The sequence below is a fragment of the Octopus bimaculoides genome, chromosome 5 (assembly GCF_046866305.1).
Source record: "Octopus bimaculoides isolate indiv1 chromosome 5, ASM4686630v1, whole genome shotgun sequence".
In the NCBI taxonomy this organism is placed as follows: Eukaryota; Metazoa; Mollusca; class Cephalopoda; order Octopoda; family Octopodidae; genus Octopus; species Octopus bimaculoides.
Genome location: NC_142932.1, coordinates 94,323,893 through 94,395,981, shown reverse-complemented (window position 1 = coordinate 94,395,981; position 72,089 = coordinate 94,323,893). Strand labels below are relative to the sequence as shown.

The 72,089-nt window shown below is 35.6% G+C and overlaps 2 protein-coding genes across 19 annotated transcripts in view; one reads left to right on the top strand and one right to left on the bottom strand.

The window, feature by feature from the left end:
• The window catches only part of LOC106876227 (single-stranded DNA-binding protein, mitochondrial), a 17,450-nt gene extending 10,366 nt beyond the window's left edge, over nucleotides 1-7,084 (bottom strand). The window contains exons 1-3 of the mRNA XM_014924700.3: nucleotides 6,950-7,084; nucleotides 2,190-2,271; nucleotides 1,327-1,446 (exon numbers count right to left, since the gene is read on the bottom strand). Of these exons, the coding sequence (XP_014780186.1) occupies nucleotides 1,327-1,446; nucleotides 2,190-2,271; nucleotides 6,950-6,973 (226 nt within the window). The 5' untranslated portion in view covers nucleotides 6,974-7,084. The remainder of the gene's footprint in view (nucleotides 1-1,326; nucleotides 1,447-2,189; nucleotides 2,272-6,949) is intronic.
• Nucleotides 7,085-33,463: 26,379 nt separating this feature from the next.
• Nucleotides 33,464-57,162, top strand: LOC106876225 (nucleosome assembly protein 1-like 1). 18 transcript variants are annotated; one of them, XR_016241956.1, is made up of 17 exons: nucleotides 33,464-33,517; nucleotides 40,438-40,475; nucleotides 41,588-41,649; nucleotides 44,206-44,326; nucleotides 46,138-46,279; nucleotides 46,393-46,467; nucleotides 47,452-47,524; nucleotides 48,361-48,434; nucleotides 49,195-49,263; nucleotides 49,461-49,600; nucleotides 49,701-49,846; nucleotides 49,940-49,962; nucleotides 50,051-50,170; nucleotides 50,648-50,674; nucleotides 53,790-53,886; nucleotides 54,765-54,815; nucleotides 56,497-57,162. XR_016241956.1 is itself a non-coding variant. In XM_014924699.2 (16 exons), the coding sequence occupies exons 2-16, from the start codon at nucleotides 40,459-40,461 to the stop codon at nucleotides 56,530-56,532; spliced, it is 1,176 nt and encodes a 391-aa protein (XP_014780185.1). In that variant the 5' UTR covers nucleotides 33,464-33,517; nucleotides 40,438-40,458; the 3' UTR covers nucleotides 56,533-57,162. The 18 variants fall into 18 exon arrangements, 8 of the variants coding, with proteins under 8 accessions (XP_014780185.1, XP_052824267.1, XP_089208794.1 ...); XR_016241954.1 differs by lacking the exon at nucleotides 53,790-53,886 and adding an exon at nucleotides 51,053-52,616; XR_016241953.1 differs by having other exon boundaries at nucleotides 51,053-53,886.
• The last annotated feature ends 14,927 nt before the right edge of the window (nucleotides 57,163-72,089 follow it).

The window sequence follows — 72,089 nt, the reverse complement described above, 5'->3', positions numbered from 1 at the left end:
AGAAATATCCCCCTAAGATGAAAGATCCTGAAAATTTATTATGATTTCATTGACAAATTAAAAAGGTGATATCTCAGCATTGTAACAACCCTTTCCTGGAAACTTCAAACAATTACAACCTTTAAGCAATCCAAAACATATTCTTGTAAGTAAAACAGCATATATATATATATATATATATATATATATATATATATATATATATGTGTGTGTGTGTGTGTGTGTGTGTGTGTGTGTGTGTGTGTGTATATACACACATATATATATATATATATATATATATATATATATATATATATATGTAGAAACTCTGCCAGATCAGACTGGAGCCTGGTGCAGCCATCTGGTTTGCCAGTCCTCAGTCAAATCGTCCAACCCATGTTAGCATAGAAAGCGAACGTTAAACAATGATGATGATGATACATATATATATTACTTGATTCAATCATTAGGCTGTGGCCATGCTGGGGTATTGCCTTGAAGAATTATTAGTTGAATGAATCAACACCAGTACCTTTTTGTTTCAAGCCTGGTACTTATTCTATCAGTTTTTTTTTTTGCCGAACTACTAGATTACGGAGACATAAACACACCAACACCAGTTGTCAAGTAGTGTGTTGGGGACAAACACAAACACAAAGTCACACACAAATATATATATATATATATATAGAAATATATATATATATATATGATAGGTTTCTTTCAGTTTTTGCCTACCAAATCCACACACAAGGTTTTGGTCACCCCAAGGCTATAGTAGAAGACACCTACCCAAGGTGCCATGAAGTGGGACAGAACTCATGACCATGTGATTGGGAAGCAATCTTCTTACCACACAGCTACACCTTCTTTTCTGATAAAAAATATATATATATCACTATAATCATCATTATCATCATTTAACATCTGTTTTCCATGTTGGCATGGGTTGGACAGTTTGACTGAAAACTGGTAAGCTGCCCACATGAGCTCTACTCACGTGTCAAGTTTCATCAAAATTGATAAAACGACATAGGAGGAGTTAGCTAACAACTCCGCAAACAAACACACCCACAGACAGAATTTCCCACATATGTAGCAGATATATATATATATAATTTTTTTTTTCAGAATGATAAAAAAACAAGGCTATGAAGATTTTAGTGACAAAGGGTGACTTGGAAACCAGGCCATGCATTCCATAATATAGGCCAGTCGCCAAGGTGGAGAGTGGGGCAGTGAAGATTTACTTTCCTCACCCTGGAAAAGTATCCCCCCACCCATCAGTCAATATGATATAAACTAATTTTAATGTGAAAAAAAGTACACAACTAATTAACTTACCAGAAGATTTAGCATAAACAAAGCTTGTTGCCAATGATAATATAATAACAGGATGGCTTTCTGAGCCACGAGCTTCTGCATCTCGTCCAATTCGACCAATCAAATTTACTTGGTTCAAACCTGAAAACAATAAAAAACATTACATTTATCAACATATATAATTCTGTAACTCTAAAGATTTATTTCAGTATTGTTTTTAGCAGTTTATTTTTTCTAATTCCTTTTACAAATGTAATAAACTGAATATGTCGTAAGTCTAAGCTGCAAACTTAATTCCCAGAATTTGGAAGACATTTTTATAGCACATTTATCTAACACAAAATAAATGCATAAAGTATGATTTCTGCTTCAAACTAAGACTGAAATTAGTTTCTCCACTTTAGCTCACAATCTTTGACTTCCTAGTTTTTGTCATCATACTTGTGAGATGAAATATCTTTGATATGATAAATCACTTCCTTCCATATTTTCCATGGTCCTCTTCCATTGTTGTTATATATCCATATCAATACAGCTGTCTTTTCAATACATATCATCAGTTGTACCAATGATGTCAAGCTCATCTGCAGCTCTTGGCATTCTGCTTTGCATGCAAGCAAATAAACTAACACAACTAATTTCTGTCTATTCTGTATCTGCACCTCACTATCATGCACAAACTTTTATATAATCAGCATGTAAAAATGAACAACAATGATCATAATAATCAAATGGTCACAGAAATTAGGCTAAAAATAAATGCATAATTTAAAGATCCATACTCTTTTATTGATATCAATCATTCAGCTGTGATCTTTAGAACAGTTTTGAAATTTTATCAGGAGCATACAATACCAATTTACAAATTTCAGAATGTAACTTACATTTTTCAAACTTTGGAAGAGATGTAGCATCTTCAGTACACCGAGCTACAGGGACACCTATGTACTTTGTATGGCGTAGCAACTACAAAATATCAAAATAACATCATGTAATGTCTGTATTCTATGCTGCATGGGTTGCACACATTTACAATAAAAGAAAATTACAGAATACAGTACAGAAATGCAGCAGATACCAATTAATCTGTTCAGTTCCTTAATAGAATCACTGAGTTTAGAATGGACAAAAATAACTGAAGTTCTTCATACTTTATTCATTTATTAGAATTAAATTTCCAGTTTTAAAAAAATCAATATCAAAATGTAAAATTTTAGGTGTGTCATAGAAAAGAAGTTGTGAGTTCAAATTCTTTATGTTGCAATGTAGATGTTTTAAATTGTATTCAGAGACTACTGATACAGAAAACAGAAATAATTTCCTGGAAAGATAAACAGACTGAGCTGAAAATTTTCCCTACAATGACAATGAAAAATTAATATGATAGCAAAATAATATGACCAAAACTTGTAATATTTTCAATATTCCTAAGGTTATGAACAGATTTCTGACTTTAAAGATAACACTTCTAATATTATCAATCCTACTACAATTCTAATTTATTGATGATTTGCTTTGAATATCCTTTCTACTATAGGCACAACACCTGACATTTTTGGGGAAGGGACCAGTCGATTACATTGATTCCGAAAGGATGAAAGGCAAAGTTAACCCCAGCAGCATTTGAACTCAGAACATGATAACAAACGAAATGCTGCTAAGCATTTCAACCCACAATGGTAACAATTCTGCCAGCTCACTGCCTTTTTACTTCCAATATGTTACAAAAATTTTCATTTCTTCTACCTGACAGGAACATATGACAAAAATGCCAGCAATTAGTTATTTATGATATACTAAGGTTCATAACAGACTGACACAATTTATGTGGCTAGATTCTTCTAACAAACTTCTTGATCACAATTAAAGTAGCATCAGTCACATTCTCAAAACCTGTCCAGTTTTTTAAGAATCTGTGATTGTAAATGGATTTCATAAGATGACTAGTTATCAAATAAACCATTTTCTTTTATAGCTTCATACTTTATGGATAAGATAACCCGGTTAACAAAAATCAATGACACTGTAACTAGACTGAGCAGGCCACTAGATGTTTGATATCCAGAATATCATATAATGGATATATAATTGCAAAAGCACTCTATCTACATTTTAATAAGTGTCAGAACAGAATTAGCCTCTTGTAACCTCTTAGATGACCAGATGTTTGATCACTATTGCTTGTTGATTTCTTTATCTCTAAATTTAATCTCATTTAAGTATCAAAAGTTTAGAGATTATATAAAAAAAATAATCCTCAAGCATGGCTGTGTGGTTAAGAAGCTCACTTTGCAACCATGTGATTTTGGGTTCAGTCCCACTGTGCAGCACCTGGGGCAAGTAACTACTATAGCTCCAGGCTGACCAAAGTGTTGTGAGTGAATTTGATAGACAGAAGCTGTATAGAAGCCTGTCATGTGTGTGTGTGTGTGCATATCTATATACAGAAATAGCAATTTCTGTTTGTGGCTGTGTGCGTTTGTGAATTTGTTACTTTAACTTCTCTGAGACTATCCAACCGATCTTAATGAAACTTGACTTGTGTGTGGAGCTTATGCCCATGCGGTCACTTATGCACTTGGAACTTCAAAAAAATCGATAATTTTTAATCAGCATCGTTTTTTTCAAAAATCAATAGGATATTTCAATGCAAATTCTTGTATGAATGTTATTTTCTGTCATAACTTTTAAAGTTTTCAACCGATTTTCTTGAAATTTTATACACAGATGGAATGTGCTAAGGGGTTGAGACAAATAGATTTTTACCTAGGCCACTCAAGCAAAGTGTAAGATGATTTTTGATGTTTTGATTAATGATATTTGGCCTAAATTGTTGTGGGATTAAAATGTTCATCAATTATTTTAACATTCTCAGGTTGCTGTAGCATGAATTTTCTTAACACCTCACTTAAAATTATCGATTCTAAATGTTGCAATGTTGTGTGCTAAAACATGTAACATGTATTTTCTTAATACCTGCACTTAAATTTGTTAGTTCTAACCATTGCAATCAATATTTGATTCTCACGATCAGTGGAACTTTACCCATGAAACACAGTCATCAAATTAAGTGCATGTGCATTTAAAATTTTCTCTCGGGCTGCAAGAGAATTTGCCCAAAAATGATACAAATTGTCACTTTTGTATGCTTTTTGTTTCTCATAGCATCTTACAACTCTTATGACCGCCTTGTTGTCGCCTCTGCACTCCAGCTATTTTTGTAAGTATAAAATCTCTTTTCTCTAAATAATTTTTTGCTTACTTTTCAAACTTTTATGTTCTTTCTTACACAGCACTCCTTTACAATTCCCTTCTTCATGTTTCCATTGAATATATATTTGCAGCTTTCCAGTCATCTGACCAAACGATTGCCATTTTCTAATTCCATACGTATTGATTTGTATTATTGTTTCATGGATGAATTTGCTTATGCTTTCCATTATCTGTCCTATGTGTTGATTTCATTTTTCATCTGAGAGAAATTAGACATTGTAATGGGTAGTGGGAATATCCCTGTTCCTGGGTATTACTGGGTACCTCAGCTAGTATATATATATATATATATATATATATATATATGTGTGTGTGTGTGTGTGTGTGTGTGTGTGTGTGTGTCTTGCAAGTTACTTGGTAACATCACTAGTGTTGATGGCACAAGAAAAATCACCCTGTACACATTGTAAAGTGGTTGGCATTAGGATGGGCATCCAGCCATAGCAATACAACTGGAACTTTGCAGTTCAGCAAAAACGACTGAGAGAATAAGTACTAGACTTTAAAATGATAACTGGGATTAAGTTACTCGATTAAACCCTTCAATGTGGTGTCCAACAACTAAAACAAGTAAAAGAATAAAACTCCATGTCATGATACATATAAAAGAAAAAATCCTAACATTAAGATTGCCTTTAGCCTAAAGATACCTAATGTATGGAAACTTAACTGACATACTTGTAGTGAGGTAAAAAAATTTCATCCATTAAAATTACACCCATACTGATAAAAACAATTATTATTAACATGTCTAATTCTGGTTGAGACCCCTCCACACACCCCAAATAACACCGGACTTCATCAGCGAAGCATGGTTTACCTGTGATTGCTAGCTTTTAAAATAATAAAACCTTAGTTAAAACAAACCAACAGGAGATGAACCGAAAGTCTCGTGAGATATCCCTACTTGTGCTTGTAAACTTATATATTTCGCTATTTAAATCTAAATGATAAGGCAATCCATTGTTAAATTTGTCGAAAGCTGTTTTTGGTTTAATTTGTAATTTACTTTCCATTATTGTTGTTTTATACATTCTGCTTACACCAACTGTTACCCAAGCAAGACGAACAGTCAAAACTTAAATTGGAGACTTGCTTGAATCTTTACAAAACTAGTGGACCAAGATAATCCGAATTGTATAAAATATCTAATTTTTGATTGTCAATAACAGAAGTCTGCGAAGTATTCTAGTTGATTTACAAATCTTAATGTACTGTCAGCGATTATTTCACGAAAACCGAAAATATATAACAATTTTCAGAAGCGTTCTCATCCAGAGTGTCGGAATTTTCTTCGAACCAGAATTATTTCCAGTCTTCCAAATTTTTGCCTCACCTCCCAAAGACCAATCTCAGATCCCCAAACCCTCAAGCATGGCTGTGTGGTTAAGAAGCTCACTTTGCAGCCAAGTGATTTTGGGCAAGAAGTAATGAAACGATTTGATAGTAACACAAAGCAATAATTACAAAATAGCAACTGCAATCTCAACGTATCAAAAATGCACACAACATATGGTCGTGAAGATATTCAGGTACTTTGGGCGGAGTTTCAGCTGATCCACCCAACTCTTATACGTTGTCATTATAGAGTTATGTCCCTTATCTCATTAACGCTTACATATAACTTGTAATAAATATATATAAACAATTCTGTATATGTGTGTATTTTTATATTTATTAATGAGATTGTAGTAATTGACGCAGATAAATAGAAATATGCTTCCGTGAAAGTTCATATTTTTTTAAACTTTAAGACAGGTGTATATCAGTCTCTATACATTCTTCTTTAACTCGTCTCTTAACATTTATTCATAATGTTTGTTTTTGATACAGAAAAATAGTTCATCTACGACTCCGCAGCAGTACTCAATAAGATAAAATAAATATATACACAAGAAGCACTGTAAAGGTAAACTACCAGAAAAAAAAGAAAGAATTCGTGACTCAGCTTTTAAACTTTTAGTAATATTAATTCATTTACGCAATGTCACTAAAAAAAAAAGGAACGAATATCGCTCAGATTCATTTGTTTTTATCTACAAATCCCAGGTTTGTGCTTATTAAACATCAATAAATACATAAAAGTTTATAGGAGTAATTGAAAACAACGGTTGCAAAGATAAAATCACAAATAAACTATCTCTTGTACGTGTGAAATATTGTATCAACAAACACACAAACCTATCCTATTACAAAACCGAGTCACATAGGAGGCTTAACGCGATCACTCGACTTGCTACAAGTAGCAACCGAATATTCTTCACGTCTTGTCTTACAAAAAAAAAAAAAAAAGAATACACACTGTCTGAAACAAAACGAGATGGTCATGGCTGGAACGCCTTTGCTCAGTAGGCTCTAACAATACACTAACCTGAATTAAGTTGCGAGTGAACATATTTGCCGCGTAATATGAGATAGAATTAGAAGGTTGGAGGGATATGAGAATGAAAGAAGGTTTTAATGAGGGCACGTGTTGACATGCAGGAAGTGTTATCAGAATAGCAACAGCTTCGAAACAAACAATAAAATAAAATATTTCAAGAAAAGTATTAGTAAAAAAAATTGGGGGAATTTCCAAATTTGACAAAAAATAAATAAGGTAGTTAATGAAGTTAATAGCCTTCTATCTTAAAGCTATTAATATTTCTATATAGTTTTGCTTCTTGTAACAACTACGATGAGTACAATGGTTTGGGAAATATCGGCATTAATTGCGCGGTTTTCGTTTCTAATTTCAGTATTTCCTTTCAGTTCGTCATAACAAAGAGAAAAAAATACTTGTTTGGAATGAATGGAAAAAAACTAATCAGTTTTGAAGTCGAATTGTTCTGTATTTTTAAAAATTATGCGTTACTATAAGCTTTTTTTAAACATATTTCGATTCCCGATTGTTGCAACTTCTTTTCATATTCACCAGACTATCTTTTTGTCTTACAATCTTACGTTTTCTTTCCCCTAACCCTAACCCTTACCTTATAAGGCTACCCACGATGAAATTTTGATTTTCCCAAATTATGTTAGAAGAATCCAAATAAATTATTCGTTTTAGTTGATACATATCACGATTATCCAGTTAACTGTGAATCTATAATTCTGGGAAGATTTTGTGCTAGTAGATCGACATGAAGTTAAGTTCCAAATTAACTGGTATGCACTTGCACATATATAGATGCATATGCTGTAAGAGTCCCAAGTTCTTATATAGCTAGTTGGAAAAACTTTAAACAACAGGTTATCCAAGCGAGTGTATACATATAACTTTTTTTATGTATAACTTTTATTTTTCAGAAGCATGTATATATGTATACGCGTGTATAAGTGAAGGGCCTGCGAATGTCATGGGCACATTTTCTTCCTCCCGGCCGAAATTATTATTAAAATGAAAATTGAACACTATTATAAAATAACTGGTTAATGCTGAAGCATTATTGATCACGTCTGCTTAATTGAGTTGACTTGTGTCTTGACAAAAATACTATTTCGTATAATTTGAAATCGTAAGACGAAAATAATTTCCTCACTATCCTGACTATTCTGATGTATTTTTTTTTCTTTTGCTGAATACAATACTTTAATGGATGATAGTTAAAAGTTGTAATATTAAGCCCTCCCTCAAGTGACAGGGTACCAAGAGGTACCCTATGCATTCAGGCCAGTCAAGACTTGTGAATGAAATGAATAGGTGAGAATTATGCAGTAGCCCAATTGTACGGACTATACGCTGTTTTTAACTGAAATCGTGGTTCGGTTTAACTGAAATCGTGTTTTTTTGGTACCTTTAGTACAGTCCACTCTGTTGCAAGCACTTGGAGAAGGGCTTCGATTTGTGAATAACTCTCCCCATTTCCCAACAGTCTCGGAAATCTTCAAAGGTTATGGTAGCTACTCTTACTCTGACTAAGCCTTATAATATATACATACAAACATGCGAGAAAATTTGGGTGTGTGCGCCGGCATTCTTGAATGTAAGGAATGGGCACTAACAGTAGAAAAAAAACATGCAAGTTATATCGAACGAAAATTTAGCGCTCATCCAGTTTCTCGGAAAGAATTCTCGCAGTTTTGATGCCTTAGAATCTTTAACTTTGTAACTGATAAAGGCTAAATTTTCATTTGTCCTATCGTTTATGTGTTTTTATTATTTAAGTCTATTAATAATGATGAAAAAGTAATTCAGAAAGGGAGGTACCTGTTTGTTTTTCTTATATACAGATATGAAAAGTTAGAATTTTTCTAAGAAAATGGTAGAACATTGCCTATCTTGATTTTTATGTAATGTCTAGCACTGGAGAGTTTCAAAATTCTTGTTAGTAAAATGAATTTTTTCATCTTAAGGATTACAAAACAATTTTCTTTTACTCCATTCACACTCAGAAATTAAAAAATTTCATTTTGGACAAGATTGGATTTTGTTCTTTCCAAAGATATTTACAGCCTAGTTGCTTTCATCATTTAATTTTTCCATTTGGTTCTTACCATCTCTTTCAAAGTTAGCTTAACTGTCATGAACCAGTGTGAAGTTTTTGGCATATTTTCAAATCATTACTAAACAGTAACACATCAGTATTTCACAATCATAACGCACCAAAACATGTTTCCATAAACAGATTTCATTTGAATAGTTGTTTCCTGACTAGTTGTGATGCATTTATGCATAAATAATTCATATATTACATCAAGTTCTACATGTGCATGCATACCTAGCTCATATTCTTGCTATTCTGATAAGCTTGGCCCTTCATAGATCTCAACATTCTCAGAAAAATTTTGAGTGAGATTGTTTAAGAGTTACTTTTCTCATGCAAACTGACTTAGAATGAAACTCATCATGCCATTTAAATTAAGAATCGTTTTCTATACAACAAAGTTTATTTGTAAGTGGTGCATAACTTTTTTTAATATCAGTTGGTGATACTATAAATTTTTAATGCATACAAAGTCTTTTTATTTTTGCACCTCATTTTAATTTTGTCTTCAATTCTTTTCACTTGCTTTCCTATTGTTTCAGCTGTTTTATGCATTTATAGAGAAGTTGGTATTATGAATGCCACCACCTAAATTTCACATAATTTTTTTAATATTAATTTATCTTTGGTCTCTGATGACCATGAAGCAATTTGAATTCAGAAAAAGAAAACAATAAATATTACAAATTCAAAAAAATAAAAGGTAAAATAAGGAAAATTAGTTCAACATAAAGACTTGCTTTCTAAAAACATTTGGTTGACCAGCCTGTAGTATTTAAAAGAATAAACCATATAGAAAAAAAGTAGAGAAATAAGATAAATAAATCAATAAATAAACTAATAAATAGAATGCAAAGTATGGAGAAAAAACAAGAAAAATGAGGTTTAAAAATCGAAATGAGAGAGCTGGTTTGTAATAATATGAAGTCTGCACATATACTGTATGTACTTCCTACATAATACTAAAAATTAATGAATTAGCTTTAACCAGAATGCACAATTAATACTATTGTTATTAGGAAAACCCTTCTAGGTCTTCTCCCTCTAATTAGTATAACTTCTATTTTTCTGTTTCTGTATTTTTGCATTACTTGGTTTATCTAATCCCAGTTCAACTGGGTTGATTTTTGAGTAGCTGTTAAGTCTTACCATATACAGATAGTAATGGTAAATATGATTAGCATACTTCTTTAATCTGTGAACTAATTAACTCTAAATCTTTCTGATAAATTAGTTATATGATGTCCACAAATGTACCATTGATCCTCCCTATAATTATACGAGTAATTAAACTATTAGCATGTACTGTAGTATGTTAATAATACTACCATTTAACTTTAAAATGTAGCCCTCTTCATTTCCTTCTAATTTTATGTTTCTCATACTTTATTGTATTTTATTTCATTTTATTTATTTTCTTCTATTTGATTTGATTACATCTGTTTCCTTACCTTTAGCTTATCGTCTTAAATTACATATTAAATCATGACTATAGTATAATATAGCCTAACTCTTACAATTGGTTGTGCGATTGCTTAGTAAAGTACAAATGAATCATTATATATATTTGTAGGTGTGTCAATATCTTGTGTATGTGTGAATATGCATGAATAATAATACAGACTGATTTGGACACTAAAAACAAAATGATGAACTTCTACTTTTCATGAAAGTAGAAGTTTCATATAGATATTTTGTGCAAGAAATTGTGTGTATGAGAGAGAGAGAGAGAGAGAGAGAGAGAGAGCATGTGTATGCAAAGGTGTATGTACGAATGTGCTTGAGAATATTCATATGTATGTGTAACATGATACTGATATTAGTGGTCTTGGAATGACATGGCTGTCCTTCCAAATCAACTGTGTGAAATTCAAACAGTTTAGACCATTTTCTTTACTCTGCACTTAATTACCTCTACTGAAACAAATGATGATGATGATGGTGGTGGGGGTTGTTGTTGTCTCCTCTCATAGTCTGAGAAAGGCAAGTCTGCAATTTGTTGCTGAACAACTGCACAAATATGTTTATAGTGATCAAATGTATGTGCTGTACATCAAAGCAATGTTGCTTGAACAGGTGGATGGCGTACTACACATCAGATGTCAAAGTGATCACAGAGCAATGTGTGATAAAGTGTTTCGTTCAGAAAAAAATGAACCACCCAGTCCAGGAATTGAGATAGTGAGTGCAACACTGTAACCACTTGACAATGCACTCCTAATACTGAAACAAATACATTACAGTTAACAAACCAGTCCTCTGATCTTGATTTTAAAACTTTTTTCTTTTATCCTCTCTACTTTACATTCTATTTATTTGTTTATTTATTCATTTTATTATCTTAATCTCCATCTTTTTTTTATTTATTCAATTACATACTACAGAATGGTCAACCAAATTTTTTTAGAAAGCAAATCTTTATGTTGAATTATATTTTAAAAATTTTATTGTTTTTATTTTTGTATTCTTTTTCTGAATTTGTATTGATCTAGTCATTGCTACATTAAAGCAATCCACATATGGTAATCTGCCAAATATATTTATTGTCTGTGGATATATAATGAGACTGTTTGTTATTTGTAGCAGGGTTGATGTTTTAACTTGCCATGAAATGTTTTAAAGAGTAGTCCTGTTACGACACATATATGGGTGTGTAGGCATATTTTTTTTTCATGTTTCTGCCTGAGGGCTGCGGCTATGCAGGGGCACTGCTGTTAGCTTTGCTACACTTTCTCTAAACCTCCTTTGATGTGTGGTATTTTCGTGAATGAGGGGGTTTGATGCTGCTGCTCTTATCTGTGTGTCTTGCTTTGAGGTAGGTTCATCCAGAACTCTTGACTGAAGGAAATCCAGTTTTGTTTTGAAAACACCTACATCCATGCCATGCAGGTCTCTCAGGCTTTGTGGGAGGATATGAAAAGCTGTGGGCCCTTGAAGCCCAGGCTGTTGCAGTATCTGGTCCTCTATCCTGATGGCAATGTTGGGATTTTTGGTTCTATGCAGTGGTATCCCATCCTGCTGTTTGTGTACCAAAGTTTGGTACAAGTTCTGTGATTTTCCAGATGTATGTCACTGAGTACCTTTCCCACCTTCATTCTAAGGACTAGAGTTTTAACTTTTTCAGTCTCCCAGTAGCTGAGCTGTCACATTGGTGTAGCTTCACTGGATTGCCTTGAGTTCAGTTGTTAATTCAACACTGTTTGGTAACCACTTTAAAAGTTTGAAGGATCTATTCAGCCAGCCATCTGCATTTTATTGCCAACTTACTAATATGCACCTGGAAAGATACATTATATTCATGTCCATGCCCAGGTCATGCACTAATTTTAATTCAGGGATTGCAATCCCTCCTGGGCTAGTGTATCCTGTCTGCTTTTCCTTGAGCTTTGTGTGTTGGTAGCGCAGGGCTTGGAATTTTCAACATTAAACTGCATTTTATTTTCCTCAGCCCACCTGTATACTGTGTCCAGCACTTGTTGCAGATGTGCAACATCTCCAGGGTTTTGTATCCTCTGAAAAACTTTTGTGTCATCTACATAGCTAGCAAGGGTGATTATCTGAGCAGCTGAGGGTATGTATGAGAGAGCCTCTATGAATAGCAGCGACCCCAAGACAGTGCCCTATGGAACACCATTCGTTATTTGTGTTTGCTTGGCCACCACTACCTAACTTCTATCTTTAGAAAGTCATGTAGCCATTCTCCAAGTTTTCCAACTATGCCAGGATTATGCAGCTTGTGACATATCCTAACATAGTCAACTTTGTCAAAGGCTTTTGCAAAGTTGAGATATATGACATCCATATTTGAGTTGTTGAGCAGCTGCTTTAACACCCAGTTGTGCTACAAGAGCTGTGTCAGACAGCTATACCTGGTTAAAAACTGTGTTGGGTATCAGTCAGCAAGTCATTCTCTTCAAGAAATGCAATTAATTTCCTTCGGATTATTCGTTCCATGGTTTTGCTGATGTGTGAGGTCAGAGAGATAGGTTTATTGCTCTTAGCATCTGCTCTGCTTCCTCCTTTATGAATATGGCATATTATTCCCTTCTTCAGTTTGCTCTGGAGCTTACCTTTGGCAAGGAAGCTCTGAAAAAGAAGCTGCAGTGGTTTTCCAAGGGCTCATTTGCATGACTTGAGAAGGATTTCTGGGAATCCATCAGGGCCAGCAGCTGAGTTTGCACCTACATCATCTATTGGCTTATTACATCCGCTTTGATGTTGATGTAATCAATTATTACTACCTGCCTTTTTATATCTGTAGTGGTAAATAATTCTACAGGACTGCTGACTTTCATGTGCTGTAAGGGTGGAGTGAAGAAACTTTTGAATTGTTCATTCAGTGTTTCACTTATCTTCATTGGGTTTTCTGTGAGGGAACCACCTTTTTGAAGGAGTGGCCCTACCTTGCAATGCACTGAGGCAGTCTCCTTGGCATATTTAAAGAAAATAAGCAGTATGTGTATTTCAATGTGCTAACCTTGTCACACACTGTGTCATGCTGAATCACCCTGAGATCTACATTAAGGATACACTTGTCTGTGGAATGCTTAGCCACTTGCACGTTAATTTCACAAGCAAGCTGTTCCATTTATCTTATCACCTGGGACCCTCGTCGCCGTCACTGATGGAGTGCTTCTTATATATATATATATATGAATATATGTATATCCTTTTATTTTTTTTTGTTTCAGTCATTCAACTGCAGCCATGCTGGAGCACCGCCTTTAGTCAAACAGATCAACCCCAGAACTTATTCTTTGTTAGCCTAGTACTTATTCTATTGGCCTCTTTTTTCCAAACTGCTAAGTGATTGGGATGTAAACGCACCAACATTGGTTGTCAAGTGATGGTGGGGGAACAAACATATACATATACATACATATATATATATATATATATATATATATATATATATATATATATACACACACATATATATATATAAATATATAGTTTTAGGGAAAAAAACCAAGGTTCATGAACTCATCGATGAAAATCCACTGTCACATATAGAAAAACATACATACCTTTAAAAATGTAATGGCTCATCTTTTTTGATAAATAACAATCGTTTTAACTGCATTAGTGACATCAATTCATTCAATTAAATAGCACATTCTACCCAGTCCCAAAGCAGCTACAGTTGGGAATCAATTGTAGCTGTTTTTTGGAACATTGACAGACAAAAGGAAAGCAACAAAACACTCCAAAAATGTATGTATTTGTGAGTGTGTTTGTGTATGTGTGTGTGTGTGTGTGTCTGTCTGTGTGTGAGAGAGAGAGGAGAGTATGAATGTATATAAAGATAGATAAATAACTTGATAGAAGGAAGTTATTTATTGTCTCTAGTTCTAATTCCTTCTTTCAACGCATGACTGAACAGTGACCTTAGATTGACCAATGGCAATTAAAGACACACACACACACACATACATGCAAATATGCACACTCACACATACACATGCAAATATGCACACATATATTGCCATTGTAAATTTCATTATTTCAATGAGACATTGAAAACTATGTGTGTGTGTGTGTATGCATGTATGTGTGCGTGTGATTTAAGGGCTATTCAGCTGTTATTTTTAGCATGTCTCACAACCACCTAATACCCTCCTTGTTTCTTTGATCACTCTAAGATATTGATGCTTTTCAATATCTTTCTCCCCATAAACACATTTAATAATCTATTGCTGGGATTTAAGTAAAAAATTCCGACTGATTAAAAAAAAAATTTTTTTCATAGTTGTATGAATTCTCAAGTGTAGAACATAAATTCACAAAACTGTTCCAAAAATTTCAAAAAATTAACATTATGAGGAGTTACATGGGTTGCTTAAACTAGAATTCTGCTGAGAACCACTCCAGCAGATCATGAAAAAGCTACAGAGAATATTTTATGTTGAGTTTTTTGATTTAGTCAAGTTTTGTTAATTTCATATCATGACATTTTTCCACGATTCCCTTTCATTTGACCTAGATATTTTAATTTTTGTTGAATTTCTGATCTTTCTGGTTTCTAAGAATGGATATTGATGTGTATGAATTTTTTTCAAATGTAATTCTGGAGAACTGAAGAGGCAAATTTACCTTATCTTGCCTTACTCATTTTTCCCCATCTAAATTTGCATTTTATATGTGTAAAGAGAATGGAGATAATTTTCTGAAACAATGTTCTGAATATGTTGCAATGCTGCAATGTTTTTAATGCATTTTAGAGAAGATAATTTGCTTAGCTGATGTAGATTTTGTTAAATGGTGAGCATTTATAAAAATATTTTTTTCTCAAAGTTAAAAATGCAGTAAATGTTACTCGTTGTGCCCCACCACTAGAAACTGGGGGGGGGGGGGCACACAGATTTTTGGAATATTATTTTTTATTATGGCTGGGTTCCAATCCAGGCTGCAGCAACAAAGTCTACCTGCCACACTTCTTGGTCCATTATCACTGTTTCAAGGTCCTGGAAACATTCCAGGCCAGTGTCTGCAATCAAGTTGTTGACGTAAGTATGACAATGAATTCCTCTGCTTACAAGACTAATTTGGCCGCTCCAGCTCAGGGTGATGCATGCTGTGATCAGATAGTCACAGCCATCTTTGCCTGATCTTCTTGCTAACTTTCAGCAGGTCTCCATAAAGGCAATTCATATGTCATATGTTGCTGCCATTTCACATTTAGAGCCATTTGTAGCATCCTTGGGTAGCATCCATTTAGCCCATTTGATAATTTCTTTGTCAGTGTCCATGTTTCACTACCATATAATAGTACTGATTCAACAGTTGCAACGACCAGTTTGATTTTGATTTGCCTGGGAAATTTGGAGTTCCAAATTTTCTTTAGTTTGTGACTGGTTGTCCATACTTATGCCTTCCTGATCTCAACGCCTGCTTCCAAACTGTTCACTTAACCACCTAAGTACTTGAAGTCTTCAACAACAATCAATTTGGAGCCACTTGATTGCTTGAAAGACATGTATTCTGTTTTCTTGACATTTGTGAACAGTACTGTCTTAGCAGGTGATGTCATTACGCTACTGAGCAGCTTTTGAGCATGATCAATTAGATATGAGTTCTGTGTCATCTGCGAAGTTCAGGTCTGTGATAGTTACTGCTGGCACTCACTATGATCTTTGCCGGTCTATGATGAAACCAAGGTCTTCATCACTGTTGTCTGTTGGATCATGCATTGCATAATCCAATACAGATATGGTGCAAATGTATCTCCTTGTAGCACCCCAGCTAGTATTTGAAAGAAGCCAGTGTCAAGAGTTGACTGAAAAAGGTAAAAACTGCTGGCCCTGATGAAGTTATCAAGAGGTGCAATCTGGATGGAATAATACTGGATTTTGCTAATAAGCTGTTGCAGAACCAAGAAAATCCAGATCAGTGGTCTGAGATCAACTTCATACCAATCCGAAAATCAGGAAACTTCAGCAATGAAACTAACTACAGAGGAATTGCACTGTCCAATATTTCACTCAAAATCATCCACTGAATGATCCTCAACAGGATTTAACAGGTGCTTGATAGTCATCTGAAACTAAATTAAAATGGATTTAGACCAGGGAGATTCACAACATTTCAGATCTTAACCCTGTGGCGTATCATAGGAGTCAAATCAAGACCACTACCCACCATTATAACCTTTATGGACTCCAGCAATGGGTTTGACAGCATCCATCATTACAAAATGTTGAAGATCCTTTGAGCATATGGCATTCTAGAAGAACTAGTTCTTGCCATTGCAAAGGCCTACAAGAAGACCAGAATTTGTGTCTTGTCATCTGATGGAGAAATGGAATTCTTTCAGAATAGCTGCCCCATATATGTTGGAATTTCCTCACTTTTGTCAGGGTTTTCCCTTTTTTTCATGCATTGCAAAACAATGAAAGGAAGCTTTTTTAAAACAAAAGTTTTAAAAATCCATTTCTTTTAAATGTTTGTCTCTCATTCACCCCAACCTCTCTCTCTCTCTCTCTCACACACACACGCACACACGCTCATACACACACACACACATTCATTGTGCCTTTAGAATAACAACAACCACTAAAATGATATTTTTTTTTTTTCATAATTTTCTGTCATTTTATCATATTCTACACTCTGAAACATTTGTAACTCACGTTAAAGAAAAAAAAAATCTCACCCCCTCTTCCCTCCTTCATTGTACTTTTCATAATGAAGGAAAAGTCAAACACTGCAAGTGAATGTGTGAGAAAATAATTTCAATTTTGAAAAGTGTATCCATAAAGCGACATTTTCTGCCATTTATTTAAACTTCCTCTGCTAACTTGTCAAATATAATTACATGCAATGCATGGGTTTTGAGATTTAAATTTGCTAATTTTCCAAGATTTTAATTCTTGTGTATGAGGGGGCCCACTGAATTTGAAGTTCCCTGGGCACCCCCTTGGTTTAAATCCGGCCCTGTCTGGTGTAGAGTGTCATAGAGGTCTAATAGGACCATTTTTCTTTGAAGTTATTGTTGCTGGTCAAGCACACCCAGACAAGCTGCACATGTTAATTTTACTTGCCATACATGCAATTTATGGAAATGATGAATTTTTCTTTCAAAAGATGGTGCACTATCATATTGCTGCCAAAATGTCTACACTTACCTGAATGAGAATTTGCAAAAACACTGGACAGGACAGACTGAGGGGCAACTGAATTCCTTGCATGTTCTCCTGATTTAACACTTGCAGATTTTTACTTATGGGGCACCCTAAAGGATGCTGTACATTGGAGAAAATTGTTTGCTCTGGTGACCCTTTGGAATGAAAATGAAATGGAATGTGCAGCAATCCCACTGGATACATTAGCTAACATTGCCCAAGCTGCAGTTCTGCACACTAATAACTGCCAGAAGCTAATGGTCACCATTTTCAGCACCTCTTGTAATTGTAGAGGCTAAAGGTAACTTGTATTTCTCTCATAATGTCTGAATAAATTTAGTATAAAGTATTTTTCCATGTTTTTCTTTTTTTGAAGTCTGCATACATTTTATTGGTGGACTCTGTGTGTGTGTACATGCATGTGCACATGTGTGTATGTATGTATGTGTGTGTGTATGTGTTTGTGTGTGTACACACACATATACACATATATAAATGCATACATACATGTATGTATATGTGCATATATGTATCTGTGTGTATATATATATATCTTTGAATGTATATATATGTGTGTGTGTGTGTGTGTATGTACATATGTATATATGAATTACACAGACACATTCATACACATAGCCACCTAATATGCTATGCAGCTTCCTTGACACATGAACTTTCAGTATAAAGGCTTCATTTTGATGTGACTAATAATATTCTTTCTCCTGTTGATATCTGACTAATATATGTAGTAATTAATACAGGATGAGTGGGATACATTCTACTCTTACTGTTTTACCACTCATGATCCTCTCCTCTTCCCTTCATCTTTTTTCACTTACATTCAGCTCTTTACTACTTTTTTCTCCTCTCTTGTTCATACTCTGACTTCTTTCCTCACCCACTATAGTTTCTCACTCCCCTGCCACTTATATTGTCCCAACCCCTCTTCTCTATTCACCCATCATAGCTCCATCTAACTGGTGGGATTGTCATCAGTGAAGAAAATTTCATTCCCCATTAGCACTGTTGCATAACTGAAGGAAGGGTCTTTGGATTGGTTAATGTTAATGTTCCTGGCAATGACATATGTCATTTATTTTCTGTTCTTCCTTTAATGAATGACAGTAGAGTAAAAATACATATCAATGATATCAATGATAACAGGGAAATTAAAATACAAAGAAAACCATTCAGAGAGTAGTATAAATGCATATATTAGTGCTAATACTCCTTAGTTTTATTAAACACACCCTCTTTTACTTTTATCCAATCCTGCTGCTGTTCTACTTTCTTCTTACTGTTTTTCATTGTATTTTTTTAACATGTCCTCATTCTTGTCCTCTATTCCACCTCTATTCTACTTACACAGTCTCAGCTGCTATATAATGTCTAAAGTGACATTGTCTCCAAAAAATGTTAGGTGGCATAGGACAATTGCAAAATTCATCATTGGGATAAGGGTGTTGAATAACCGATATCTGTAAATTGTAAGTAACCAAAGAAGAAGAAAAAAAAATTAAATTTGGTACAGCTGTAGTGAAGGTGTGTGACCTAGTGGTTATAGTGTAGTACTTTGATTGCAAAATTGTGGTTTTGATTCCCAGATCAGGCAGTGTGTTGTGTTTTTGGGTTAAAAAATTCACGTTGCTCCAGTCCACATTGCTCCAGCTGTAAATGAGTAGCACTGTGACAGACAGGTACCCTGTTCAGGGTACCAGGGAATGTTAGGCTCTCAGTCACTTATACATCATTTAAACTGAGTAACTGGTCCTATAAGTCCTAGTAGCCAAGACAGTACTTATTTACAGCTGAGGGGTTAAAAAGTTTGCTTTACAGCCATGTGGTTCTGGTTTCAATACAACAGCATGCCATCTTGGACAAGTATCTTCTATCATAACCTGGAATTAACTTAGACTTTACCAGTGGAATTTAGTTGGTGGAAACTGAAACAGAAGTTCATTTTGTGTGCATGTATGTATGCGCATGCACATACAGATGTGTGTGTATATATATATATATCTATATATATATATACCATGGTAGATAAAGCAATTAAGAGTATGAAGACAGGGAAAGCTGCTGGCCCATCAGGAATCACTGCAGAGATGCTCAAAATATCTGGCAGTGTTGGCTATAGCCTAGTCACTCGTATTGTTAACCAGGTGATACATGAAGGAGTCATACCCAATAACTGGTGTAGCAGCACTATAGTCAACTGCTACAAAGGTAAAGGTGACGCTTTAGATACAAATAATTACAGAGGTATCAAGTTGTTAGATCAGGTAATGAAAGTCACGGAGAGGGTCATAGCCCAACTAATTAGGGAGAGAGTCAGTTTAGATGAGATGCAGTTTGGGTTCGTGCCTGGGAAAAGCACCACTGATGCTATATTTCTGGTAAGACAGCTGCCGGAGAAATACCTAGCCAAGGATAAACCTCTGTACCTGGCTTTCGTTGACATGGAGAAAGCCTTTGACAGGATCCCCCGATCCCTTAGCAGGTGGTCAATGAGGAAACTAGGGATAGAAGAATGGTCAGTGAGAGCTGTGCGAGCCATGTACAGAGACGCTGTCAGTAAGGTGAGGGTTGGCAATGAGTACAGTGAAGAATTCTGGGTAGAGGTAGGGGTCCACCAAGGTTCTGTCCTCAGCCCCCTCCTATTTATCATAGTCCTCCAGACGATAACAGAGGAATTCAAGACAGGATGCCCCTGGGAGCTCCTCTATGTTGATGACCTTGCACTAATTGCTGAGTCACTATCAGAACTAGAGGAGAAGTTTCAGGTGTGGAAGCAAAGACTAGAATCAAAGGGCCTTAAAGTCAACCTAGCTAAAACCAAAATCCTAATAAGTGGGAAGGTAAACAAAACACAAACCACTTCAGGTAGATGGCCCTGCTCGATCTGTAGAAAAGGTGTAGGTAGAAACTCTATAAGATGTACCCAGTGCAAGCTATGGACACATAAGAGGTGCAGCAATATCAAAGGCAGGTTAACTAAGAAGTTAGTTTTTGTATGTGGCAGATGTTCAGGTGCAATAAACACTGAAAATGTGCAGAAAACAACTTCTGTCACATTCCAGGGAGAAAAACTAGACGTAGTTGATAGCTTCCGATATCTGGGTGACCAAGTTAGTAGTGGGGGAGGGTGCACTGAAAGTGTAGCTGCTAGAATAAGAATAGCCTGAGAAAAGTTCAGAGAGCTCTTACCTCTGCTGGTGACAAAGGGTCTCTCTCTCAGAGTAAAAGGCAGACTGTATGACGCATGTGTACGAACAGCTATGCTACATGGCAGTGAAACATGGGTCGTGACTGCTGAGGACATGCATAAGCTCGAAAGGAATGAAGCCAGTATGCTCCGATGGATGAGTAATGTCAGTGTGCATACCCGACAGAGTGTAAGTATCTTGAGAGAAAAGTTGAACCTAAGAAGCATCAGTTGTGGTGTGCAAGAGAGACAATTGTGCTGGTATGGTCACGTGGCAAGAATGGATGAGGACAGCTGTGTGAAAAAGTGCCACACCTTAGCGGTTGAAGGAACCTGTGGAAGAGGCAGGCCCAGGAAGACCTGGGATGAGGTGGTGAAGCACGACCTCCAAACATTAGGCCTCACTGAGGCAATGACTTCTGACTGAGACCTTTGGAAATATGCTGTGCATGAGAGGACCCAGCACGCCAAGTAAGACCAAAATCCAAGGCCTCTGCCAGGGATGTAGCCAGCCCACTTATGCGTACCTTTCCTTCATTGGACACTAAACTCCGCTTGCGAAGACCTGTTGAGACAAGTGAAATCGAAATCGAACTAAATTTGACGACTGGTCTCCATGCCAATGTCTCCTTCATTGGAGACTAAACTCGGCTTGCGAAGACTTGTTGGGGCAAGTGAAAGCGAAATCGTGATGGCACCTGTACCAGTGGAGCGCCAAGAGCACCATTTGAGCGTGATTGTTACCAGCGTCGCCTTCCTGGCACTTGTACCGGTGGCACGTGAAAAGTCGTTTGAGTGAGATCATTGCCAGTGCAGGTGGCATGTAAAATACACCATTTCGAGCGTGGCCATTGCCAGTACCGCCTGACTGGCCTTCGTGCCGGTGGCATGTAAAAGCACCCATTACACTCTCAGAGCGGTTGGTGTTAGGAAGTGCATCCAGCTGTAGAAACTCTGTCAAATCAGATTGGAGCCTGGTGTAGCCACCTGGTTCACCAGGCCTCAGTCAAATCGTCCAACCCATGCTAGCATGGAAAGCGGACGTTAAACGATGATGATGATTAATATATTTGAATTATAACTGTTCAAAATGCTCACAGACTGATAATACCAAGACACTGAGCTGCAATGTGTACAAAATGGCTATATTAACTTATTTTAAGAATAAAATGTTTTTCTATATTTTATACTAGTATTACACTATATGTTATGTTTTCAAAGACACATATTTTTGCTTCTGTTGTCATGAAAATTGAATTAAAAAGGGCAACAATCTATTTGTGGAAAATCTGAATTTTAATTGGTGGAATATAATGAACTTGCCTTTTGAGATGTCTGTTTGCAAAAGGCTGTCATTTAATCAGTTAAACAAAGATTACTCTTTGGCATCATTCTCTGATGAAATGGTTTCAAAAAAAAAAAAAAAATTGAAGTTGTTAATAAACTACAAATTTCTGTTATATCATTTCGAAACCAAAATAATGTAGTACCCCATGGAAAAAACTGGGAGTGGGGGGATAGTCATGACTAGATCTGTGATCATCTTTTAGCTGGGTTAGTTTGACCTGGAACTAAAAGACAACAATACAGCATGATAGTCATCATCAAATGTTATGTCATTGTTGATGATATTTTTTAGTTGTTCATTAGAAAATTTCAATCAATAGTCTTTAGTTTGCTTATAGAAGAATGACTGAAACCAGCTGTTGGGAAAATGATCACACTATTTCACACCATGGAATGTTTTTTTCTTTTTGGATCCTGCTAAATTCAAGAATTTTTGGAAGTAAAAATTAATTTTTGCAATACTACATTCTCCACACTCACATGATTTTGCATGTTTTTTTTGGTCCTGTTCTGAATTAACGAAATGATGCTGAAATGAATTCATGAAATTTCAGGCATTTATAATAATAAAAGCAAAATTTTGTCTGTCCATCTGGGATCCCTGTATCTCAGTCTACATTTGCTGTACATAGACATATTATACCATTTTTGAATCAAGATGATCCCAGGATTGAAAATCTGCCCTTCATTTGGTTCTTGAACAGCCAGCATTGGGATCTAATTTAAAAGCATTTGGGATGCTATTTCCAGCAGGTAAAGCTTGGCTGATTCACACCATCTTGGTAGCGTTTGTCAGATAATGTCAGAGATGAAGGGGGAGATAAATGACATTTGCTTCATTAATTTTACATTGAGATAAGAATGTTGGGACAAATTGGCCAACAGTTGGAATTCAACTTGGGACTGGAACAATAGAATGATTGCATTACAGAACTAATTCTGATCCATCCTTAACCTCTGATCAAAAACCACAGGGGCATATAGTATTTATAGATGTATTATAGTCATGCAATTTAGCCCTCTTTAGTTTTGGGCCACAGGCCCAATTAGCTCTCCACAGGAGCTAGCTCAAAAGTCTGCACAGAGTGTGGCTTTTAAGCTAGCATATAATGATGTTAAGGCAGAACTTAGCCACATAAAAGTTAAATATCTTAAGCTTTGTTTCCAAAAGTGGCAGGAATATTGAAGCTGGTGCATATCAGCAGGAAAAAATTACTCTGAAGTGAATAATACATAATACATGAACATTAGTCTTCAAAATATCTGCAGTCTTAGAGAATTTTTTTCACTTTTTTCATCATCAGACCTTTATTATTGAAGTTTCATTGTAACTTTCAATTATCCAATTATTATAATTATAGGAATCCAGGTCATAAAATTTGGGGAAAAAGTAAATGTTAAGCAAGAACGATTCAGTGAAAAAAAAAACTTACGTACTCAAAGTAAATAATACTGGATTCAAGAGAATTGTGTGAGCTTGTGTTTATTATGTCAACCAATTTTGCTCCAATTTTCTGTATTCTAAAACAGATTAACATGTATTTTTGTATAATTGTTTCAAAGCAGACAAAAAAAAAAAAAGACAGAAATTAGGTGAGGTGAAGCAAATTATACCAAAAGATGGATAGGAGCTATATGAATCTTCATAAATAGCTTTGTAAATTTTCCATTTAAACCATGGCTTTAGGTATAGCTTCCAGGTTATGACTCCTTATGTAAATACAGATGCAATAACATTGTATAAAAATATGTTAACTTTAAAATATATTTAATAAAATGTATTGAAAAGATTTGCTAATTATAAATTACAATTCTTTTGTTTGCTACATGAAAATAATTGTTGTAAAACATAGATAACAAAATATATTAACATGTATAATAATGATTCTAACATAGGTACAAGGCCTATGATTTATAGTCAAGAAAATTCCCTAGAATTGACCTATCTTAGATCTGTGATTCTGAACCTCAGTGTTTGTATTCCTTTGGGTGCATTGTGAACTTACAAGGAATCCATAAATATCTAGCGGTGCCTAGGAGTAGTAAGTGTTCAGAGGAGTTATAATTTTTCTTAAAAAATTTTCTCTTCCATGCCAAACTTTTCTAAAACATGAAGTTTAATATCTAATATAATTAATCCCTTTGTGGTTCCTTTTTGCACTATTGTCTTCAATTCCACTTGATGGTCTCTTTCCAGACATTTTCAATTGTAGGTAAATCCAACAGCAGCAATGATCAACAATTATCAACAATAAATAAGTATGAAAAAAAAAAATGGCACCAGTAAAGAACAGTTCTGTAGCAAAAACTGTAAGAATGGAAATGAGAAGATGAATATGGTGCAGCAGTAAGGTGGGAGAAAGTAGCATGTGATTACAGTTAGTTTGAGGAATACCAGGTTCATGGATACTTTGCCCTTTGCTCTTCTTGCCTAAGCCATTAAAACTCCACACTCTACTCTCACACACACATGCATGCAAACACACAAACACTTATACATATACACACTCTGTTGTGTTGACATACAACATATGGAACTGCAAACATTGCTATGAAGCTGATAACATTATTGCTATTGCTAGTTGGTTATTCAAAAGTTGATGGGTTGGTAGTGGTGATAGCATTGGTTCTATTCATTTTGGTGTTGCTGATCGTGATGGCAGGAGTATTGTTGCTGGTGAAGGCTATATTTTTCTTGTTAATTGCATTGTTGTTGTTCAGTCTCAAGTTAATCTTCATTGGCTTGAAATAAAAGTCATTTCATTCAATATTTTAAATTACACAAGGGTATCAGTTTACCTCATGTCATTGTCTTTTATTTTAGATGGAGTTTCTTATCTTGTTCATTCTATTGTTTATCATTAAGGAATTGTTGGTTTGGTAATGGCAGTAGTATTGGTTTTTGTGTTGATGCTTGTTATATTGGCGTTGATAATAGACAGTGGTGTTGGTGGACAAGGCTGACACACATATATTGAGAAAGAGAAAGAGATAATAGATATTCATTGTGACCCAAGAAAATATATACAAATATTCACACACAAAATTTCAGTGAAAAATTCCTTCCCACCATAGTTTGTAAGTGTCTATAGTGACACTAACCAGAGTCTTGTACACACACATATGTGTATTTGTGTTTGTGTATACATATATACACACTCACATATGTAGTGGTTGTTGAATACTGATGGTTCATAACTGTCATGAATTAATTAAAGCTTCATGTCACTCTATACATTTGTGCAAAAGAAGTTTTTGTCTCAGATTCAAATGATTGTTTTATATGAAAGGCTTGTAATTGACATGAAACTTAAAGCTACGAAGTAGTAGTCATTACAAACTGTATATACAATATTTGTTTTATATATATATATATATGTGTGTGTGTGTGTGTGTATATATATATATATATATATATATATATATATATATATATATATATATATATATATATATATTTATATATATATATATTTGTGTATATATATATATATATATATATATATATATTTATATATATATATATTTGTGTATATATATATATATATATATATATATATATGTATGTGTGTATATATATATATGTATATATATATATATATGTATATATCATTCATCGTCATCATCATCATTCAACATTCACATTTCTGTGCTTGTATGGTTTGGATGGGGTTTATTGAGACAAGTTTTCAAAGGCTGGACACCCTTCCTGTTGCCAACACTCACCTATTTTCAAGTAAAGTAATATTTCCCTATGGCCAGGCATGTTCTCACAGAATATTGGAAATGAATGACATTGCTTGTATCACAGTGACAATTATTTACGTTTATGCAATGCAAAGAAAAGGAGACACAAACACACTTTCTCACACACATATAAATATACTTATACATACATACATACATACTTACACACACACATATATATATATATTTAATATATGTATATACATAGGTGCAGGGGTGGTTGTGTGGTAAAATTATTGTGGGAGGAAGCTGATAAGAGCCTGGGTGTGTGGGCTGCCGCCCGGGATAAATTCCCAGTGGATAAAAGATACTGTTCGCAGGGGTCTGGGTGGTAGCAATTTCAAGCTCTTCAGTGTCAAAATGATGCCTGTAGCTGATTGGGTCAGGGTAAAAGCTGTTTTGACACTTTGGACCCAATCACCTATGCTTGGAGACTGGCCATATCAGGAAGAACTGTCCCCAGGGCCATGGTAAGGCCAGGGAGCAGAAAAAAGAAAAAGTGCCTGCCGCCCTCCCCATTGGAGGGGGAGACAGTGGAAGTCATGGAGGAAGTTGCCTCCACGAAAAGAAAAAGAAAGGTGAGCAACTATTGTTGCTCACCAAAAAATGGGCAAGCAGCACAGGAGGCGGTGTGTGGGGGGTAGTGCCCCCTCCTCCATGCATGCCGATGCAGGTCCCTACTCTCGTAGCCTCTAAAAGAAAGAGGAAAAAGAGGAGCAGAGGACAGTCAGTGGATGTCCCTGTGCCACCAACTGAACCGCTGGTGGGATGTGTGCCACCAGCAGAAAAGGCTCCGTTAGTGGGAAGTGTGTCACTGACGGAGCAGCTTGAGGCCCCTTCCCGTGAGGAGGAGGAGGAGTTTGTCCTCCTTTATCACGAGGAAGGGCCTGTGGGAGAATTTTTGGACTGCCTGGGCGACCGAGACCGTAGGTACTCGGACTGCACAGGCAGTCCAATATGGCTTCCGAAGGTGGCTGTGGAGGTAACAGAACATAAGATTTTGTCAAGGGTCATAGCGACCTTTGACAAGAAAGAATTTGCTTTCTTCTTCACAGGCCCCGACTTGTCAGTGCAGAGTTGTCTGCAGGCGGCAAGTCAACTTGCTTGGGGGCTCCGATGAGGAGGATTGATCTTCACCTTATCGATTTTGTATTGATATTTTTGAATTCTTGTATTGATTTATGATTGTAAAGGAAAAATTGTATTCGAGGGCTTGTTGGTCGGTGGGCGCCGACATCCCTCTCATCTTTATCATTATGTTTTCATTCCATTTCATTTTGTCTACGTCCAGCCCACAAGCTTCTTACTCTGTGTACAGTCTCCATGACCAGTTTAATGAAATAAAGAAGCTTGCTTCCAACCATATGGTTCTGGGTTCAGTCCCATTGCAGTGCACCTTGGGCAAGTGTCTTCTACTATAGCCTTGGGCTGACCAAAGCCTTGTGAGTGGATTTGGTAGACAGAAACTGAAAGAAGCCTGTCGTATATATGTATTTGTGTTTTTATTTGTCTCCCCACTATCACTTGACAACCAATGTTGATGTGTTTATGTCCCTGTAACTTAGTGGCTTGGCAAAAGAGACCGTTAGAAAAAGTATTAGGCTTACAAAGAATAAGTCCTGGGGGTGATTTGTTTAACTAAAAGCAGTGCTCCAGCATGGCCAGTCAAATGATGAAACAAGAATATACATACATACACACATATATATATATATATATATATATATATATATATAAAATACTCTATTGGATGTACAACATCAGTGCAAATGTATTGAGAGAAAAGTTGGGCATAAGAGAAATCAAATGTAGCATGCAAGATGCGTATGAATGAGGACAGCTGCATAAAGAAATGCCGATCACTGAAAGTGGATGGTACTCTTGGAAGAGGGAGACCCAGGAAGACATGGGATGAAGTGGTAAGGACTGATCTCAGGAAGTTGGGCCTCATGGAGGAAATGACAATGGACTGAGATGACTGGCGATATGAAGTTCTTGAGGAGACCCACCCATGTCAGTGAAAGCACTGTGTGTCCAACCCACACTTAACAAAACTTCTCACACACTCTACCACAACAAACCAAATTACATCTCTTCTCTTCCTCACATTTCTGCTTCATGCACTTTGAATACCTTCCACTCCCCAATTCACTGATCTGTGTGTTCCACCCACACGTAACTCCTTCATGCACTATGCCTGTCCTCACACCCCTGTTCCTCTGTACCATTGCTACCTGGTAGCCTCCCAACTCCATAAATACCCATGTCTTTTGTCACTTACTCACACTCCCTTTGCAATATCCTATTATGGCATTTGAACCTCAAGGGTATGCCCTGGCAATTAACCCCATCTATCTCTCTCCTTTCCTTTACTCTACCATCCCATTTATATTCTGATCCTTGTTCCTTGTGAGTATGCCTAGCATTTTGCCACCTTCTCTATCTTGTCTCCCACTCTCTCTCCTTCTCTTGCACTTCCCTCAGGTTGGGTAACCATGTATTTCCTTTGCGGTAGCACACCTCTTTCTGTCTTCATTCCTGATCTTTCTCTCTCCGGCTGGATAACCTTGTACTTCCTCAACACCAAGAACACCTGTATCTGTCTCACTATACCCTTTTTATCACCTAACAAGATTACCTCCTCTCTTCTTGAAAGTTTTTTTTTTTTTGTCTTGCAAGTACTTGGTGACTGTGTCAGTGCAGGTACCACTTAAAAGCACCCAGTTCACACTGTAAAGTGGTTGGTGTTCAGAGGGGCATCCAGCTGTAAAAACCTTGCCAAAACTGACCTTGCCTGTGCTCAAGCCATGTAAAAAGCACTACTCACCTCACCTGTGCTTGTGCCACAAAAAACACACTAAATCCACTCTGCTGAGTGGTTGGTGTTAGGAAGGGCATCCAGCTGTAAAAATCCTGCCAAAACAGTCACAGAAGTTTGGTGCAGGCTTTAGCCCAGCCGGCTCTTGTGAAACCGTCCTACCCATGCTAGCATGGAAGGTGGACGTTAAGCAATGATGATGATGGTGGTAATGTATGGATTTCATCATCCTATTGATATCAACTGGTGAAATAAATATATTCATCTCATACCTCAGACTTTCTTCATATTCTGTATATATATATGTGTGTATATAAGGTATACACACACACACATTCATATATTTATATATAAATTTTAAACACCATTTGTGCTCACTTTATATATATCTATACACACACACACACATATATATATATATATATCATTGCTATCATGCAAAAGTGTCGTAAATCCAAAAGGTTGCTTTTTCAGAAAATGGATAAATAGTTTCACCATCCCAAAGTAAAACCACTGTACTACACTTTGACAATTTTTGATATCTTTGTATCTGAAGCAGCTGGAGATATAGTTTGACCAAAAGAACTGGCTATTGCAAGTAAAAATAAGTATTCAAAAAATCACATTTGGCCAAATCTGGACATACGCCAGTTTAGCATAATAGCAACGATATATATATATATATATATATATATATATATATATATATATATATATATATATACATACATACACACACACACATAACCTCATTCCTTTTATTGAGGGCTTACTTGATATCTCCCAAGATTTTTTAATCACATTTTTTCTTATGTATATATATATACACGCACACATATTGGCATGAAACTGTTATATTTTGCGTCTTTGACTGAAGAAAAAAACACAGCAGCAAATATTCCGTGTATCATGTCGTCTACTAATTTCACCGTCTGTTTAGTTTTTGCCTACTTTCCTGTTTACTCTGCTTTCATGTAACTTTTCTCCTTGTATTCCTTCTATTCAATCCTTGATACATATATATATATATATATATATATATATATATATATGCAACAGGATTCTTTCAGTTTCCATTTACCAAATCCATTCACAAAGCATTGGTTGGCCCAGGGCTATAGCAGAAGGCACTTACCCAGGGTGCAAATGTGGACGTGTGGTTGAGAAGCTTGCTTCTTGACCACATGGTCTAAAGGCATCCAGCCATAGAAAATCTGCCTCAACAAATTCCACGTGACCCATGCAAACATTGAAAAGTGGACATGAAATGATAATGATTACAATATATGTATGTGTACATGCACATACATATGTATATATAACATTCATTTCCGTATTGGGCAGTTTAATTTTGTAGTTCATTTTGAGTAATTAAAGATTTGCTGATATGCCACTTCCAGAAATTATAAGTACACATGAAGAAACTGGACAGTACATCTAAAAGAACAAGACACTTCACTCTAATATGACAAATTACAGCAGGTTGGTGCGCTTAGTATGGTTCTCAAATATGTTGAGGCATGGTATATGTGGCCCAATGTATTTTTGAATCACATCTTATCATTCAAATGATGACCACAAATACCATAAATCTATTCACTTAGGGCTGACCTGATGTTCAATCACACACAATAATCATTTATATTTAAACACTAATTGACACTTGACATAGGAAATGCTATATATAAGAATTTGGGGCACAATGATAGCTTTGTACATATAAGATTTTAGTAGGCTAACTTCAATGAAATTATTAATTTTAGCAAAGCAAACAGTTATCTTCATATATAGCTATGTTGGTTGGAAAGGAACTGACAGTAAGCAAACTTAATACAATAGTTGGTCCTACTTTGGCATATGATCTACAAGGTAGATTAATTTAGATTACTTTTAAAATTATTTTTTACATACTTAGCATTGTAAATGTATTTTTACAAAATTCGTACTATTTTAAGGATTAGAAAACCATATAATAATTAAAATAAGCATGTAGATCACCCATCAAAGTAAATTTGCTCATGTAGATCACACAGAAAATAGCACAAACACAAAGTAAACTAAAGTAATTTTCCTTTAAATTGTAGATTACATGCCAAAGTGGCACCGTTCTTTTTCTCAAGAAATTATGTGAATTTAGTGCTGGTTTCTTGTAAAAATGCAGCTGCTTTTGTCTCGTCACTAATCACATTGTAAAAATCTTTAGCCAACATTTTATGAGCTCTTAGAAATTGAAAAGTAAACTATAAAGTAACCTAAAGTAATCTCCTTTGTAGATCACATGCCAAAATAGCACCCAATAGTTTGATATCAATAATACTGGTGAATATATCTCTATCAATGTACTTGTATGTGGTCTATGTCATAAAACGCAAAAGATATTTATTTTCTAATATCATTCTCAGTATTATTACTACCAGTAAATAATAGGAACGTAAAAATGTTTTAAGCCTTTGACAAGGTCCCTTTCTCCCTCATCTAGTGAGCAATGTGGAAGCTGAGAATAGATGAGTGGTTGGTGAAAACTACAATCCATGTACAAGGATGATGTCAGTAAGGTCTAGGTTGGCAATGAGTATAACAATGAACTTAGTGTACAGGTAGGAGTTCACCATGAATTGTTTCTCAGCCCCATCTTGTTTATCACAGTCCTTCAGGCCATAATAGAAGAATTTAAGATTGGCTGCCCTTGGGAGTTCCTCTACACTGACAACCTTGTTCTTATTGCTGAATCACTACCAGAACTGGAGAAGAAATTTCAAGTGTGGAAGCAAAATGCCTTAAAGTTAAATTTAGCAAAGACCAAAGTCTTAGTAAGTAGGAAAATAGACAAATCACAGATCTCTTCAGGGAGATGGCCCTGCTCAATATGTAGAAAAGAGGGTGGTAGAAACTCCATACAGCGTACCCAGTGCTGCAGTGGTATCACAGGAAGGTTAAGAGAGAACATAGTCTTTGTGTGTGGCGTATATCCAGGTACATTAAACACTAGGAATGGAGAGGAAATAGACTCCCTCAAATGTCAAAGGGATCCTTTGAAGTAGCAGATAGTTTCTGTCACTTAGGTGACTAAGTTAGTAATGGAGTGAGTAGTTCTGAAAGTGTGGTGAAAAAATAAGAATGAGTTAGGCAAAGTTCAGAGAGCTACTGCCTTTGTTGGTAACAAAGAGCCTTTCACTCAGAGAGAAAGGCAGATTGTATGATGCCGATGTACAAGCAGTTAAGCTACATGGCAGTGAGATTTGGGCTGTAACCACTGTGGACATGCAAAGAAATGAAGCAAACATACTCTGTCAGTGTGCATATGACAGAGTGTAAGTGATTTGAGAGCAAAACTGGCTATACAAGGCATCAGATATTGTGTGGAAGACAGAAGACTGTGCTGGTATGTTCATGTGACATGTATGAGGACAGCTGCATCAAGAAATGCCAATTTCTAACTGTGGAGGGAACTTGTAGAAGGGTTAGATCCAGGAAGACGTGGGATGAAGTAGTAAGAAAGGATCTTCAGATTTTCAGCCTCACAGAGATGACAAGTGAGCATGTGTCTGTCTCCTTGTCTTGACATTGTGTGATAGTTGTAGACATGTCACTGTCACACAAGTGTCAATCATTTCCAATATTTTGCAGAAAGGCGGTGAGCTGGCAGAATCGTTATCATACCAGACAAAATCTTTAGCAGTATTCCATTCATCTTTCTGTTTTGAGTTCAAATCCTGCCAAGGCTGATTTTACCTTTCGTTTTTTTTTTCAAGTTGAAAAAATAAGAACCAGTTGAGCACTGGGGCTGATGTAATCGACTGGCCCCCTCCCCCGAAAATGCTAGTTTTGTGCCAAAATTTAGAACCAATATTTTTCAGAAACATGTCTGGCCATGAGGAAGCATCACTTTGCTCGGAAACAAGTGAGAGTTAGCACAGGAAGAGCATCCCATCTTTGAAAATCTGCCTCAAATAAACTGTCTGACCCAAGCAAACATGAAAAAGTGGACATTAAAACAACATATATATACCCAGTTCATAAATTTGAATTGTTTCAAAATCTAAGGAATTTGAAACTGGCGCTTATCTTGAAACTTTCCCACATCTCATTGATAATGTTAGTTTGAAAGTCACTACTTGAGTGCTTAAAAAGTCAACTTAACATCTAAAACTGTTATTATCAGCATCAAATCTCATCACAGTACATAACTTGAAAATAATTCATTGAAGAAAATGTAACTTCAGAGTATTTGAATTAACTCATACCAACTGAATAATTCTGTAATATTTGTAACTACTTCTGAATTGAATTCCTTCCTTTGATACTCAGTAACTATTTCCTGAAGTAAGGTGTCCAATATAGTGGGCTGAGCCTATCTCATAAGTAATGGTTAATGTTTCCCGTTCTTACACAATGTGTAGGCATAACCAAAATGTAATGTATGTACGAATGTCATACGTAAAATTGGGAGTGTTAAATTGTGGAATTTGTGTTCTATGTATGAAATAGAAGTGAAGACGCCAAATAATGTGCATCAAATCTCATAATTATTCCCCTTTATCTATCCTACCTCGACATCCAATTACCCGCCAAATTGTATGCGCAACCAGCAGCTTGAAAAGCGAACAATTTTCATTGGTCCATTATTTGGTATGATGGCAATTTAATCCAATCACATTTGTCGTCACTGGAATTAGGTGTAGGAGTCGACCATCATCTTACCCTCGTGTTAGAAGCAGCTTCGAAAAGCTCTACGGTAAGTTTCTTTATGCAAGGAGAAATCTTTGATTTTTTTTACTGTAATCTACTTAAGTTAATCGTTATTACTGTAAGTTAATTTATTGTAATATCTGTACACCAATAGTTGTTATTATGTTGAGTGTTAAATTGTTTTTCTTCTTGTGACCATGATCTTATTGACTGCATGTAGGGTGTCTGGGGCCTCCCTTTTCTTTAGAACCTTCTAGTTAATTGCAAATATTTAACAGAAAAAGCAATTCCTGTTATCTTACGAAATTCATTTTAACTAATTTTTGGAATATATTTGTTCATGATATGTTAAGACTAATCGAATTTGATGTTCTTAAGTTACACAAACAGTATTACGAAATAATATAAGTTGAGTGATAAAATCGTCGACTTCACAGCGCATTCTAGGTGAAATACTTCTAAGTTATAACGTGTAACAGAATCATAGTCCCAAATTTGTAATTCTTCTGTCAGTATTCGAGGATAGGAAGACTCTTTTGATGCCACATGTTTGCTCTCCGTTCTCTCTGACAGTCACCACCTCTTACTAACCCCCATATCGCTATTTCTCTGGCAAATGTAATTCAGCCATATTTAACTCAATACTAATGTGAGTCAGCTTAAAACATACTCTACATATCTCTTTTAGTTTTATCCATCATTCCATATATCTTTTATTAGATATAGAATTTTAAAAAAAAGTGTAATCGCTGATTACATTCATGCTAAGAGGGCATTATTTCAAGGTCTTTCGTGCATTCTGCACTAACATATGTAACGGAATTATATTTAACTCTAGGGGTCATTGACTGCCCGTTATTAGCACTAGTTGAGACTCTAGAACTTGTTTTTAGCCGATATGAACGTGTCATCTTGTGAAATGTTTGCAACCGCCTGTCTAACGACGAAGAATAATTTCACTTGGGGTACTGACACCCACATGCCGTCGTCATTGTGCAAATGTCGAAGAAAACTATCATTTAACATTTTTGCTTTTCTAGTATTACGTAGGGTTAACAATTCACTTTTAATGAATTATAATTGAAAGCCGTGGCTGTGTTGATTGTTCCAAATAGTTCTATGGCTTCTAATTTAAGTCGCAGTTTCTGACTGGTTGAAGAACCGACATCTATAAATGGCAAACTGTTGTAAATTATTTTCTTTCGTTTAGTCAGATGTATGTAGCCATAAACACTCATTTTGTATCTTTTCTTAATCTAGCGTATTTTTTTTTCTATTCCTATATTTCAGTATCTCTCTATTGGCCTTATGTTTTATATTACACTAGTACTCCATCCTTGGCTTTCATTGAGCTTGAATCCTGGAGTCGTCAATTTATTGAAGTTTTGTAATGTAACTTTTTGAGGTGATGTCCTATTCAAAACCAAATTTTTTTCTATTACCTTTAGCGTAGTAAAGAAACATTCTTTTTTTTTCTATGAAACTGAATTAGTAATTTAAAAGTAGCAAAATATTTGTTTCAATTGTTGAAACTGGGATTACGAAACACACACGTGCGAGTTTCAGGTTGACTTAAATACGAAAAGCTTCATTAAGCGACTCGAAATGTACCAATAAACACTAGCTTATATACCATATACGACTGCAATTTACTCCCGACTTCAGGATTAAAACGGGGGAATATTTACTACACTTATCGTAAACAAATTACACTTCGATCGGAACTAGCTCCTGTGTTTTTCGTCTGCTTGCATACTGTGACATATTAACAGCATAAATGATATTAACTGTTGCTCTTAATATTTTTTTGTTTTCTAGAAATAAATTCTTTGCCGGCTGCCGTGAATTTTTTTTTTTTTTTTTTTTTGTTAACAGTAATTGTATCTCTAGAAGCCTAACGCTTGCAGACTTTTATGGGGGGGGGGTCTTTTCGCTATCCTTTGCTCAACGAAGCACGTGTTTTAATTTGTCACATCTTATAGTTAAGAAATTAGTATTATTCTCAAATTGAATATAAAAGATACTAAAAATATGTTAATGAAATTCTGAGGCCTAAGTATTTCTATAATGGAATGCCTCTATAATTTTAGAATGTCCGTATTTAGTCGTATGTTCTCAAGGAACACGTTCTCGAATATATAATTTTAAGGAGCCTATGACTTAATTTTAACCAGTGCTAATATTTAATTTGGGTTTTCCAGTTTTCAGTTAATGTTACTAATATAGTGCAAGTTTTTAGGGAAAAAAAGGAACACCAATTAAAAATTTTTGAAGATTTTCATGTAAAGGCATTCACATGGCTCTATTAAGAATCTCCATTTGCAACCACGTGGTTTCTGGTTCATGTATATATTACATGTGTCAAAGCCCTTCCCAAACCATTTAGCAACGATGTTGGTTTGTTTTTGTCTCTAGCGGTTCAGTATAAGGACGACAGAAAAAGTACCAGACTTTTAAAAGTACTTGTAACAATTTGTTCGTCTAAAACTCTAGAAGGCGCTTCGTCGGAGCCGAGCAAATGAAACGAGTAAAGAAAAACATGCAGACTGCTTAGCATTTAATTTTTTTTTCTGTTTAGTTTCAAATCATTCGTTCCCCGTCTCAACTTTATTCCCTCATAAGTCTTCAAAATGTTTTTAATGACATTCAGCATGTTATTTTTTTATTTATTTTTTGTAGATTACGTAATTTCGAGGTTGGAATGGTGGTAACCAGCACGCGCGTAGTGTGGTGGTGGTGGTGATCTAAAACTTCTCTCCCCTTTCGCCCCCCACCCCCAATTTTAACGCGTAATCTGCACTCAATGTATCTCCGCAAAATTTCATAGAAACATATTCCTTCTTTTCAGAAAGTTATAACGTCGTGGTACACCAAACTAGTTTGTCAAACATTGTTTTACGTTTTTTGCTCACGGGGCAAACAGCTGGCATGTGCATCATTTGTATACATTAGCATTAGATATTTCTCGTTGCTTTCAAGGATGTCGAAAATATGTCAACAGATGTACAAATTGAATTAGTTACGAGAGCTACTGTACGCTAAAAAGATTATCGTTTTTTATCTTTATTTTATTTTCTCTTTTGCTAGAAAGTCTTTACCGCTTCCGAAATTGGGTAGTGCACATTATCTTCGTTTAGAAGAATGAAGTTCCATAAACACGGCTATTTTTACTGTAATTTCATAGTAAACGTTTGTGCCCGTCATACATGTTACTAAACTTGTGGAATAACGTTAGAGATGCTGTGCTGCCAAATTTGAATACTTATTTGTTTCATTAGAGTAAAGAATTCCACAAATATAAATAATATTATGGATGTAGTAATGATAGAAAAAATACTCAACAAACGAAGACGAAGCTACCTTATATGTCTGGCTTTAAAAATACCAGCATAAGTGCTAAGTTTTGGAGGTACTTATAGGCATAGCACATGAAGAATAGTGTACTGTAAATGAAAGACTTTTACTACTTAGTGCTAGTGGGCACTTTTTCCCCTTAAAATTTGATTTCCATATTCTATTCGGCGAAAGTAAAGAATACGTTCAGCCAGTGTTTACTGTTACATCGAAAACGGGTGGTGTGCGTATTCTTTACTTCCGCTTTTTATTCTCAACTGGAAGTGCTTGTAATATTTTTTCCTTCAGCTAATTTTCACAACTACATTTAGTTATATGGACACTTGGGGTAAATCTATAACTGCTGCAAAGACGACTGAATATGTGCGCGTTCATAATTGTTCTCTTTCGGTGTTTAATATTACAAGTCCTCTTAAAACTAAAATACGTTGATTTATATAAATTCTCTCCTTATCTATCTTTGAAGCAGCAAGATGTCTTTTTTTTTTTTTTCTACTATTTGTTTTTAAAGTAGGATAATTCTATTGATCTTTACCTCCTGACTGCTGAGCTGTAGGACATTGTTTACAGGAGACAAAAGAAAAACTGCAGGTCTCAATCATGTGCTTCCATTCAGTTTCTATATACCTAATTTCACTTGTAAGGTCTTGGTTATCCCAGGTGTGATGAGAGAACTTTCTGAAGTTGCCATGCCTAAACCACATGATTGCAAAACAAACTTCGCGCAGTTATACCTGCATGCGTATGTGTGTACCTACTTACCTACCTTTATATATATATATATATATATATATATTGCATACACTGTGCCCATGTCCATCTTGAGCAAAACATTAGTCTGCATCCAGTAGTGAGATGCCACGGCTTAAAAGTTTAGATTTATGGTATATGGACTAAGCCTTAAGTTGTCACCACTCCCGGGTTTGCTGTGGGGTCCAATGCTTGAAAGGTGTCACCTATGTGCCGCAGGCATTGGTGCCAGTTACATGACTCCAGCATCAGCCATGACTATAATTTCAGTTGACTTCATGGGTCCTTTCAAGCACAGCATATTGACAAAGGTCTCAGTCACTAGTCATTTCGGATCTTTTTTAAAACGGGGGGCCACATTTTTCATTAACGAAACACTTTGAAACTTGGAACACTGGTAGAATATGTCATATAAAACATCTTTTTCTCTTAGTCTTCTTTAAAAAAAAAAAAGAAATCCCTAAGTTAATCCATGTTAAAGTTGTATTTCTGTAATTTCAACCAATCACTGACGTCCATTCATCCGGTATACATTAAGTGCCGACTACATAAACAAACGATTCAGCAAATTTAAAAAGAAGAAAGCAAAACGAAGCTATGGAAATTAGATACGCTTTACACTGCTTAATCAGCCAAAGGAGTAAATGTAAACAACTGAATACTTGTCAGTGATTGGTTGAAATTATCGAAATAAGGCAATTTTTTACATGAAATAAATTCGAATACAAAAATATTTTTCTGTTCTATAACACAAAATAGATAAGTATACGAAGTTTGAAAGTCTTTCGGTACCAAAAACACTACGTAAAACATTAATGAAAAATGTGGCCCCCGTTTTAAAAAAGATCGGTCATTTCCTCTGTGAAGCTCAGTTCAATAATCATACTTCACCGTGTCCCATCTCTTCTTGGGTCTACTTCTACGACAAGTTCCCTCCACAGTTAGAGAATGGCACTTTACACAGCTGTCCTGATTTACAATACTGGCAACTAGGCCATAACCCATACCACCAGATATTTTAAGCATCTTGGTGATGATTCCTGATGGCGGGGGGGAGGGAGGACTGTCCCTGTCTTCATATCAATTGCTTAATCTTCCAAAGCACTGTCAATTCAGGTAGCTAGTCCCTCAATTGGGTCAACTTTTGGTGTTCTCCCATTCTTTCTCCATGTTCAGCAGTCTTTCATAGAGGCATTCCCAAGCTTCTTTGCAGAATAGCTAAATGCAAGTGTGCTATCATCTTTGAGGTATCCTGCAGCTGAATATCATAAAAGTGGTCCTTCTGTTCATTTGGTAGTCCTGCTTGTGGGGCATAGGCAGATATAATTGTAGCTATACTATTCTGCAAAGCTAGCCTGAGCTTAAGCTCTCTATTGCACATTGACTACCTCTATGACCTTATCCACCCATTTCTCAGCAAGAAATATCCCCGCATCACCTACCCCATCATTGTTACCTTCCCAGAAGATTTTATACCTGTGTCTTGGCTGAAGCTCCTCTCCACCCCACCTCTTGGATGCAGCATACACCAACATGCCTCCGTTCAAGCGTCTCAACAATCTTGCTAGACCTATATATACATACGTCTTAGTATCTGTTTGTTCCCCAAGTAGTGTCAGTGTGTTTACATCCCTATTAACTTGGTAGTTCAGCAAAAACTGAAAGATTAAGCACTAAGCTTTAAAAAAACAAGTCCTGGAGTTAGTTTCTTCATTTAATATGTTTTCTATGCTGACATGGGTTGGACGGTTTGGAAACTTGTAAGCTGGGGAGCTGCAGGTTTCAATCTAATTTAGCATGGTCTCTCAAACTGGATGCCCTTCCTAATGCCAACCACTCCCAAGAGTGGAGTGGTTGCTGTTTGTGTGCCAGTTAAAAAAAAACCCAGCATCGGCCATGATTACAATCTCACTTGGCTTGACAGGTCTTCTCAAGCACGGTATATTGCTAAAGGTGTAAAATCCTTCAAGGCAGTGCTCCAACATGTCCGTAGTCAGGTGAATGAAACAACAATGAATGATATACTACTAAATATGAAAGTATTCATTTTGAAGCACAAGCATGGCTGAGTGTTTTCAGAATCACAAGTAGTTTTAGGCTTCCATTTTAGCCTTGACTTACCATTTCCTTGTGAGCAGTGGAGTTGGTAAATGGAAACGGTACTGGAGCCTATTTGTATTGTATCTTCCCATTTGTGCATTGTTTGTACCTCTTATCAAAGCATTGGCTTTTGTGATTATGTGAAAGCTAAGTTGGCAACAAGAGTCTCTGACTATAGACTGCTGCCTCACCTTTTTCCATGGGTTGAGTTACTGAGGTAATATGCTGCAGTCAGACTGCCTTCTAGGTGACTGGAAGGATTTAGCTTTAAGAAGCTTGCGTGTGTAGTCAATAATATTGATACATTATACTAGTATATACTTACACACCTGACTGGTTTTTTCGTTTTTCTGACCATCAGATTTTGTTCTGAAAAGTTAACTCCAAGCTATGAGACACTTAAGGTGCCATGCAATGAGATGTAATCCTATACTACATGATGAAGAAGTTTAACCTGTGCAATGGACTTCCATGCCATTTCTCTCTGCCAACTTCATTCACAATTGATAAATTATCTCCAGGATATATTGACACTTACACATGGTTGTGAATCAAATTTTTTAACTATGTAGCCATGCCTATAATCATAAGATATGTAATTGTTTGCTTGTTATAGAGAAAGTTTTCAAAATTGCAAAAATGGAGCACTAATTTCATATTAGTGCATCCTCTTTTCATGTGTAAGATATATAAACAAAATGAATATTTATGATTTTTAAGTGTTTCTCATAAGGATTTCCACTGAAAACCTTTCTTTTACAGGTTACAACTTGTCAAGTAAATATGGCGGACAATGACCCGTGAGTATTTAAAATATAAAATTATAATTTAGAAGTTAAATTTAACTTAAGTGTATATAACTTTGACAGGCCTTTTAAAACCTGTTTTTGTCTATAACTCTCCTCTAGGTTATTTTGAAGTTGAATATATTTATGAAATCCCAGCATTTCTATACATGTGGTTTTTGTTTGCTGTATATTTTATATTATTTTTAATGTCTTCTTCGAAAAGTACTTCAAATTAAAACTAGTTGCTTGACATCACAAAACCAGTATCAATTTTTTGTCCATTATGAAACCTTTCTGAAAGTCAAAATGGAGAGAGAAAAAATCTCCAAAAATTTGCGGTGCTCACATATGTGTACTGTAACTCAATTGTTTACTTAGTGAAACCACTATTTTTATCTGGATTTTGAGAAATACATTAAAATCAAAGATTTCTCTTGTGAAATCATTGCATTAAGTGTTGTTGATGCTATTGCTTACACTCAGAAATTGAAATGTCTGATTCCAAGTTCTTGTTTTCTGTGACTCTAAATTGAATTTCAATTCAACCAACAGTAGATTATTTCAAACTTTTGAAATGCAGTGGGACAAACACAGGAAGTTTGATATATGACCAATAATTAGTTTGTGTATAATTATGTATTGTCATTTCTGTTGGTTGTAATTTTGTGATAATACTAACAAGTCTATTGGGTACTGCTCCATCTGAACTACCACTGGCCAGTAATTCAAACTGTCCATGTATTTATAAGATACAAGCTGGTTTTTGTGAGATGCTACCACCTACTTAAAGAGTATATCATATTAGCTGTCTGATATGCTACATACTTGTATTTTATAAAACTGATCAGAGAAAAGTCAGATTGTATTTTCTGTTGCAGTTTTCTAGCAAATAATTTGTTGTTTATATAATGTGTATTTTAGAGGGTTAAGAATGTAGGCAGAATTATTTCTGTTTACAGATACTCCCCTCTAATAGTAAATGAAAAAGTGATTAGAACATTCTGGATGTATAAAGTAAATTTTCCAGACTACTTGATCACTTACATTTTTAATTTATAATAATGGAATTAACACTTGAAAATTATAAATAGCAATATCTTTAATTGTATAAAATTTTATTTCAGACAAAACAATGCAGAAGCTGATCCTGAGGAAGTAGAAACAGATGTTGATGAAGGATCAGAAGGTAATCCTGACTACTTTAATTATTTTAACCTGTGGATAGGTGTAAATTTCGAAGCTATAATGACAAAAGCATGTTTTTTATATAAAAAAAATATTCGAAAGGGTTTTTATTTGTGTGTGTATAATATATATGTAATTAGGGTACTAAGAAGCACCAGCTTTGCTAAAGAAAGGGGTCTTGAAAAATTTCTGAAGCCATGGTAATCAAATTTATACAGACAGGGGGGTGGGGGTGTGAGAAAAAAAACTAAGTGAATAAGAATCTTACCTCCTGCAAGATTGCAAGAAAGAATGGCAGTTGGTATCATGATTTTGAATTCAGTGCCAAAAAGCACTTGATTCTCTTCAGCCAAATCTTATAATAATGTTGTTAAATTCACTTACCAATGCCTGTGTTCATCTGAGTGCCTCAGCCTCATTGAAGAAACGAACTGTGAATTATAAATATATAAAAGAATGTTTTGTGTCTGGGGAGAGTCTTTCTCCTTTTAGTGCTTTATTTAACACACTCACGAGTGAGTGTGTTGGCACTAAAAAAGTACTCTCCCCAGACACAAAATGTGCTTCAACACACGAATTTGCATAAAGAATCTTGCAAACCAAAACCCAAAATTAAATAAAAGAATTATAATAAATATGAAAGAACACTTATTCATATAACTCCTTTCCTGAGCAAAGCTGGTGCTTCTTACTACCCTAATATATATATATATATATGTACATATATTAATTTACTGATATGGTTTTATGCTTGTGGTCACTAATATTATTTGTGTGTGTGTGTGCATATAAATAAATAATTTGTCACATGTAAAGATATTTTAATTTAACCCTTTTGATACCAAACTGCCTCTGCCTCTGTAATATGAATGTATTGTTTTCAAAAGTTCTAAATTAAAATCTTCTAAACCTTAGTCACAATTTACCTTCCTCTCACTAGCTTAACCCTTTCGTTACCAAACCGCCCAAGGCCACCCGAGATAAATTTTGGTTCATGTGACCAAGCCGCCCAAAACCGCCCGTAATCACCTATTCATATTTAAATGAGAATATCCGAGCAAATCTCGTTAGTACATTCGTGAAAACACGTGATTATTTGTGTAAACAGTTCAGCTATAGTTTTGTACGATGATCAACGTGTTTTTGTGAATTTTGGGAGATTTTTTTCCAAATTTGTTCCTGTTGTGTTTTCAAAATTTGTAATCCTGACAAAAAAATGGATACGAATTCTATTCTGTCAAGCAGAGAGTCAGAATTCGAAGGATTTTCCGTTGAAAACCTTGATGAATCTAACTCTGTGACCGAAAAAAAAAAAAAAGCTTGTGGTATTTGATAATGAATCTGAGGTTTCATTTTCCGAAAATGAAAGCAGTGAATCCAAGAGCTCCGATGATAGCTATAAAGAGAGTGAATTAGTACCTGAATGGAGTGAAAATTTAAAAACTCCTTCTTTCAGTGATTTTTCTGAAGAAACTAGACCAGGTCACAGTCTTACCCAGGAGAGTAAAGCTTTAGACTATTTCTTTTTGCTTTTTCCGATGTGCCTATTTGAATTAATTACGGCGGAAACAAACCGTTACGCTAAATGTAAACAAAGTGTAAAAAAAATGGATAGTTTGTGGTTTCCCATAAACTTGAATGAAATTAAAGCATATTTTGCCATAAATATTATTATGGGCATTAGAAAGTTACCTAGAATAACAAATTACTGGAGTAGTGGTGAACCCTTTGGCGACGAATATGTCTCAAGTATAATGACGAGGATACGGTTTTTAAAATTGACTCAATATCTACATGTAAGAGACACGAGCAGTACACCAGTACGTAGAAAACCAGACTTTGATCCCTTATTTAAAATAAGACCCCTCATTGACTGTGTTCAAATCACATATAAAACAGTTTATAGATGAGGATATGGTGGGCTATAAAGGCTGAGTGCGTTTTCGACAGTATATGCCAGGAAAACGCACAAAATGGGGGATCAAAGTTTGGAAAAGATTTGTGAATCAAATACTGGGTACTGCTCTGGATTTTAATTTTATACTGGCAAAAGAGACAGTAATAAATCCAGTAATGTGCACAACTCTTCTATAATAATATTTTGTTGTATACCCAATTGAATATAAGCTAATAACCCATTTTCTATAGCGATGTTTGAACAAAAATTTTAATTTTATATTTTGTTGAATTTACCTGTAATTAAAGTCACTTTGTGACAAAAATTTTGGTATAGAATTGGTTGAGAACCTTTCGTTAAATTATCTTCCAAAAATCACATTAATATGTTGATAAATAATAGTTGTTTGATAAAACCAGCCTGAATTTATGATTATGTTAGAAATTAATTGAAACACATAAGGGGTGTAATTTGGTTAGAAATATGGTAACGAAAGGGTTAATGATAACCAAGTTATTTTACTAAATTTTTTTATATTTGAAATTAATGAAAGAAACACATAGCATCTCAATGGAAATATGGTAACAAAAGGTTTAACTGGAGTATATTATTTTGTTATAGGTTATTATAATTAGAATTACCTCACTAATTTTCTTTCAGATGCTCCACAAACTGGATCTACAGACGTTGCTTGTGAATGGATGCAAAATCCTTTTGAATTGGCTGCTCTGCAAGATAAGCTAGGCAGTCTTATTGGTACTCCATCCACTTATATTCAAAGGTATTTTCTTTTATTCCTTTACATGTTTCTGTCATTTAACTGAGGCTATGCTGGAGCACCACCTTTAGTCAAAGAAATCAACCTTAGGACTTCCTTCTAAGTCTAGAACTTATTCTGTCATTCTCTTTTGCCAAGTTTTGGTGACATTAACACACCAGCATTGGTTGTCAAGTAATGGCAAACACACACGTACATATGATGGCTTCTTTCATTTTCTGTCTACCAAATCCACTCACAAAGGTTTAGTCAGCCTGAGGCAATAGTAATAAACACTTGCCGAAGGTTCCATGCAGTGGGGTTGAACCTGGAATCATGTGGTTGGGAAGCAAGTTTCTTAGCACACAGCCATGCCAGTGCCTATTCAAATTTTTTTAGCTTTTATGTTGCTAGATTTACACAGGGTTATTAACATAACCAGTGAGATAGTGTGTTAGTATGATTTTAATACCCTTTAACTAGCCCTTCAGTACCACCTTAATAGTCCTCTCTGTTACTAGCATTTAGTATTTAAGGCTATATCTCTGATTTGCTTATGATTTACTCTACTTTCTACAACACCTTGTAAAGTGCTGTTGTTTAAAGAGGATGGGGGCGAGGGACTGGAGCGACCAGTTGTGATAATACTTCCTGTAGGATCACCTGTTTTATGCTTTTTACATGAATTAAAGTAGTGGTTATTAACAGCTACACCAGTCTGCATGCCCTTTAACTATGGAGATGCTGTTTGAGAAAACTTCAGTATTAAATTTATTGTATTCCATTTACTGAATATAAGCATTTCTTTGGAAGCAACATGGCCCAATGATCAAATTTTGCACAAGGGTACACACATGATGGGCTTCATTCCACAAAATTCACTCAGAGCTTTAGTTGGCCTGGATCTACAGTATACGACTCTTGAAAGAATAAAGAAAATAACTTGCTGAAATGAATTATTCAGGATTCAGTTGCTGTCTACAAATGTGGCAAATATTTATGTAAATATAGTTATAAAACAATCCTATATGATCTAATGGTAACAGATAGTGGTTACAAGTATATTGAAATTTTGTTCATTTTTGTTTTTTTTAGTTATGACTGAAGTATTAAAAGAATTTTCATTATTTGTAATGTAATTTTGTAGAATATTGGTATAGCAGTGTGGTTCGTTCCAACCACAGTTTCAGATACAGCCTATCTGCACAGCACTTTTGACAATTGTCTTGCACCTACTTGGGTGGATATGCTTGACAGTAAATAAGAAGCTTATCTTGTATGTCTTCACATTTGCTCTTTGAAAATAGCTAATCTTTAAGGGATAGTGTCATTGCTTTCAAAGATCCCTTATTCGAAATATATATAGGTATGTATTGGTGATAAGAAGGACATCTAACTGTAAAACAATGCTTTATTAATATTTGTGTAACCTATGCAGGGTAAAAGAAAATGAATTACAAATGAGCGTTCTGAAGGACTATTAAAAGCGCACTTGAAATTTAACTTCTTTAGTAGGTTTCTAAATAAAATAATCTCCCCACCTATGATTTAGTTCAATTCTAAAATGAAGAACTTGGTCATAAAACTTATTTTTTGATATGAGAATTTCAATAGGGCATGAATGAGTTATAAATTTAGCTATTAAGTGTTGCTGTATGAGTTAATGTTCAGCTTTAGTTGGGCGATAAAAGAAATTATGCATTGATGTGCCTGTAGTTACTTATAAATTTCCCAAATGTATTAAAATTTTGAATTTTCTTGCTGTATGTAGACTCTACAGTGCCTATTTTTTTAAATCCCAATAATCATACTCTGTGTTGGATTTTCTTTTACAGTTTACCTAAATGTGTTAAGCGGAGAATAAAAGCCTTAAAGAAACTCCAATTTGAAACAACTAAGATTGAATCTGATTTCTATGAAGAACTTCACTCGTTGGAATGCAAATTTGCTGAGAAATATGCTCCATTCTATGATAAAGTGAGATTATCATTGTAACTATTGAGTTAATTGTTTGTGCTTTAATGTTAATTTTAGCAGCCATTTAAATTTTATTTTCTCAACTCTTTTTTTTTTTTTTTTTTTTTTTGTAGAGAAAAGATATTGTGAATGCTAATGTTGAACCCACAGACGAAGAATGTGATTGGTCGAGTGACGAAGAATTAGCAGTATGTATCGCATTGTTTCATGCACCAGTTTAATAGTGACAAAATTAATGTACTACGTTCTTTTTTTTTTTTTTTCTTTTTTGTTGAGGCAAAAGTTGTACATTTGAGGCATATGGTAATGTAAGGTTTAAGTGGCTAATTTTTTGCATGGGTAATTTACATCTGCTTTGGTTTCATCTGATTCAGCTATTTTGTATGATGCTCTAGAATTGAATGGATTTAAAATTGTTTAAAGTTTCCATCAAATGTAATTATAGATATGACAAATGTAAGCTATAATACTTCTTTGAAATGGTTCAGAAATAAATTTGTTCCCGTGTCTGATAAGTAGCTTTGCAAATAGTTGTCAATCTGTATGATCCAAAAAAATTTATGAAATTGCTTCATTTTTGTCCATACTGAAATAGCTAAACTTGAATATTATCTTACAGGTGTGGAAATTTGTGACTTAGATTCAAGTAGGCTTAAATTATTTGCCCCCAAAGTATTTACATGTGAAATAACTGTAAATGATTATGGAATTGTAAATTCTTTCTGTACAAAAAACTCTGCTTAAGAGATCATATCATCTACATTTCCATGCTTGCATGGGTTTAACAATTTGAGGCAGGTTTTCTGCATCCCGGTACCCTTGCTTGTTTCCAGGCAAGTTAATGTTTTCCCCATGGCTAGACATGTTTGCACAGAGCATTGGGAATTAATGACATTGCTTGGACAGCACTCATTTACAACTATTGTGATGGCAAGACAAGGACACATACACACTTGCAGGTGATTGGACAAATGAAAGAAAGGCATTTAACACACATAGTGGGAATTACATTATTTAAAACAGTTTAATTCAGCCCAATATACCTTAGTTTCATAGGTGCCACCAAAACCAACAAGCTAGGTTTCTGTAAGTAATATACAAAGCTTAGGGTTGCATCAAACTGTTTTAAATATTTGTAACAAGCATATAATAGAGGTTCAAATTTCTTCCAGGATGATATGCGAAATAAAGCTGCAGTTGAGGATAAGCCAGAACAAAAAGAACCTGAGGTAGAGGTTTTAGATGGTAAGTATTTAAATTCAGTTATTTGGCTGATTGTGAAAAGATGTAAGCAATATAACAGTTATCTTTTTCTGATATCATTGGCTTTTACTTTCCGAAGCTGGTATAGGTTGGACCGAACATTATAGTCTGTCATTTATTGGGAAGAGTCACTCCTAATGACTGGTTTTCCTATGTGTTATTGGTTGTTTCTTTGGCTAGATAACCCTCGCATTGCCAATCATATTGCAGTTTAAACTGCATTCATTTTCTTGTGACATAAACACTAAAGCACTCATTAACCTAAGGCATGTAGACTGAGAAGGGACGTAAAGGGGAGTAATAATAGTAGAAAGGCCAGAAATAAGTAGTTATCAAGGTGTAAGTGTATTGAGTACTCGGTAGCCAACGGCATGTCTATTTATTTGGGTGATTTATGGGAGGGAGGGAGCTAGACATCAAAAGGACTGTAAAAGGGAATAGGGCAGAATCAAAAGTATAAAGGAGAGTGCAGGAGTATTTGCGGTAGGCAGTAGAAAAATAAATGACCAAGACAAGGGTGCTTATGAGTTAATGGCCTGGAAAGTTTAGTGCAGAGTGAAACTAATTCATTGGGTGGAGTGGTGGTCCAATGAAGTCTTGGATGTGGGTTTAGAGAACAGTGAGTGAGTCATGAAAGTGTATGGTGCAGTTGGCATAATAGTGCAGAGACAAGCCATTTTTGCTAAAATCCAATCTGCAAGTAAAGGTTGATACATGGATATTACTGACGATTTTTGAAATGGCAATTAGGAATAACCAAACATTAACCTATCAATTGTAAAGTTTTAATTAATTAGAATTTTTTTATTTTTTTCCAGAAAATACAAAAGGTATTCCTCATTTCTGGTTGACGGTCTTCAAGAATGTAGATATTCTTTCAGAAATGGTTCAGGTAAATAGATTACTTTCGGTTACAAATGTGTGTTGGGCATTCATAATGTCTGAAGAGAACTGACTTAATAACTATTAGCCTTCATCTTTTTTTTTTTCCCCCCTTCGAGCTAGATTATAAATGGATCAACTGAATTGGCTTGTGTTGCATTACTAGTTTTCGTACAAGTTCGCATTTGTTCGATATTGTTCAATAGTTTTTTACTTCAAAACCCTAACAAAATCTTGTGAGCTCTGGTCGGATTTCAGCTCTAAAAAGATGGCCCAACTGTGTCTAAGCATTTAAACTGGCCATATCCAGCCAAAATGTTTTCCCCATTTTGCAGTGAAACTGGCCAGATCTGTCCTCTGGGACCTACACTAGTCATAAAACAAACACATTGAGATCTTGAAGCTGCATAATATAATTAATTCAAAACAATGTGAATAAACATTACATTTCACAGTAATCTGAATACTAAAGAGTTAACCCACCACTATAGGTCTCCTAAGCATGCTGTTCTGTGTAGATTAACTACATGGTTTTCTATTTTTATATCTTTGTCAGTTTTAATTGGTAGATATAATCTATACATGGCGCTCAAAGTTGACAGGAAACATTTTTGAGTACAAAATATTTCGAGATTAAGATTTTTTGTTGCCAAACATGAAAAATTTGTAGATTGCTTATTTTGCCAGTTGTTAGTAACACCTTTGCTTTCATTGCCTTTGAAGAATTGTAATTAATGTAAACTTTCTTTTTTATCCTCCATTTGAATTAGGAACATGATGAACCTATTCTGAAACATCTTATTGATATAAAGTGTGTTTTCTCAGAGAAAGACCCAATGGTGAGTTCTCTTTCTGGACTCTAACATTTTGTAAGGAGTTGGATAATTCTCAATTTATGATGTACAATTTTTAATCTTGAATAAGTGCCACTTAAAATAATCTGATGGTAATTCTGTTACTGTTACAGATAATGAGTAAATAATAACCAACTTATTGTAGTTGAAATGAAAGTTCTCTACTGTTTTTCATTTTACAGGGTTTCACCTTACAATTCTACTTTGAACCAAATGATTATATCAAGAATAGTGTATTAACAAAGAAATATATTATGAAATCAGAGCCTGATGTAAATGATCCTTTCTCTTTTGAAGGCCCAGAAATAATAAAATGTGTTGGGTAAGTGGATAAATTCGTTTGGAGTCAGCTGTCCACTACTTTTTCTCTTCTGCTTCCGTCATTGATAACACTTGTCAAATCTCTTTGTTTCTTTTACTAGTTGTCCAATAGAATGGAAAAAGGGAAAAGATGTTACTGTGAAAGTGTTGAAGAAAAAACTGAAGCATAAAGGTAGAGGAACGACAAGGACTGTTACAAAAACTGTAGAAATTGATTCCTTTTTCAATTTCTTCAATCCTCCTACAGGTAAAATTTTCTGACTTGTTTTATTATATGCATAGATTATTTTGTATGGTGAAATGTTGAGTTATTCTAATTTTTATTTTATTTCTTTTTTAGTTCCTGCTGATGAATCAGAGCTGGTAAGTTTTGGCTTTACATACATTTTGATTAAAATTTTTTTCTCATTTTACATTTTTATTATTTAATGTTTTTAAATTTTTTTTTAAGGATGAGAATGCTGAAACAATTTTGGCAACAGATTTTGAAGTTGGGCACTTTATACGAGAAAGAATCATCCCAAAGGCTGTTTTGTATTTTACTGGCGAAGCATTGGAAGAAGATGAAGATGTAAGTATTGATTCCTCCTGTTCTAACCCATTGTTATATTTGTGACTGTCCTCTTTATTTTAATTAAATTCTAGAATCTTGATTAAATTTTAGTAAGCCATTAAATGGTTTCAAATAAAGACCTCCAAATTCTTACGAGTTCTCTCATAACTGTCCTAAAAGTAAAGTCTGAAATATAGACAGTTTTAATTTTTCTTTATGGAAATCAAATATAAATTTTATTCTGTCACTGCTTTATTCTCCACACCACTATACTTAATGCAGTGCTAGTCAACAGATTAATTCATTCTTTGATACACCTTGCTTACATCAGTAACATATAAAATTATAGTGAACTGTCAATATTCTAGTTATTTGTAACATAGCACAGGGGAAAAAAATGTGACATTTAGTTTATATAGAAAATTCTTAAAGTATTTGGTTTTTATGCTACAAGATGTTTTACCATTTTATTTGCATAAAAAATTTTTTTTTCAGTATGAAGAGGAAGGTGATGAAGAGGAGGTAAGTTAATGCTTAAATTAGTTTGAGAGACTTTAACATGTATCTATCCAGATTAGTTTTAAAATGAAATATCGTTTCACTAAAAATTTTATCAGTTCCCTAGAGAATTTGAAACTACTTAAAATTCTTTAGTGTTTGTATACCTAATTCTACAGACTGAAAGTGCTTCCTGGTTACAATTTTTCGCATTATAAGCCATCATAAATTACCAGTTAACTGTCACTTTGTGATAAAATTACATTCGTATAAAATTGTCAGCAACTACAGAATAAATAATACTCTAAATAAAATAATTAAAATAGAATGTTAATTATGCACCATATTTAGAACAAAAATTGCAAATCCTTCATTTGGCTTTTTTTCTTTTCTTTTTAATAGATAAATTCTGACTAGCTTTTTCTTCAGTTTTCTGCTATAACAGGTGGGGAGGGTTTTCTTACAACAATTGCTTTTACCACTTCAGTATATTCAAGAAATACTTTGTATGAGTAGGAGTGCTGTGGAAAATATCTGTAGGTTTTAATGTATTATGTTTACTATAAATTAAGAGCTGATAAGATTTATTCTCATTGGGTTTGTTTTTGCATATCTGGATTATGCCATATGTATGGTACCCTTTCTTACTATTAGCTTGCCGAAAGGTGTTTGTTCTTCAAATTTTATGAATTGATATCCCTACAATTTAACGGTTCTTTTTAGCTTCAATGTTTGTGATACTAGTTCATCTTAATTTTTCTGCTTGTTTCATCAGAATTAGTTATCCATTAAAGTGCACACTTGAGCATGAGTGTTAAATGTGATCTTGCTAGACTTTAATCATCCAAGTGATAATCCCACTGCTTGACCATTGGTTTGACAATTGTAATTTTCAGACTATGGTTAAGGGTATATTGGTATCACTTAAGCACAGTTGTTGTTGGAATGAGAAATGCAAGTCTATTGACAATTTTTTTTCCATTCAGGTTTTAGTTGAACAAGTCTTGTGATAATCATTTAACATAATAATTAGGGAGTAATTATGCTATATCTTTACTGATTTATTTGAAATACTTGGGATGAAATTTTGATTTTTGAGAAATTAGAGAAAATTTTTTAACACTCTAACTGTATCTGATACAAAGTTATGTATAATCTTATCTATTTCAATGAACCCAATTAAAGACTGAATAAAAAATAAAATATCTTATCTTGTTTGACTGGAGTGGCTGATGGTGTGATGATTAGCTGTCTGGTTCTCCAAATATTTTCTAATTAGAATCTTATTAGTGGCCCATTCTGCAAGGCTCACCAAAGTTCTCACTACCCTAGCCAAACCGTTAAAATATTGTATGTACTGTAGTTAAAGGATAGAACTGCCAGGTTTGTGAGCAAATCTTTGTTTCTTCGTTTCATAGGTCATGGAGAGCAGGTGTGGTGTCCATTCCATGGACTGTTCATCTATTTCCTGATCATAAATCTAGATGTGGTCATATTTCATTAGATAGTGTGTGAAGTCTTCACTGGCTTCAATCACTTCCAGTAGATCAGAAGACTTCTACTCCTTAAATTCCATGTCAAATGCTCAAGTATCCTCCATATGCAAGCTTCCCAGTATTCAGTCTTCTCTTTTGTTACACACTGAAGTAGGACCAAGTGTGCAGCAAGCTCACAGTTTGTGGCTTGTCTGTCTTAATCAATTTGTCCACTTGCTGGCAATTCATTTCAGTGTTCAGTTGGTTTCCTATTATATAGTTGGTCTTCTTCTTTAAACTTTATCTGTGTACATGGCTCTCAGTAGTGTCCTCTCTAAACAACCTGTAGCCTTCTAAGGATGTTGGCCTGTCTACACCCCTCCTACATCAAGAACTTTGACTTCACATTGCTTCTGTTTGGGATCTATTATTTACCTGCAATGGAGAACAGGAAGAAGCTACACTACCAACATGTGCAATTTGAACAACATGTCAGTAGATAAGTTATTCCAACTTTTGATTCTATTCAGAACAACCCTTTGTGTGTGTGTGTGTGTGTGTGTGTTTGTAAAATTATATATCCCCCTTGTTATACACATTTATTTTCCTAACATGATAAATTGTTCATCCATATAGTCATAGCAATTTTTGAAGCTTAAGGCCATTTATAAATGCCCAGTAAGATGAAAGTGTTACATTGTAATGTTGTAATCCGTAGACTGTCACTTGTCAAGCCATCAAATGTGGTTGGAGGAGAAAAAGTTTGCTCAAGTAGTCAAGGGATTTAGTTTAGGTCACATAATGAAAAACAATTACCCTTTTACAAATTTGAGATGTCTGCTTCCAGAATGAAAATTGCTACTTCATTGCCAGTCTTTTCTGATCGTTAAAGAAATTTTTTTCTTAATGTTTAGACTATGGATATTTGGTTTTATATTAGTTGTGGTCTTTCTGTTGCTTTTGAATTTTCTATGATTCTAGTTGTAAGCTAAAATTTTTATATTAGGTTTTTTTTCTCCAAATCACAGTAGTGGCTAAGCAACTTGTTCGATGCAGTGGTTCCTCTCATTTGAAGAATAACTTGAGCCTACATATATTGTGGTTTACTTTTTTAATATTGCATTAGTGTGAAAAGCTGCTAGGCTCTCGGTGTTATAGAAGGGTCGTGGCAAGACTTATTTTTCGAACTAATGAGAGGAGAACAGTTAATTATTTTAAAGAATATCCCCCTTGGCAATTTTTGCAAATCTGAGCTGAAATTGTTTCAGGCTTAAGTGGTGACCCTTATAAAGCTGTAAAGGACTCTGCAAAATATTCAGTCGAGATTTCCATTTTCTGGATTTTTTTTTTTTTAACCCGACAAGTTTCTGCTTTGTGACTGTATTGTAGTGTAAAATTTTAATTTCTTGTCCAGTTTTTATACTAGTCAGGATGTTTTTGTTGCATGAAATTAAAATGTAACTTTTAAATACTTATTAAATTGTTAATTTTCTTTTTAGGCTTGTAATTTTAAAATAAAGTGATTATGTTGGGTTCATTAACTTAGCTATTTTGCCCTTTTTTTCTTTTTTTTTTAACATCCACGTGTGTATAACGACGAGCAATGTGGCCCCAGACTTTTTCATAAATTAACTTAGCTATATTTTATTATTTTATTCCCTCAGTTTTAGATGCAGACAAATAGGGGATAGGGAACACTATATACTTGTTGGATCTTCATAGTTGTGTGAAGATGACAGTGAAACTTCTTTACAATCTATTGTAAGTACTATTCCAAGTGTATATACATAATATAAATTAATGTAACTTGTTGGAGCACCATTGCTTGTCCTTCACATGCCATTTCTGGGTTTTTTAATATTTACTTTTATCATTGTTAGTGCAGTGGTATTACCTTTCATGGATTTTTTTCTTATTAGATTTGCAAAATTTCTTCCAGCTAAGATGAATGGATTAATTATTAGCACCTAAGATTCATTTTCTAAATGGAATATTAAATGTTGGGGTTTTTGCTTTTTTTTGCTTTTTCTTTTTTTTCTTTCTTACTCCACGCTCCTGCTCAAAGCATAAGGAAAGCCAAGTGTATTTTTATTACTAGTGGTTAAATATTGAACCTTTATATATGCTCATTTAAATGCTATCTTGTATATTTTAACATTTTTCAAATATTGCCTATAGCATTTTGTTTAGTGGTCTTTGAAGCTTATTGAGTGTTCCAGATCTGGCATTGTAATTTTGTCCACAACCCCTCCTGTCTATATTTTATCACTGGTGGGTATCCTAAGATAAGGCCACTGGTTGTAGTCTTACTGTAGTTCTCAGTTGCCCACTTTTCTCCTGTTTTTCTATCTTGCACATTACTTTTATATATTAGAACACTTGCATAGCAGAGCCTGTTTAGATTTTCATTTTTGGTCCTCTGATTAGATGGCCACTAGACACACATGAGACTAAGAGTATTTCAGCATAGGTGTGTGTGTTAATTTGTTGTCTTTAAAGAAGGGTTAGGTGTCTGAATGGGTGTTGCTATGTTAATGTAGAGTTGTGGTGATTGGGTATCCTGGCATGCCTGTTGTCCTGCTTTAATTTGCTAGTTAAAGTGCACACTTGTTGCATGGGCTGTCTTTGCTTCCTTTCAGCATGAAGGTGACGAGTATGATGGAGAAAATGACCCAGACTATAATCCTGAGGTAAGACCTCAAAACACCTAACATGATTTTTAACACTAACCATTTTATTTGTCCTTTTTGAGTGAACTTTTACAAATTAATGGTGGTGAGTGTGGAAAGGATGTTTTTTGATTGGAAATTGGTTCAGTCATCTTGAATATTTTTTGCCTTCGGTCATATGTCTTAGTTCAAATTTGACTTGGTGTGGAGTCTCTTGTAATTCTAATCTTCAAAATATATATATATATATATATATATATATATATATGTAGAGGGAGAGATAGTAAGACGGAATAGATGCTTAATCACTAGACATAATCTATTGGGTGTTTTACTGCTCTGCTAAACAGTATCTAGAATAAGTTGACGCCATTTTCAAGTAATTTCAGATAATGTAAAGAAAATTTTGAAACCTATTTTGTTACATAGTTTTTGAGTATATTAGACTTTTTTTTTCAGCTCCATTCCTTAATTAGTCTGTAAGTACCAGGCTTAGTTGGATTAACATTTTTAAAAGTGGAAGTTTTCAAAAACCAGTAAATTAAATATAGCCCAAATATTAGATTAGTGATGTCCGTAAAACTGAGTAACATTTAAATCCAATATGTCCACTAAAAGGAAATTAGCTACTAGCTTATGATTTGGGTCAGAAATCACTTGAAGAAAATATAATTCTTGTAACATTAACGTGAATTTAGTCTAACATTACTGATTTTAATGATGCTTTCTATTTTTTTTAATTTTAACTGCCTAATCAAAGTGCCTAACTTCTAATGTTTTAATAACACAACTTTGATACACTCGATTAATTGGCTTGGTATTATGTTGGATCATACTGTCAACACTACTTCATCTTGTGAAGGTTTAGATTATTATTTCTCACACAATTTAAGTATTTGAATAGGTGCCATTTTCGGGGGGGGGGGGCCTTGGTTTTAAATTCATTTTATAAAGGTGCATGCATGGATGTACAGTTAGGTTTGCTTCCCAGCTGTGATTTTTTTTTTTTTTGATTCAGTCCCACTGCAGAGCACCTTGGTAAGTGTTTTATGTAGCCCCCCAGCCAGACATAGCTTTGTGAGTGAATTTGGGAGGCAGAAGCTGGAAGAAGCCTGCTGTGTTTGTTTACATTTGTGCTCAGTTGCTACTAGTGGTATTGTCATCTGATCCAAATTAACTGGTTTCATGTTTTTAAAGGTGTGAAAAACTGGTGTGGGTTGGCAACAGAAGTCATCAGGTTAATTAAAAATGATACCCAAGCTGCTTTTTGACATTTTTATTTCTTAGAGTAATGCTGCTGGGTAGTGAATGTGGTATTTCATAACATAGAGCATCTGAATTTCGCTCCAAATACAGCTGCATTTTGTCATTCTTTTACATTCCTGTAAAAATGTGTAGTAAAAACTGCTAGTGTAGTAACTCCTTGTTCTTCATAGCACTGAGTGTGCTCTAAACTGAAACGTTCTGCATACAGCACGGTTACTCTGCTTCAAAACCTGGCCTCTTTAGGAAGTTAAATTCTTTGGTCATGCTTTGTCATGTAAACCTCAAATTTATGATAGAATTTTAAAATGTTAACTCTTTATAACCTCTTTGTTCTTAAATAATAAAATTCAAAGACCTGATTGTAAAATAATGATCTGATGAGTTAGATTATGCATTTAGAAATTATATCTGATGAACTTAACTTTTCCTTTTTCAGTCCGATCAAGGGAAGAAGGACTGTAAGCAACAATGAACCAGTGTGAGATGTCAAACTGAAACCATCAACTTAGAAAATGACCAAAGGAACATTTGACCAATAATGGGTCACCACTCTTCATTCTGCAATGACAAATATTATAAATGGGGAGGGTGGGAAATTGAGAAGTTTTTTTTCTCAGTTTACAGTGTTGGCATATATAAACTGACCTGTTAAGACTGATTGAGGTGGGTTACAATTAACCAGACAATAAATAGAAGTTGCTGTTTTTTTTTCTTCACCTTATCAAAGATTAAGATATTGTGACCAAGGACACTTCAAGGAATATCTTATTCCTTTATAATTAACTTGAATTTTCTTGTGCTTAATCTCTTTCTCAAAGAGAAGAACATGAGGGATAAAAGCTGCTTCTAGAAACTGAACAAAATAAACCTCCAATGTTGTGCACGTGTGCTTTTCATGGTCTACTTATTTGTTTTATTTTAATCTTTCTGTCTGTGCACTTGATTCCTTGGCCATAGCTACAGGTTTTTAACCATGTTTAAGTCAAAACATTGGAAATTTATTTTGTCCAAAAAAAAAAGAAAAAATTTTAAAAAATTGACCCTCTCCATGCAATCTTTTCTGGAATATTCTTTGAATAAAGACATATTTTGACTTAGTTAACTTTCAATTTTGTTAATTTCTTTTTTGTGTTTACCATTATACAGTTTCTTTTAAAATAGGTGGAATTTGATTTTCGGTTTAGGAATGTGTACATAATTGTAAAATGTTTTGCTGTTTTTTTTTTTTTATGTTGCAATCGAAGCTAACATGTTTACTTCAGGTTGCAGATAACAATTGTGGGAGGTAGTTATCTACTATGACAGTTAAGTCTACAGTGAGGTTTATTTCCCCACTCTCATGCTAATTAGGATTCTGTAAATCCAGTTTCTTATTGCATTTATATAAATCATTACAAATGTGTAAATCTGATATGCTGTAAGTTATTTAATATTAAATTTGTACTGGTTTTAGGTGATTTAAGAACAGTTGTCAAAATATTTATCTTGAATTTTATGAACTTATCGATTCATCATTAACGAAGTTTAAGGTAGATATGTACATACATACTAGGTGTCCAAAAGCAGCCAGAGACATTGTGGGGCAAGCCTGTTCAGGTTTCTGCTGACCAGCACCGTCCAGTGGGGTTGTATTGCCATGTGGTGTCTTTATCTTGCACTGCTTCTCCCCCTGTTTCTTCCTTCATTTCATCCTTTACAAAGATCAAGTGTGCTTCCATGAAATTCTGTTCTTTTCCTATAAAACAGCGACTGAAACTGTTGTCATTCTTCGAACAGCTTACAAGAATGCTGCCATAGGCAAAACAAGTTGGAGTGGTTTTTCCTGCTTTAGGAATGGTCACTTGTTGCTTGAAGACCAACTTCATTTCAGGGCAGCCGTTGACCTGTTGAACAAATGAAAATTCATGAACTGATCTTGCAAGATTGACTCTCACTAAGCAATTGACGAACTTGTTGATATGATTGGTGTGTCCTGAAGCTCTTACAAATGAATTTTGAGTTAGGAATTGCATATGAAAAGAGCAAAATTTGCTCTTTGCTTGCTCACATATCAATTGCAGTCAAAACTGAATGTGTCATGAATAGAAGGGACATTGCTACGGAATTTGCAGAGTTGAAGAAAAAATTATGGAGGCATTAAAAGGGTTCCAGTGCTGCTTTGAACAATTGAAAATGCATCTGGACCAGTGCATTTCTTCAAATAGAGAATAGCCTGAAGGCAGCAAAAATGAATGTAAAACTAAGTGAATAAAGTAACATTGCAAAATTCCAGTTTCTTTTGGGTACCCCAGTACATACATTTAAAATATGCTTGTATATTGGAATATTTGCTTTTAACAATTCTAATTTCTGTTTATTTCATAATTTTGTTGCTCCATAACTTAGCATTTTTTCATTCTCTTAGCTCAAGAGATACAAAAAAAACCTTACTGTCACTTGATTTGTGCATGTGATTGAACTCCATTGTCCTTGTATAATTGAAATTAAGGGAGTACTAAGCAAAAAAGAAAAGTTTAGTTTTAAATAATGAAATGCGAAAAAGTACTTCAGTTTGTTTCTCATAACTTTAATAAAAGTAACCATGGTGACTCTTGAGGTCAGTGTGATAATGAAGTGAACAAGAGCAATATTTTAGAATACATAAAATATGGAGTATGAGATTGTCATCATTTAATGTCTGTTGTCCATGCAGGCATGGGTTGGACAGTTTCACTGGACTGGTGCACTTGGAAGGCTGCACCGGGCTCCAGTCTGATTTGATATGGTTTTTTTATGGCTGGATTCCCTTCTTAATGTCAACCACTCCGAGAATGTAATGCATGCTTTTCTGTGCCACTGGTATGGGTGCCATTTGCATGAGACCAGTGTCTGCCATGACTGCAATTTTGTTCCAGATGGAAATTTTTTTTCATTCTAAAAGCTTTAAATAATTAGATACCTGTAGTGCTATTTGGTTAATGTATATTTATGGTACACCTTTTTAAAATTTGTGCTAATTGGTTTCACTTGGTTGTGACCATACTAGTGTATTACATTAAGTGGTTTAGTTAAATTGAGAACCATCCACTTGTTTTTTTTTTTTTTTTCTCTCTAAGTGTGTTATTCACGAATCTCTAAGCCAATACTAGATGTTTTGTGCTTGCAAGAACTTGGTGGCCCAAGATGGCTTACAATGATAGATCCCAAAACCGGGTTTCTGAGGGTGTTTTTTTAATTTTATTTTTACACCATAGCATCAATCTGCTTCAGCCTAATAGCAAAATTTTAGATTAAGATTCAGATGTCACAACCTATTATTTTTGTTCAGTTATTTTTAATTAGGTCATTTAGTTAAGGTATTTTTAGGGATGGTTACTGTCATGAGAAATAGCTGATTTCAATTTTGTTGTAGAAGTAGAACCTTTTAAAAAAAAATGTCCACTGGTTTGTCTAGTTCTGCAGCTTTCACATGGATTTTTTTTTTTTTTTTTTTTTACATTATACTGACAACTTTGTACAAAGTGATTCTAGTAAGACTTGCAAAACACTTCCTCTCTTGCCCCAGATGTTTTCATTCAGCAATTATCAAAGGTGTTCCAGTTGTTACCTTGCTTCAATTTTCTCTTCAGTATTTTATTCTGGATAATGTATAGGTTTATTGTGAACTAGTTTGCATTTAGAAATGAATCCTAGAGCAGGTAAAATTGTTTTCAGTGGTTACATCTGGTTATTTCAGATTCACCTGTTCAGCTGTTTAAATTGCTTTATAAATATATTTACATCCAGGAATTGGATCACCAGCAAGAAATTCTCTGCCATGTTTGCAAAATAAGTATCGATTTATCTTCATTGGCTTAAGGCTAAAAATTTGTAGGTGGGCGTTTTTAGTGGATTTCAATCAACTGAGATTTGTCTAAATTCTTATTTTAAACTCAGCCAAACGTAATTCATCTAGTTCAGTAGTGTCTTTGACGAATACCAGTTCCTAATAACAATCCATTATCTACATCCAGCTGGCATGAGTGGGACAGTTTGACCTCATTAGACGGGCCTGAAAACTGCATCATGCTCTACTCACTGCTTTTAGTGTGGTTTCTGTGGCTGAACACCATCCATTTTACGAAGTGTACTGCATTGTGATTTTGTGAGGCAATATTAGAAAGGGAGATGTCTTTTTTTTTTTTTTTTTTTTTTTTTTCTCCCTACTCTAAGCACAAGGCCCGAAAATTTGAGGGAGGGACCCAGTCGATTACATTGACTCCAGCACGCAACTGGTACTTAAATTGGATCTTTGAAATTCTGATGTGGAGAAAGAAGTTACAGAGGTTTAAAAATCGAAAAAACTATATTTTTAGCCAACAGCGAAACAGAAATTTTCTGCGTTTATCGAAGCGGTGTCAACTTTTAAGATTGTGCCCTGTGAAATTTACAGTTTAGCATCTGACCTGTTCGCTGTCGGTTTCTAAATAAACAGAAATACCTAATAAAATCATGTATCATCTTACTGTTTCTTTTGTCTCTTCATTGACTATGGTTTTATTTTTTAAATTTGTAATATTAGGATATTGTCTGCATGTGTTTACTTTATGCGTATTTCAGTATTATGATTACCTGTCATGTATTCGTGTACATCATTAATATATAAGTGCTGTGTGTGTGTGAAAAGTATCAGACACTTGAAAGTTGAGTATCGTTTTCATACTTGGCTTTATAAAATACAATAACTCGAGTCAACCAAGAATTTGTCCGAAGAGAAAATAAAAAACCTATATCTTATGTTTTTGCGAAATGTTCCTAATTAGCAACGCAGCTTCTATTATTAATGCTGAATTACTGATTATATTTACACTAATTAATGTTGGGAGAAATCCCCTTAATTTGCAATCAAAATATTTTTGAAAAATGAAGGGAGGTAATAAGATGTTTTAAGAACCCAGATGTTGAAAGAAATATACACACATTTCAGTGGCGTGCAGTCTCAGCCATGCAAGCTATGCGTCGCATGCTCTGTTATATAATCGGAAAATTAGATAAAATAGTTACTTTCTTGCAAAAAATAATCCGTCCAGTTTTCGAAATATTCTGTCTCCCCTTCCCCTCTCTCAGTGACTAGTAAAAGCTTTGAGAATCCAGCATATAGACACTCCCTTACTCCCTATCTATGTTAGTTTGTCCTTCCTTCTCTCTCTCTCTCTCTTAGTGACCTGTCAAAAGATATGCTAGGACCGATCTCCCCTTCCCCACTCTCAGTGACTAGTAAAAGCTTTGAGAAGGGTATGCAATGAGAATCCAGCATATAAACACTCCTAACTCCCTATCTATGTTAGTTTGTCCTTCCTTCCCCCCTCTCTCTCTCTTAGTGACCTGTCAAAAGATATGCTAAGACCATAGCATATATATTTTGTACCCCTTCCTCTCTCTGTCAGTGATTCCACAAATTTATCATAGGAAGTAATGCTTTCTGATAATAGCATGACCCCCACCTCTCTATCTCTTTGTTAGCTGGCTCTGACCGGAACTAGAGCAGTTCTCAAGAACTGCTATAATTAGCCATAATTCTTGGAACAGCCTGGCGGTAAGTTTGAATCTTTTATCCAAAACATCTGTTTGCACTTATATTTTTGGAGTGTTCTGAAAACAAAAATATTTAATTTGACTAACGTCATTTTTCCGTTTTTTTTTTTGTTGAAATTTACTTACAATATACGCTTACACGTGTGTTACTTTTTTCCAAATGAGTGAAATGTGTGTTATAAACGATATTTTGAGAAATAGTTTTTCGAAAAGAGACTTCGATGGAAAACAATTAATTATAAACGGTGGGTGACCAAAGAATTCGTATATTTAATCAGTAAATATGACAAAAAAATGGAAAGTCATCTAGATACAGCTTCTATCTTCACTGGTCTGTCAAACCAGTGATTTCTTATTTTTGTTAGAAGTATTCAGTGACATTTTTTCTTTTACTGACGTCTTATTTAATATCCAGAGTAAAAGTCATGACATAGTGTATTGTAAAGAGCAAATAGATAAAACTAGAACTGTACTCGAAAACAAACTTGATAATTTTTCAATCTTTTATGATATATTAGGGGAAAAATATGGAGTCGATGCAGGAATCGGAATTCAGAGATCCAAAAATATATCTAGTGAGCCTCAACGACATTATTAGAATGCATTGTAACAAAATTATCAGTACAGTAGTTGACCAAATAAAAGCACGATATTCATCCTTAGAAGAGTTTAAATTCATGGAACTTTTGAATTTCAACAAAGTTGATGAATATTGCAAACAATTTCCTGTGGACTCTATACATTCTTTAAAAATCACTTATGGCAGATTTTTTGATGTAATTCGATTACAAAGTGAGCTCAATGTGACGTATTCAATGAAAGATTTTAAAAAGCGAAGTTAAGTCATTTAATGAGTTACATTTACAGCACTGACCTTGTTGAAGCTATGCCAGAACTCTTCAATATGTGCAAGTTGATTTTGACAATTCCGTCTACCACTGCTTCTGTAGAGCGATCCTTTTCTGCATTAAGTAGAATCAAAACATACCAAAGAGATGCGACAGGAGAAAGAAGACTGTCTGGGTTAGCACTAATGTCAATTGAAAAAGATTTACTACAACAATTGATGAAAAGAGAATATTTCTATGAAAATGTGATAGATATATTTGCCCAGGAAGATCGAAGAATTGAATTAATTTATAAATGAGGTAAATAACATTTAAGAACCTTAAAAAAAAATTAATATATTAAAGGGCATATATTACAGATTTTGGTTAGTGTTTGTTATAATGTAAGGTTCGACCATCTTACATCAGTATTATTTGGCAGGAGAAATGGTTCGACTTCTTCGTCACGCCTAACCTACATAGGTTTTCCTTTCTGTGCTGCTGGGTGTAGTCTATTTACGGCCGTAAATGTCTTGTTTCAATCTCAGAGATGTTGACTTCTGCCACAACAGTTTTGGGGGGCTTTTTATAATGTTGAATTTTCACTGTCTTTCATTGTGTGTGTATTCATGTATATGAGTGTATTTTCAATGTGTGTGCGTGAGACGTAGTCTTTTAATATGCGGAGTTCAGTAAGTCTCAGAACAGTCTGCTTGAGTATCGATAATTTTCCCAGAATTGACAAGTAGCATGATAAAACACCTGACTTGTCTTCCAGGGCGTAACGATCTTAAAGCATGGCCATATAATGTAACTAAATGTGTTCTCTTAATTAAATCATTTCAATTTGATTCAGCTCAACCAATAGGTATAGGGGCTAATGCAGAATTGCTCCTTTGAAAAACGAATTTTGTGAAAAAAAATTTTCTGATTCCTACCTTTAACAGAAATTCCGAATATGCAAAAATATTAACAGAATCCAATTTCATCTTTATTACATTTCACTTATGATTTTTAGACTTTTTAAGGGAGAGTGAGGATGGGAAAGTACTGACGTTTCGAAGAGAGAGAAAAATACAAACAATACACTTATTTCAGGCTCATCTTTACAGAGCCATTTTTTAATTCCCTGCTTATTCTAGGTCATACGGGGGTGATTGCATATTCAGAATCTCCCCTATGTAAATTGTAGGAATACGAAAATTTATTTACTGAAAAATTGCCGGGGGGGGGGGGGGGAGAAATTCAGTGCATGCCCAACCCCGGAAGTCACCGCACGCCACTGACACATTTGTTTCTAAACTTAATTTCTCGTTGGGAGGGGAAAAAATTGTTTTGGATCGAAGAAGGAAAAAGTGGAGAGGTCACTCTTCGGTTTGTTTGATTTTTCACACACGCACGATAAAGAAAACAATATTTTAACAACTTATAAATATTTTCTACTATGAACAATATATATTTTATATATACACCACATGTACTTTGGACGTTCGGTTTTGAGGAAGTTTTCTTCCCTTAGAAGCTTCGTTGTGACAAAGTTAAAGAATTTAAAAGAATCGCAATGGTATGTTTGTTCTTCCTCATTTAAGAAATGCATGATTGTCACACAATTCCACCTCAGCCATGTCTTCATACAGACACACACACACACACACATCTAACTGTACTTTCTGTAAGTCTGTGCTCGATATACCCGGCGTGGGTAACCAGCCAAATCGAGAGCAACCTTGGTATTTAATTTATGTAATAATACAGTTATAAGTACTACCAAGGTACCATAAAAGTTACCAAATGTAGAAATATATTAATGTACCCAGAAATTATATAAAACAACACGCATGCATACACCCACCTATACTTCGTGTAAGTTTATACTAGTTATAACCGGCGTGGATAACCAGTCAAGTCGTGGGTCACCTGGTAATATATATAACAATACAATTATAGGCGGTTTTATGTTTTCCACAATATGTGCCACCAAGCTTATTGAATATAAGAAGGCTGGTTTTCCTGAGATATAGAACAACACACTGACGTCTGTACTTCGTGCAAGTTTGTGCTCGATATAAACAGGTGTAGACAGCCAACCAAGTCGGGGGCCAACTTAGTATTTTTCTGTGTTTTAGTATTTAGAATGCTAGCACACAGGAGCGCAGAAAAATACGTAATATACTAAGACAGAAATTAAAACAAAACGCAGGTGAAAAGAATCTCGTGGTGTGAAGAATTAAATGGGGAAAATCAACATAGACAACAACGGCACAAATAACAGTGAACCACAACTCAGCGTATGGTTGTCATGGTAACAAGCTGCTAATGCCACGCTGTCTGTTGATTGGCTAAAATTACCCAAATTTCCTGACTTTAATGTCAAATAACCTCAGATTCTTTAATTTACAAGATACAGTAATTGGTTGATCGTAATCAAAATTCAGAGTTGCATCGATACACCAAAATTAAAAGTAATCTGAGCAAAATTAAGGGGGGCTCATTTTGCGAATGAGAAAGACTAGATCCCTTAATTTATCGACCCCGAAAGGATGAAAGGGGAAGTCGACCTCGGCAGAATTTGAACTCAAAACGTAAAGACAGACGAAATACCAATTTCTTTATTGCCCACCGGGGGCTAAACGTAGAAATGGACAGAACAACTGATGGGATCAGTAAATCGGTATGATTTTACATAAAACGTGACTTTTAAAAATTAAATAAAATATATTAAAAAAATCGAATGAAATTAACAATACAGGGACAATACAAATGAAGCGATGATCAGGCCACGTTCCGACCCCACAAGCACCGATCTATCGCTGATACCTTTTTTTTTGTTGTTCTTTTTTTCCCGTCTATTCACACAATTCCTTGCACGCACAACACTCGTGCAACATGCTTCCATCTCTTTTGGAACGTACACTCCGACAGACATCTCTTCTCTAGCCACACCTTCCTTTTCAAATGAAAAGTAAAAAATGATCGTAAATTGTGGCCAGAGATAAAGTTACCTATCCTTTTACCCTTGTCTTCCATACTGCCTCTTTCGCTATTGCTACAACCGTGAGAAAACTATTCTTACCTTCGTTTGTTAAAACTCTCGGTAGGTCAATTATTTTATAATTGACTCAGTCGTGTACTCTTCCTTCGCCGGACAACAGGTGTTCAGCATAAGCCCACATTTCAGATATCTTCGGACATTGAACAATAGCGTGAGGGACGGTTTCCCTGTCTTCCCCGCATCTTGGATAGGTCGGCGACTGACGCTTACCGTGTCTTGTGAGCTTATCCAAAACGTGCAAGGCACCTCTGTAGCATTGCCAGGTTAAGGACTTTTGGAAATTACCCAACGTTCTCAACCCGAATGTACGGTGAAACAGGCTGTCCAGTTGAATAAACCCGAGACCCCAGGCATTCTTTGCATTCAGACTCTACCAACCTACTATATAAAATCCGTGTGGACCCCCACCGCTGGCGTTGCCTGAGCGCCTGAATTGCAAGAGGGCCTTACGGCACTCTTTATGCCATTCACTCGACCTCGGTCTACGAGAACACCAGGCTTCTTGTTCGCAAAAACTTTTGAACTCGGGGAACATTTGTCTGGCCAGCGGAGACCACACCCGTTCACTATCCAGGAGAATCCAGAGGTGCCTCAGCCTCAACCCATGCCTGCGCATCATTAACCAAGGCATCCCTAAACCTCCTTTTAGAGGTTTTTGACAGCAGACAGAGCGTTTCACAAGTGGCGACCTGCCCTTCCACAAAAAGCGAAAGAGCTGTCTCTCCAACCTGATCAACCACAAATCCGGCCAGGCGGTAGGTAATGACCGATGCGATAAACACATTGGCCACCTCCGCCCTCCCTTTCAAGGATAGCCACCGCCAAGACCAGGTCTTGACTACTGCAGCCACCATGCTCAATACCTCCGTCCAGTTCTTCTCTATCTGGAGACCTGGTCCAAACCAAACTCCCAGCAACTTAACTGGTCCCTCCGTCCAGTGCCCAACAACGCTGTCTGAAGGCATCGACTTGCCAACCCAGGTGCCGAGCTGCAAGCCGACCGACTTTTCCCGGTTAATCTTTGCTCCTGCCACCTCCTCGTAAGCCTCAATAGCCTTACCCACTTCACGTAAGCGTGCTACTGAGGTTACGCTGATAGTGATATCATCCCCGTAAGCCGTAACAAACTCCTCTAGATCTGGTTCTCTCGGGATGCCACTCAACCTTCGCAGTAAGGGCTCGAGAGCCACCACATACAAAAGTGGTGAGAGCGGACATCCTTGACGAACTAAGCGTCTGATGCAGAACGGTTTCGAATGGAAACCATTCACCCGAACTATCGAGTCAATGTTGTGGTACAAAGCAATAAACCACCTGAGGAAGCCAAGGCCTAGGCCGAACCACGCAAGCACAGTCGCCAGGTATCGATGGTCAACCCTATCAAAAGCTTTAGACTGGTCCAAATGTACCAATGCCCCACCTTTGCCAGATTTATTACCAACCCTCTCTATGGTACAAGCGAATAAGATGGAGGGTGTCCTGAATGGTTTCGCCTGGGATGGCACATGTCTATGCCTCCCCGACTATACCATTCGCGACACGAGCCAACCTTTTTGCTAAGACCTTGGCCAAAATCTTCACTTCTGTGTTTAACAGAGTGATGGGCCTGAAATTCTCTATAACATCCCCCTTGTCCGGGTCCTTTCTGACCAACGTCACTACTCTCCGGCGCACAGATCTGGGGATAAACACATTCTGTTGCCAGTTCTCGTACACGTCAGTTAGTAGATGCCCGAACAAGTCTGGCATACATTTATACAACTCGTACGGAAGACCATCAAGTCCCGGCGACTTACCCGCTTTACAGTCAGCCAAAGCCTCCATCACCTCCACAGGCGTGATTGGCCCTTCGCAAGACTCCGCATCCGACCCCGAGAGACACGGCAGCCAGGCAAGAAAGTCCTCGAAGGCTCTCCCACCACCAGGACCACCGTCACCTCCGAACAGCTGGGCGAAGTACTCCCGAAAGGCCTCACACATTTTCTCGGGTTCGTTTACCAAGACACCATTTATCTTGCCACAACTGAATTATCTTGCCACAACTGGATGTCAGGTCAAGAACGACCAACCTGCCTCTGGGTCAGAAAAAACCAACTTTTTCTCGGCTACCCGGTTTCTTTTTAGTAGGACCAACACCCCACCCCACCTCCCGTCCGACTCGGAGAAACGTATTTCTCATAGTAAGACAGGAGGGGGAGCAGATCTCTTGGCCTCTTTACCCGGGTTTCCGTTGCAACAATCACATCCAATTTTCTTGACCTGATGTCATTTAGGAAGCGTCCTTGCTTCCAGCTAGACATCAGGCCACGAACATTTATACAACCAATGTGAATAGACATGACTTACCTGTTAATCAGGGCTGTCCGGTGGAGAGAGACCCTCCACCTTTTCTTGATACAGGGTCAGAGGTGGCAGGTTTTGGGAAATAGATTTGTTAAAATCCCGTCTCATTACCGACACAGAATTATCTTTTCTCGCGGGATAGGGGCTGGTAATCCATGAAATATTGAATTATTAAAGTCCAGTCTCATTGATGCTACTGTCTTACGGTATTTGTTCTGTAAAATTCTGTGAGTCTTATTTGAGACTTCATACACGTCATAGTTGGTAAATTTCTCCGAAAGGTTATCTATTTGTTTTGCATTCTTAATCAATTGAATGTCTCTCATTAGCTCAGTATCTTTAGTGTATACGGCTATTATGCCTTTTTCCTCTTCTGGCAGTCTTTTTTGGTCGTTGTTCTGTAGTAGTTGCCACTCTCGGTTGAGTTGCTGATTGTATTTTCCTTTTGCTTGTTGTTTTCTTCTCATCTTTTTCTTCTTCCTTTTTTCTTCTTTCTCCTCTTCCTCCTTTTCCTCATCGGGGTTTTCGGCCCTCAACAAACACCACGAGGGTCTCCTCCTCTATCTCAGTTGTCTCGGGAATTGCTTCAATTATTTTAGGGTCAGCTTGGATGAGGAGACTAACTGTTTGACCAGTTCAGTTAGCGTTTTCGGTAGCGGCAGCCTGGAGGAGAGTAATTTTCTCTTCCTGTTTGATTAGGACTGCCGCCGTCAACCACATAGGATCCACTTCCGGTGGGCCCTTGTGATTTTAATTCTGGACGTTCTCATCCCCATATAAGTGGGGATGAGCGTCACGTCGTCCGTTTTCAGCGTTTCTACTGAATGTTTTGTGCAATTTCTTTGTTGGTAAACTTTACTTCCACCGTACCAAATTTCCTGCCTGTTATCAGATAAACCACGTCGCTCCAGATTGGCTTCAGGCACTTCTCTATCTTCTCTTCTGTAATATTTTCAATTTTTCTTTTTTGCAAACAGTAAGTTTTGAATATTATTGTTTTGGTGGTTGTATTTTAACCACATTATCGTTTATTTGCATCATTTCACTGTATTTCATGAAATCACACTTATTCGTCGAAAGCAGCCGGGTTCCACCCCCAGCTGCCAACGCAACACTTTTTTTTTTCTTTTTTTGCTTGTTCAGTTTGAATGCTAGGAGTATCAATTATTCTTTTTGGACACAATACTTTTGTTTTTTGACAAACTCGGGAATTCTTCTATAGAAAGTTCTGATGAGCTTTCAGACACATCTCCAAATAACTCATACATTTTGTTATTCTTTTTTGCAACGGGGGAATCAAAAATTCCATTTTCGGGGGAATCCACTATTTCTTTGTTCGTAGTTGGCTCCTCGCCAGACAACATGTAATTCTTCGTTTCAACAGGAGAAACAAACATTTTTGTTCCAACGGTAGGCTCCTCGCTAGACGACATTCTTCCCACCAACGCGGAAATGAACAACGTGTGCTTTCTACAAGCACTTATTGTTTTCTCTAACAGTTACGAAATTCAACAATTTAACAAGAAACAGCAGTTATTAACAATATTAACACTAAGAAACAGCATTTTTCACCACGAACACATATGCGATGCATAAGAAACAAAGGAGACAGACGAAATACCACTAAGCATTTCGCCCGGCGTGCTAACGTTTCTTATTTCTTTACTGCCCACAAGGGGCTACACACAGAGGGAACAAACAAGGACAGGCAAACGGATTAAGTCGATTACATCAACCCCAGTGCGTAACTGGTACTTAATTTATCGACCCCGAAAGGATGAAAGGCAAAGTCGATCTCGGCCGAATTTAAACTCAGAACGTAACGGCAGACGAAATACCGCTAAGCATTTCGCCCGGCGTGCTAACATTTCTGCCATCTCGCCGCCTTAGGGAGATGTCTTCATGCTTGATCAGGTGTTAAATTGAGAGAAAACGTTTTTTTTTTTTTTTGCTGGAGAGGAGCTACATGACTACTCAGAATATTGGATGAGGCTGGAGCAAAATAAAAGATTATTTGTGAGGTATCTAGGTGAACATGTAAGTACGAAGTGAGTTGGAACAGGGACTGCAGGTGGGAAGTTGCAAGAGTATTGGAGAGTAATAGCTGATTAGAGAGGGCGAATATAATGAACTGATGAGGGCATAAATAGGGAAAAGTAAAACTGTGGAATGAAGAACAGAAGGACCAGAAAGAGAGATGACGTTTTGTTGCAAGAGTGTACCTGATTACTTGTTGGGAAGACTTAAGTAAGGCTGCAGTTTAATACATGGTCTGGGTAAAGGTGATATAGTGTTACATGACTTTGGAGAAGAGTGGTCAGTGGTGTAACTAGAAAAATTGATTTTAATTTAGGTGCAAAATAATGATTTTGAGGGTTTAGGTGATACCATTGACCCAATACTTGACTGGTATTTTATTTTATTCTTTTATCCTAGAGGAATGAAATACAAAGTTGATCTTGATTGGATTTGAAACCAGAAAGTAAAGAACTGGAAGAAATACTGCAAAGTATTTTGTCTGAAGCTCAAGCGATTCTGAGAGCTTGCCTCCTGAAATAATTTCAATAATAAAGGACTGAAATGGGCTAAATGTTTTGCACTATTTTGATTTATTCTCGTATTTTCTGATTACAAATTTCTCTTGATTGATATAAAATAAATACTTAGGTCTGTATTTGGATTGAGCTAATTTACTGTTGTCTTACCTAAGAAATTTCTAACCTTCTGCTAGTCTATTTTCTTTCATTGATCACCACTGCTCGAACACTGTTGTTGAACTTACAGAAATAACTATTTGTCAAGACAGTCATACCGTTCGAATTACAGCAACTTTCTTTCTTCGCAAGTTTTGTTTGCAGCAGCAACACTTGAAACAAATAGAATCATCACTCATTATTTACAGCAATGCATTATATTGCTACTTGGAAGCTTTGGTGGATGTTAGAAGCTCTGGGCACAGTAACAATGAAAGGAGACTGGTTTGTGCAGTACGTTATTAATCATTTATACCCCCACCACCACCACCACCAAAAAAATGGCATAGAGTAAGCAATCCTGGAGATTATTACATTAATAGACACAGTAGTATTTCAACTTAATTATGGACCAGAAATTGGAGATTTGTAAATACATTCAGCTTATGAAGCAAATAGTATTTTGTTAGATATCTCACTTACTCTCTATAACTGAGGGACATTCACCATAAGTGCAACAGATGTAAGACGACTATCCGGTTTACAAAGGATGCTTTCGTGCATCAGATAGCGCTCCTAAACTGTAGTAAATCCTTTTGGTCCATTGCTAAAGATATCTCCACCAACATTGAGGACACATTCCAACCTCACCATCCCTATACATCCCATCCCATCCTACCCCTTAGACCCCGCTCTCGTTTCCCCACTCTCACCTCCCTCACACCCCAACACCACCACACACCACACTACATACCACCACACCACACACCACACACCACACACCACACCACACATCACCACACCACACCACCATACCACACCACATCACACCACCCCGCACACACTAGCACTGACCACTTCCCAGCGCCTGCACCATCATCCACACACCTACACATGCACACACGCACACGTCAAGGTCACCAGCCCCTTCCACACGCACATACACGCTCTCACATACACACGCATGCGTACCTTCGATTTGGGATCACCACTACATTATTATCTCCCCTTCTTCCTCACTCTCCTGTGTGATCCCTCTGTCCGGCATTCGCCATCATAGATCGCTAGCCACTAAACCTTTTTCTATTTTCTCTCCCTGCTTTTTTTCTGTGTTCCTTTCTATCGAAGAGCGTAGGCTCGAAACATAAAAGACTTTCTCACTTCCCGAGCGTTAAACTAACACATCTGTTTGTTGTTTACACACCCGTCTTTTGTTTGTTTTTTGTTTTTTTTGTAAATTCTCACTATATATATATATATATATATATATATATATATATATATATATATATATATATATATATATATATATAATATACATACATATATATATATATATATTTATATATATATATATATATATAGTCAACAGATGAGATCCCGAGATTCTCAGTATAGGAGACATTTAATAGCGTTCAAATGATTCAAACTTAGACCCCGATGACTTTACAGGGGATCAGTTCCGTAGGGTAAAGAACGGCCATACGAGGGATCAAGTTGAGCTAATATGGAAACAATTATGCGGATTAACAAGTTAAATATATCAAATATTACAGCTTGG

Bases quoted from the DNA above. Each gene is read 5' to 3' on its own strand.
- LOC106876225 (XM_052968307.2), top strand. From the start codon at position 33,530: ATGCAAGGAGAAATCTTTGATTTTTTTTACTGTAATCTACTTAAGTTA. The intron at 47,525-48,360 runs GTAAGTATTTAA...ATTTTTTTCCAG, and splicing joins TGAGGTAGAGGTTTTAGATG to AAAATACAAAAGGTATTCCT. The intron at 50,675-54,764 runs GTAAGTTAATGC...GCTTCCTTTCAG, and splicing joins AGGAAGGTGATGAAGAGGAG to CATGAAGGTGACGAGTATGA.